General features: G+C 37.6%; 2 long non-coding RNA genes and 1 pseudogene across 3 annotated transcripts; all 3 read right to left on the bottom strand.

The window, feature by feature from the left end:
• Positions 1-22349: 22349 nt before the first annotated feature.
• Positions 22350-24390, bottom strand: LOC133802283 (polyphenol oxidase, chloroplastic-like; annotated as a pseudogene).
• Positions 24391-32494: 8104 nt separating this feature from the next.
• Positions 32495-33829, bottom strand: LOC133801785 (uncharacterized). Of its 2 annotated transcripts, none has more exons than XR_009876972.1 (2): positions 33541-33829; positions 32495-32702 (listed from the first exon to the last, which is right to left on the bottom strand). It is a non-coding gene; the product is annotated as an uncharacterized LOC133801785 (long non-coding RNA). The 2 variants fall into 2 exon arrangements; XR_009876973.1 differs by having other exon boundaries at positions 33573-33829.
• A 30158-nt stretch (positions 33830-63987) lies between these two features.
• On the bottom strand, positions 63988-68804 carry LOC133802280 (uncharacterized). The gene is made up of 6 exons (XR_009877234.1): positions 68498-68804; positions 67336-67442; positions 66994-67150; positions 66817-66909; positions 66511-66632; positions 63988-64242 (listed from the first exon to the last, which is right to left on the bottom strand). It is a non-coding gene; the product is annotated as an uncharacterized LOC133802280 (long non-coding RNA).
• Positions 68805-72089: the final 3285 nt, after the last annotated feature.

Here is a 72089-nt window from a genome sequence, read left to right as displayed (position 1 = left end):
CGGGTGTCGTGCATACGTGCTCAATAGGAAGACCGGGAAGTTGGAAACGCGCTCTGAAGTGTGTATGTTTGTGGGATATTCCAAAGAGATTAGAGGTGGAATTTTCTAAAGTCCAAAAGAAAATAAAACATTTGTATTGACTTTTCTTGTATATGACTATGTTAATAACCACAAACCTCGTAGTAAGGTTGTACTGGAGGAGATGATCTCGAATGAAGTTACAAAGTCACCAGCAATAACCAATAAAAAAACGGCAACAGGAAACTACTAGTTCTAGTCGGAATAGTAAAGAACCTCATCGTAGTGGGAGGGTTAATAAGTAACCCATACGCTATGAACATGAAGTTCAAATTCTTGTGTTTGACACAAACAAAGATGATCCATTGACATTTGAAGATGCAATGAATGATTCTGACAAGGAAAAATGGCAAGAAGCAATGAACCAAGAAATGGAATCGATGTATCCCAATTCTGTCTGGGTTCTTGAAGATCCACCTGAGAATATCAAACCCATTGGTTGCAAGTGGATATTCAAGAAGAAAAGAGGAGCGAATGGGAAAGTAGAGACTTTCAAAGCAAGGCTTGTAGCCAAAAGGTTACACACAGAAAGAAGGGGTTGACTATGAAGAAACCTTTTCTCCTGTAAGAAGGGGTTGACTATGAAGAAACCTTTTCTCCATTAGCCATGCTAAAATCTATTTGTATACTCTTGTCCATAGCTGCGTGCATGGATTACGAGATCTGGCAAATGAATGTCAAAACAGCTTTTCTGAATGGCTACCTTGACGAAACCATTTACATGTCTCAACCAGAAGGGTTCGAATTAAAAGGCCAAGAGCAAAATGTTTGCGAGCTTCTTAGGTCCATTCATGGACTCAAACAAGCTTCTAGATCTTGGAATCTTAGATTTGATGACACAAGAAAAACATTTGGTTGTTGAACAAAATGTTGATGATCTTTGTGTCTATAAACAAATCAAAGATGGTATAGTAGTATTCCTCGTTCTTTATGTTAATGATATCATACTCATTGGGAATGATGTAGAAACATTATCAAGGGTAAAGAACTGGCTAGCTGAACAATTCCAAATGTAAGATTTGGGAGAAGCCAAGTATGTTCTAGGCATTAAGATTCTTAGAGATAGACAGAACAAAACTTAGGCACTGTCTCAAGCAACTTATATTGATAAGGTGCTAGAACACTTTAATAAGAAAAACTCCAAAAAGGGTGATATGCCAACCCATTTTAGAGTATTCCTTTCCAAGAAGTAGTATCTCAAAACACCTCAAGAAAAGGAAGACATGAGATAGTGTCCTTATGCCTCAGCAATAGGCAGTCTAATGTGCGCCATGTTGTGTACAAGACCTGACATTTGTTATGCAGTAGGGATAGTCAGCCGTTATCAATCCAATCATGGATTGAGTCATTGGATTGCAGTGAAGAATATTCTCAAGTATCTTAGAAATAATAGAGATTATATGCTTGTATATTCAGGTGGAGACCTGAACCCCACTGGTTACACTGATTCTGATTTTCAATCAGAAAGAGATAGTCAGAAATTGACTTCTGGATCAGTGTTTATTATTGGAGGAAGAGCATTAGTCTGGAGAAGCATTAAGCAAACCAGCATTGCAGACTCCACCATGGAAGCCGAGTATATAGCGGCTTGTGAAGCAGCTAAGGAGGCTCTGTGACTTAAAAAGTTCTACTCTGATTTGAAAGTAGTTCCGGAAGTGGAGAAACCACTTGTTCTTTACTGTGACAACAGTGGAGAAGTGGCCAATTGTAAAGAACCAATAAGCCACAAGAGGGGAAAGCATATAGAGCGCAAATACCGGTTAGTCAGAGAAATCGTACATAGAGGAGATGTGTCCATTCTGAAGTCGTATCAGAACACATCCTGGCAGACCCGTTTACGAAGACGCTTCCTGCAAAGCAATTCGAGGGTCATGTACGTAATATGGGATTGATAGAAATGCCTCACTTGCTTTAAGTACAAGTGGGAGATTGTTAGGAGTGTGTCCTAAAAGCATGTAAAGACATTTGTTTTTCTGTGAATAAATAAATACAATGGTTTATTATTATTGTTATATTTAGATTGTTAAATTATTGTTTGAATAATTTTGTAAATATCAGAAAAATTCCATATTCATTATTGAGGATGTGATCTTGTACTAGTACGAGAGAATTAAGATCACATGAATGAATAAAAACAGTCAACAACAACAAATTAAAGTTATGGAATTCTTTAATTAGAGTTGTAAGTACGGTTTACTGAGTATCATAATGATACAAATAATCTAGATTTGGATTATTGATGTGGGAAGACATCTTGGTAAAGGTGATTTATATAATATGATTATATATGACATGGACCGATATGAATTAAAGTCTTTATCCAAAAACTATTTAATAATAAAAACTTGTAATTCATATCATAACTGATGATCATTTATAAATCAACCTAAATCCTGAGTGTTCATGAACTCCTGTTCATGTTTATTAAATCTTTTGATTCATTCGTTAAGGTCTCTTCAAAGAATGAGGCTAATGACTTTTGTTTTGGAGATTTAATATCATGGATGGCTGGGAACATGTATCAACAATACGGAATCTAATCTTTCCTAACGGATCGTATATTAGTTCCCTTAAGGGTTAATTCTGAAACTGAATGATTTTGAGCTCAAATCTATAATTAGATTATAGATTAATTATTCACTAGTGAATTAATGGTACTTAAGGAATAAGAAGTAAATTAGAAAGGTTAAATGGTAATTATCCCATTCTAATTTATGAACTAATTAATTAGAGGGTTGAACTATTGTAAGATGGTTATATCAATGGACGACTTAAGAAAAAAATTTCTGTAAAAGTATATCTATAACATAAATAGTGCAATTCTGAATTTATAGTGGAGTAATATCAGAATTAATAAATTAACTATTATAATTAAAGAGTTTAATTATTTAGTTTCAATTTATTGGAGCTTAATGTTATAGGTCCATGGTCCCCAAAATGGCTCAAACAATCACTGACAAAGGCAAATACAAAAAATGGGCAAAAAGGACTTATGTGATAAGTAAAATAGTTCTCTATGTATCAAACATAATTATTGTTTAATTATGTGTAATTAATTAATTAATTGAATGATTTAACAAAAATATAATTAATTTTGAATTAATTTATTTTTGGGATTTTTGGTATTTAAATAATAATAAAAATTGAGAAAAATCACATGTCATCATAGGCATGTGGTACACGTGTAGCACAGTGCACAGTCACTGTGCTACACACATAAGAGAGTGTGTTCAGTCTCTTGATTCCACAATTTTAGTTGTTTAAATATTAAATAAATAATGAGATATTTTAATATGATTAAAATATTACTATTTAAACAAAAATCTGATAACTGATCAGTTATTTTAAATTTGTTTAAAATAACAAATATTTTAATATATTGGATATATTAAATATAGGATATCAGTTTACAGAACGTAACTTTTTAGGGATAAAAAAATATCTAAAAATCTAGGTCCAAACTTTTTAGAGAAAGAGAACAGTGACATAAACAAAAGTCATTGTTCTTCACAAAACCTAGGTCCAAACTTTATCAGATCTCATGTGTTGAGAACATCTGATAAATAGTTTTTTGCCTATTATTTGTATAGCGAGCCCACACTCGTTCTTTTTGTGCTGAGAACATTTTAGAAGATCTTGGTGTGAGATCTCAAGGATTTAGCCATACAAAAGGATAGCAGCAAGGAAGGACCTGAGGTAATTTTTCTATTCTTGTCTTTGATTCAATATATATATATATATGCATGTGAAGAAGTAGATCTAGAAATCTTTTGGGATTAAACTGACAATTTGATTGTTGTTCCGCTGCGTATAATCTCTGATTTGATCAATAAAAACCAACAATGAGTGCCAATGGTTCGCCACTATTCCTCGAGCTCCACCATCCGAGCTAACTATGATGACCTCTCCTTGGCCATTTGCGGTCTGGGGAATTGACCTCATAGGCTCACTTCCGACTAGCAAGGGCAGAGTAAAGTACGCAGTAGTCGCCGTAGATTACTTCATGAAGTGGACTGAAGCCGAACCTTTGGCGACAATAACCTCGAAGAAAGTCCTTGACTTCGTGGTGAAGAACATTATATGCCGATATGGGATGCCAAGGAAGATTGTGTCCAATAACAGTACCCAATTCAACAGCAATCTGTTTACCAACTTTTGCGAAAAAAATGGGATAATAAAGAGCTTCTCATCGGTGGCCATCCCCAGGAGAATGGCCAGGTCGAAGCTGTAAATAAGACCCTAAAGAGTTCGCTAAAGAAAAATTTGGAAGAAGCTAAAGGAAGATGGCCCGAAGAATTGCCCCAAGTTCTATGGGCGTATAGGACCATGGCCCGTACATCAACAGGACATACCCCATTTTCTCTGGCGTATAGTTGCGAGGCTATGTTGCCAATCGAGGTCGAAATTCCCACAATTTGAGCCCTCGCTTATGATCAAACCTCGAACCACTCTCAACTCGAAGAAACTTTGGACCTGATCGAAGAAAGAAGGAATGAAGCTCAATTAAAAAATGTTGCATACCAACAGCGAGCTACCCGGTACTTCAACAAAAGAGTTCGAGAGAGAAAATTCGGCGTAGGAGATTTGGTGCTGAGGCGTGTATTCTTGGCAACATGGGATCCAGCAGCTGGCGTGCTCGGGACAAATTGGGAAGGACCTTATCTGATAGAATCAGTCATCCGACCTAGCGTGTACAAGTTGGAAAGATTGGATGGAAGTCTGGTACCACGAGCATGGAATGGTGAACACCTACGACCTTACTATCAATAATGCAGGGAGGGTGTCGCCTATAACCATGCTTGTTTATCTGTACTGTTTTTCTATTTTTGGATTTCTCAAATAAAGTTTGATTTCGTTTTAATATGTGGTATTTTTTGCAATCTCTCTTAATTTAATAACCTATGGTCACATTCATAGTATATTAAGGGGGCATTTGTAACGCCCTGGTTACCCCAGAACAATTATGGTGAATGGTGGACTGGAAATTTGACCCGCTACCCGAGTCCTTTGGTCAAAAACGTGCTCTAAGTGTAATTAACAGGTTAAGGTGAAAAACTAATAAAAAGGAAATGGATATTTTCATTACAAACCGCTCTGCAAAGCTAATTAAAACATTTACAAGTTGTTCTCAGTACAAAATGGTCATTACTGTTCCAAATTTACAATCCCGCCGACTTAAGCGGCAAAATAAGGTAAACCCCCTAGTTCCTCTGAGAATGCCTTGGTCGTGGTGGTCAAGCGGCCGCATATGTACACATCACCACCTAAGCTCTCCACTCAAGGCTGGGTGAGATTTTCTTTCCCTTTACCTGCACCACATAGCACCCATGAGCCAAGGCCCAGCAAGAAAATACAATAAAGCATGATATAATATCAACAATGATCATAATAATCATTCAGGACTATCAATCCCAACAAGTAGGTGACAGAAGCAACAGTCACAAAAGTGGGTACAGCCCCCTCTAGCCATGTGACGATAGGGTCACTCGAGCTTAACTGATAAGTGAACCTTTCATAAGCTTGAATAGGATAGGTGTATGGTGAATAGTCACCAACATAACCTTCCTCATGACCATAGAGTCATAACCCTGGAACAGCGTTCCTTAGCCATGCGACAAACAGTCACTGGGGCCATATGCCCTAGCTCTGAATAACTGGTCTTAGACCAGACAAGCACTTATAAGTTCATCGACCTTAGGGTTGGTCCAGCATTAATACTCCATATGAGTCATTCAACACTAATATCGATTAGATCTAATCTTCATTTGGCTCGGCGTTCTCAACGCTATGCCATTTTTGACTCTTTAGGTCAGTGTCCCTGACTAATCAGTACATATACAGGTATTCAACATTTACTAGCATTCAATAGGCAAACCATGTCCACATTAATCAATCAACATGCCTCAATAATAACCACGCATGTCATATATACATAGGGTGCAGTTTTCTTACCTCAGATTCGAGCTAGAAAGATTAAAAGAACGACCCGTGAGAATGATCAACCTTTAGTCCTTTAGCGGTCACCTAATCATAACCAAACATGGGACATCATCAATAATAATCATCATCATAGGTTCCCACACCAATATCTAACCTCAGGAAGATCAATCCTAACTAATCCCAGTAGTAGGAACACCCCCGAGGCCTATAGCTAAGTTCCCGGGGTCAAAACAAGCAAACGGGGTGAAAACAGGGCAAGGGCTGCGGCCCTGGCACCATGGGCCGCAGCCCCCAGAAAATCCAGAGGCAAGCGCCGCGGCACCCAGCGCAAACAGAACCTCTCCCTCAACCTCGAGCTAGGGTTGCGGCGCCCAAGAACAGGGCCACAGCCCCCAACCCTGGGCCATTCCCAAACGTGTTTTCAACTTCTCCAAGCTTCCAAAATCATACCTAACCATCCCCAATCATCAAAACAAAGTTCCCAAGCTTCCCAAAACCCTCAAAACCCAAGGTTCAAACCCACCAAAAACTCAACAATTCACAAAGTCCAATTCAAATCTTAGAAACTCGGAAAACTCAAAACTTTAAACTTAGATTACCTTTGATTGGGTTGTTTTCTGTCAAATCCTTCAATTAAGAAGCTTCTAATCTTTCCTAGGATCGCTTTGCCTCAATCCTCGCTTGATTCCAACTCCTAGAACTCGAGATATCTTCAAAAATGCTCAAACGGTAAAACGAACTATCGAAAGGGAGAACGAGAGGTTTTCTAATCGTACGTTCTATATGACAGCTACTTCAAGCTTAAGTAACCTCAAATAAAACCTAATGCTCGGGGTCCCGAAAATACCCTCGAGGAAATTATAGTCAAAACCTCCAAAATTTCACCCTGATCTCAAATATTCCCAATTTATCATCAAATAAACATTTCTATTACCCCAAAATTGACCTCGTTATGACAAAACCGCTAATCCATTATATATGACCGTCTCATGCCGAATAGCTCGAATATATCTCCATAATAATGGAATCTCATTCACAAATCAAGTTATGCACCCAAATACACATATTCACCCTTAATGGGCCAAATTATCATAATAGCATAATTAATCAAATGTGGACCCACATGCACGCATACAGCATCATATCATAATATAATTCACATATAGATGCATAATATCATTTAATGGCATAATTAAACAAGTATGGCCCTCCCGGCCTACTAATCCCGCCATTAAACCACATCGGAAAATTCGGGGCATTACAGCATTAGTGGTACATATACCATCAGCTTGAAAAAATAAAAAAGCATATACGAAAAAAAACAAGTGTTTGGATATAACCAAATGTGCGAGCTAAGATAGTTTGGATAACTAGCATGGTCTTCTTCCGACAATTTGAACTCCACAGTCTTCTTCCGACAGTTTATCGTAGCCCTATGTTTGGATAACTAATCCATGACGAGTATGACATCATAATCTGGTATACCCAGTTCTATGAGATCAGCTGGGCCCTTTCTGCCTTCTACTGTTACAGGTGTTGACGGTAATTACTTAGTTGACAACATCATATCTCCCAATGTCAACAATGTACTAAAGGTGTGTTCAAACATCTTACAAGGCATATTCATTCTATCAATCACATTCATAGAAACATAAGAATGAGTCGCTCCAAAATCAATTAAGACTCTACACATTGTACCAAATATAGGGAGCTAACCTGTAACTACGGTGTTGCTATTGGCTGCTTCATTCTAGGTTAAAGCAAAAACTTGCTGGCACTAGGTTGCTGTTACTATCCTGTCCCGCTTTCTATTATGGACAATCTTTTCTCAGATGTCTTGCCTGACTGCACTTTTACATTTGTTGGTGTCATCTTAACATTTTCCCATATGATGTCTCAAGCATTTAGGACAGCTGGGGTGCTCAACTTTATTGCTTCGATGATTCCCACAGTTTTAATCATTATTGTGACTGTTGTTGTTGTTGTGATTTCCATTGGGAAATGTGACTTTGGGCCTTTTGTCAATGCCACTACTTTGTCCTTACTAGGCCTCCTCTTGTTACTCTCCTAAAAGATCTTACTCTTATTGGCCTCTTTCCTTGAAGCATCGTACTTTCATATACAACTCTTCATATACTCAGTGTCTAAAGCTTTGTCCAGAATCTCAACATAGCTAACTAGCTCTGTACTAGTCATTTTGATGTCCCTGACAATCATAGGCTTCAGTCCCCTTAAGAATCCTTGAACTCTCACGGCCTTTGTTTAGACTATTTCAGATGTAAACCTTGCCAGTCTGTCAAACTTCTAGGCATACTTTGTGACTGGAGGACTACCTTGTGTAAGTGTCAAAAACTCATTAGCTCTAGTTATTAGTACTATAGCATTGAAGTACTTTTTTCTAAAAACTTGTACATAGTCGGCCTAGGTCATGGTGTCTAAAGTGTGTGTCTTCTTAACCATGTCCCACCAAATCTATCTTTAGGATTACTAACTATCTTGTTGTCCCTGGAAATCCTTAGTCTGTGCTAGTAGCCTTTGTCTTTTTTTTCTTCATGTCGCAACACATTACTTATCCTCATTGTTGCGTCAATTCGTAGCCTGACATTGTCCTCTATGTTGAACTATGTTATCGTGGATTTGCTCACCTCTCCGCCTCCTTAGTCTCCATTTACTCCATCGAAGTTTTTGCTGATGTTTGCTACCAAATGTTGTGGCATGTCCACCTTGTACTCCTCTGCTATTGCACGTATCTATCTAGTTAACAATATCACCTCGCAAGATAATGTCGTGGAGTAATCTCCCTAACCTATGTCTTTATTAACAATCGTGTCGCAAAGCATATGTGGCCTTTGATCTTGATAGTGTTCAATTATATTATAATTGACGTAATCCATTCTTCACTTTACTTTAAACTTGATAGTGTCATACTTGCGATTTCCTATGATGCATCTCATCCATTAAATACGTTCATTTACAACAAACATGTTTTGGGAAGTTGATATCGACTCATCTCCGTCGTTTACATCATCTATATGAACCCTTGAGATCCCACTGATCACATGGAGAAGTTTCCTTCTAGAAGTCCTAATTTCTAGAGGCATACATTCTACATAGCAATTACAAATCTATAAAATTTAAAAGTAGGAAAAATATAGATAACATTTAGAGCAAGTACTTACGACGCGGTGAGGTGAGATTTTCCTGTCTTTAGCGTGTACGGGGGGTCCTTGGAAACATGGACAACCTGTCTCTGATACCATTTGTAAAGAATGCCCTAGACTAGTACTTTTTAAAACATTCACATATCGTTGGTCCATAAAGAAAACCACTTTTTATAAAGGTCGCAGTGGGGACTTGCTTAAAAAAATGCAAGTTGGGCCCATTAGTTTAAAAAGAAAATATGAGTTTTTATGCAAAGTTCAAAAGAAACAATATTAAATAATTAAGTCCCACTGATAATTTAGAAAGTCTCTTAAAACATAACATATTTAAAATGGCGTCCTAAAGTGATCGTTTATTCCGTCCATAGGATACCCCATGCCATACACCCTACGACGATAGAACTCCTCACGTCACCACGCGTGCCACAGAGAAATCCTATTTGCTACGTGGAAGGGAAAGTAAGGGGGTGAGCTAAAAGCCCAGTAAGGAAGTACAAACAATAAGCAAGTAAGGATACAACAAATACGAACACTAACGTTCATCTAACACATCATGGCATATCATAACATTATTGTAACATATCATCATTACATATCATAACGTAATCGTAACATATCATCATATCATATCATAACGTAATCGTAACATATCATCATATTACAATCATACAGCATACATGATGAGCATGGCCCGCTAGTTGTCCATGTCACCCTATGAGGTAAACAAGAGTCTCTGGTCCTTGAATAACCTTGGCGCGTCCGCCCTATGAGTTACGTCTTTATATCCTTAGTAACTCGGGTTACGTCTTTATATCCTTAGTAACCCATTTGATGTGTCGCGTTCATCACGCTAACATCCATAAACATATCATATTCATACAAGTTACATGTCATCACATTATAGCATTCATAATTCATAACAATTCATTCATACAACAGTCTTACCATTCATAGCATAAAATCATAGAATCTATCTAACTTCCTTACCTCAGGTCCGAGCTAAGAAATTTCACAACCTCTCAACGAGCCTATACCATAACCAAAACAACATTTCTTATTAGGTTCATAAAATTACTATTTTGCCCTTTCATACAACTCATGTGTGCATGGGCCATGCACACATAATAATAGTTACACATAACATGCAATTATTCTTAACTACACATAAAGCCATAAAAGAATAATGCTCATTTTACCTATTTTACATGCATGATCTTTCTATAAAAACCACATAGTTGAATAATAAACATAATTTTGGACGTAAAAGTGGATTTTCATGTAACATGCATACGTGGGAACATTGCGTAATTGAGACGTTTTAAAAACGATATTTCTACATTTCTTACTTTTATCGTTTTAAAATTAATAGACTTATAACATGCTTTATTTTTCTTAAAATTTCTAGGTTGATTAAATTTCTCAAAACATTATATAAAATAATTTGATTTAGCTTAAAAAAAATATGTGACAATTTCATTTATTATTCTCAAATTACAAAGAAGTAACAAAAAGCTTGGAATTAATTAAAATACATATGATTAATATGTTTCTTTAGAAAAATCGAGTTTGATATTGGTTAATTGTGTTACATAAATGATGTGAGAAAAAATATATTTTTAAGTGTGGGAAAAAATATATTTTATTTAAATTATTTAAGACTTAGTTTTGTGTAACATAAATCCATATGTGACACTAAATAATCATTTTTAAACCTTTTGAACCAAACTTTCAGCCACTATTTAATTTCTTTAAAAATCACAAATAAATTGATTCTAAATATTTTTCTCAATCAAAATGAAGAAAAATCATAACTTATCAAAATATGCATTCATACAATATTAATATTACCATAACTTAGGATAATAATTTTGTTTCAAAAACTCATCAAATTCATTTTAATGAAACACACTTCACATTTTTTTTTTACAAAAAATTCCAGCAACCATTTTTATTTTTAAAAATCACCATATTCAATTTAAAAACTCCTATTTTTCTAAAAATTCAATAAAAATTTTGTAGGTATTTATTTGAGTAAAATATCATTTTATTGGGACTTAAAATACCCTTTTTAATTCCATAAAAATTAACATAACATCAAGGACATTACTTATGCATGCAAATCATTTTTTTTATCAAACTTTTACCCAATTACTTACAAAATCAGCAAAGCTTAATTTCTCATGAAATTCATCTTTTATCCCAAAAATTTCACATAAAATCATACATGTCCAAAATCTCATCATACTCTTATTATATACATAATTCTAAGAATATTACTAACATATTCACATGCAATCTTATAAAATCCCATTCTTTTCTATTCCATTGAGTCTACACATGAAATCCAACAAAACACTAACAATAACAATAACATACATTAATTCATAAACACCATATTCACATATGCCTTTATATTAACCTAGCATGTTTCTATCATCATTTTCATGCATCTTATAATTTATTCATTCACAATATCACATGCATCCTATCAAAATTTCATGGATCCAAATAGCAAGATTTTCAATTATCATTTTACCCAAATTACATAGGTCCTAAAACATGGATCTAATATATTGAAAATCATACAACATCAAACAAAATATCAAGATAATCCTTAGGTATGCCTAGGCCGAAACCCCATATTTGCATTCATAAATTACCACTAATCATTATACATAGGAAAATCAACATCATAACCCTTTCATACATTAAACCATGATACCCTTCATGCAAATCAAACAACTTTTATCCACAAGATATCAAGAACACAAAGTACCCATTTTTCCTACCCAAAACATAAATCCCCTTTAACCATAATCCCTCTAATAATCTATTCATCAAAACCAATAATCACAAAATAACAAGGTTAGAGATAACCCAATCAAAATACTAGATTAATCATAAGGAAAACAACCAAAAACCTTACCCTAGCTTGAACCATTTTTCTTCTTCTTCTTCCTTTCTTCTTCTTCTCTCTAGAAAATATGGCAGCCCTTCCTTTCTCACTCTCTAGCTCGCCACCCTCTCTCACTCTATTCTCTCTCTAGGTCACGGCACAAGCTTGCAAAATGGCCTCTCTTCCTTCTTTTCTTTCCTTTTAATCATAATTCCCTCATAAAGCCTCACCAAAATAAATGGTAAGTTTCCTCCACTCACCTAATTAAGCCTAAAATCCTTTATAATAAAGATTGATTTATTTGAATTAAAATGGTCAAATTCTCTTACCCATAATAGCTATCCTCTTCCAATTTAACTTTATTTACCTTAGAAAAATTAATGGAAAAATATCACTCAATTTCCCACTACACCACACGTCCACTTACTTGCCCCTTTTGAATTTTATTTATTTATTTTCCTATCAATTAAAATAAAACTACCCAAAAATATCAAATAAATGGAAATTATAAAATGTGTAGAAAATCCACGCATGTGCATCTTATTACCATAAGTTTGCACACACTAAATCACTAGGGTGCATCACTATCTACCATGCACCTTAGTGCATTCAACCCAATTTCACATAATCACATCAATTGTCACACTTATATAAAATGTAACACTAATAGTAAAATAAACATGTTACACAATTATTCACTTATTAAAATAAATAACCAAACAAACAATTAACAAATTTAAATTCAAAAGATTATACCAAACAATTCTAACAATTAAATCAAACAAATCAAATAAAACAAACAACAACTAAATAAAATAAACAACATTTAAATAAAAACAATTCATCACACTTAACATTTAAATAAAATAAAACACAAAATTTAAATAATTAAAAAAAAATTTTGGTGCACTACAATTCTGTACATGGCCATGTCGACTGCCCGGTCCTTCTTCTCCTTAAACTCTTCAAGAAGGCAAGCCTTTTCACCCTCCATGATCTTGAAAGTGACGGCCTTCTCTTCTTCAAGCTTGGCATTGATCTCCTTGACCCGAGCATTCTCCTTCTCAAGCTCCGCGAGCTGGGCATTCAACTTTTCAAGCTCGGATGATGTCTTGGCCTTAAGCTCCTCAGCTCCTGCCTCCACCTTTGCTTTTGTTGCCTTGAGCTCGTCACTCAGTTTAAGCTGAAGATCCTTCGCCTCCTGAGCAAGAGACATGCTCGAATGGACCTCGTTGTTCAACTTATAATTAAGCTGAGCAGAGACAGCAAGAGTCTGGCATACAAAGAAATCAAATTAGCATATGGACCAAGTGTAAATACAGCTAATAGCGAGGGAAGAAAGATTACTGCAGTATGGAGCTCGATGCTCTTCTCGTAAAGAGTGTTGCAGTCTTGGGCATTGTTCAGAAACTGCCAGTGAGGAGCATCGAAGCTCCCAAAACTCTGACCCACCCAAGACAGAACGTCCGAGCCTAGTGTAGCCCAGTGAGGTCCAGCAGCGTTGTCGATCACATACTCATCAACATGAGTAGAAATCGAAAGCAACGGTGTCTTTGAGGATGAGGGTTTCTTTGGAGGTGGGCCAACTGTGGGATTTACCTGGGGTGCAGGAGGAGCACGAGGTAAGGTCGACGAGGAAGTCTCAGCTTGAGCAGGTGGACTCAAACCCATGCTCGGAGCAACCGGAGCCGGGGGAGGTGGCGTTTTCTCGGTCCTCTTAAGGACCTTAGCAGGTCGGTCTGTTTTTCGCGACCCCCTTGGGCGCTTACTCCTCTTGGCTTCGCCACTCACCAGAATGTTATCGAGGTCGGAGTCCATCTCGCCTGCACATTTACACCACATTATGAGTTATCCCAAAACAAAATAATTTAACATGATGCAGACAGACAAGGGATAAAAAGACAAGTGGAGAGAAACCTAACTGGAACTCTCCCCCGAGCTTGTGCTCGGCGACCACGAAATTCCCCCATCTTCAGAAGAGGCAGGGGGAGTACCTTCCCTATAGGTGGATGTCAACCTCGAAAGGTCCCTATAGTTGTTAGTCTCGTATTGGACGGTTATTCCGTTCCATACCTCGTTCAGGCTATACATGGTGTCGTATTTCCTAAGCCAGCTATCGAACCTATGTACCCTCTCATCTACCCAAGACCATACATAGAAATGGTTCCTATCATCCTTGCACAATATTAATCTATTAGGTTTATGTTTTAGTAGTAAGGGAGACCACAAATCCGAGCTAAGGATGACTATACCTTGTTCATCCGAGCCTGAGCTCGATGCCTCGTCGTTGGCCTCATTCCCCGATTGTGGACTCCTTTGACGTTGAGCTGGAGATGGAGGCCTCTCATCTCTCCTTGGGGGGAGGTTGCCGGTTGGCAGAGGCACGAGCTCCCACTGGTCGTACTTCTTATTGGACCAGTCAGATGTAGACTGATCCTCCCCCAAGAGACCACACGCCCGGAACTTGTCTTCATGTAAGAGACAGGAGAGGGATCTCTTGCCGTAGGGAAGTTGGAGTAAAGTCTCTCTGTGCTCCCTCATCTCCTTGGTGGGGGTAGGGCGATGGTAATTGGCTGGAAGATCAAACACATTTCAACTAAGCACGAGCCTAAAACAAAGTTTGAGCACAAAAAATAGGGGAGTTGAGATACTTACGAATCCGTCTGAATGAGTAGAATCTAGACGGGGCTAGGCCATCTGTCCAGAAGAATGCCTTCTTGAAATCAGGAGGATGGTTGGGAAGATCCTCGAACATCTTCTTCTCCTTGGGATAGCTCGAGAGGTAGTAGAAGCCATCTCCTCCCTGAGCTCGGGAGGGATTTCTTTTCAAGCAAAAGAGATATAAAATCTCTTCTGGTGAAGGTCTTGTCCACTTTAGCTCGTGGTACAGCGACCTCAGGGCAGACAGAACCCTGTAAGAATTGGTGTTGAGCTGGAAGGGGGCCAGCCCAACAAAGTCCGTGAAGTCCTTGAAAAAAGACTTCAAGGGCAGTACTGCCCCTGCCTTCATATGCTCCTGGCTCCAAGCTGCATATCTCAGCTTGCTGTTAGGATTTCCCTCTCCTGGAGCACGGCAACTCCGCTCATGGGAGGTTGGAGCTCGACACCTCAGCGAGCCCGATAGTCCTATGCCGTGAAAGGCCAAAATATCAGTTATCTGACCTAGCGATGTAACCAAGTTCCAATAATGCCCGGCCTCAAACAATTCTCTCCTCGGTTGTGAGGTAGAAGGTTCCCCCATCAGCGAGAATTGAAGATCACCCAGCTTGAATGTGATTGTTACTTTGAGCGTAGAGTCGAGAGGAATCGGCCTAAGCTCAGTGTCTGGATCTGGATAAAGGGTGACCCTTATTCTTTTCCTTTTCCCTTCTTCGGCCTCATCTATTTGACGTCAAAAGTGGTCTCGAGTGTCCTCTTGTTCACGCCTCAGTTCGTGCTCCCGAATTAAGCGCTGGTTCCGAGTAAAAGGAGATTCTAGGCTCAAAGCTATTGGTGAGTAAGGAATCGCAAGCTTTGACCCCCACCACTTTCCCGAATTCTGTGGCATCTAACAAGAAAGAAAAGGGTGAGGGCCAAGCGAACAAGAAATAAAGAGATAAATAATACCTAAGCTCGAATGATCGAGGCTACAAGGCAAGCTCGATCCAAAGGATGAGGCCAATCTCAGAGCGTGTATTCCACTGAAAGGAAGGAAGGTGGATATGTTATGGGAAATCCCAAAATATCAGGGGAAAAAGCTGGCGGTTATTAAAAAGGCAATATTTTTAGGAACCATGCATTCTTTAAACAACCCTGATTTTGTACCCGATACCTTGGTGTGCAAGATATGTACTCTGAAATTTGAAAACCCAGAGAAGGAACTATATTTGAACCTTTTTACACAAGAACAGGGTTTGAATCTAATGTCTATCAGTCGAAGCATCCTAGTGCGTTAAACTAATGAATGGATAAAAAATAAATCCTAGTGCCCATGGTGCAACAGAAGCGTAAACATAGAAAAAAAAGAAAAAAATATAACACAAAGAAGCCATGAACAGAAAACTTACACAATGCGATCGGCAGAAACAGAGAAATGGATGATTGTATGAGCGGTTGCAAGTGCGATATCACTGAGTCAAAAAGTCCAACGTGGATTTCTCTTCTCGGCTTGGAGAACATGTAAGAAGTGGGCAAGGAGGTTTCTGGTTTTTTCTTTCCTTTTTTCTCTCTGATGAACGTGAAAATAAAAGAGGAAGAAGATGATTGGGGGCTTATTTATAAGCCCATGGGAATACAAAGGGTTGGATTAATCTAGGCCATTGGCCAGATTCCGTATCAGATCAAGTGGCTAGGAACCCGTGAGGTGATAGTACCCAAAAGGATGGCAAGCGGATAGACGTGGGCAGGTTTCCAAGGTACTCAAGTACATTGAGTGAGCAATATCCAACTGACGTGTGTCCACACTTGAGTGTGTTTGATGGAATGGTTCCCGAAGGAAGTAGTTCAAAAGTTTCCTTCTCATAGGATTCGAACTAATACTTTTGAGGGGGGAAAATGTTACACCCAGATTTCGAGACCTAAGATTGTGACCTCGAAAGCTGGACTCGTCAAGTGTGAGCTCGAGATATATAAAACGCATGTTCGTAGTCCAGATGTCAAACCCTCGAAGCAAGACGGCAACCTCGAAGACATGTAACCTCGAAATTATTTCTAAGCTCGAAAGAACATAGCATCGGGATATATCTGTTGTCGAGTGTCTTCAGATCAAGTAGCTCGAGATTAAAGAGTACAAGATCAAAATGTAACAGCCTCGATGGTGTCTATATGCTCCGAGCGGGTCTTGGAATAAGGCAGCTAGTTCGTAACTTATCCATAAACCTTGACCGACATGATGCTGGTTGCTGACCTTGAAGATTTGATGAGTCATCTGATGTAACGTGTTCCGTACATTTAAAGATATTTATTGTTGTAACATCCCAACATTAAAAGGATATTAACAAGTCTGTTACCCGTTTCCTGGTCTTCAGGGGACGTTTCCTTGTATATAGGAGTTACAATATTTAATATCATTATTTTAATTAATAAGCATAAGTATCTTCCCGAAATATGTGGGAATGAACTCTGAGAACTCTCTATAAATAGAGAGTTCATGAACATTTATAAAGGACAGATCTTCTGATATCTGGGGAGAAACTCTGGAGAATTCATCTCCGAAGGATTTCCAAAAAACTCCAAGTCTTAATAAAATAGACTCGTGGACTAGGCAGAGTTAACTACTGAACCATGTAAAATTCTTGTTGTTCTACCATATTATTCATCTACGCCATAGTTCCTATTGTTTAATTTCTCTACATTTTAAGTTGACGAAAAACGGTGTCAACAGGCCTACCTGTCTGCCACGACCGGTGTTGTTTTGAGAAATTCACTGTAAATGGTTAATTTTGTCGCTTAGGTCGACTGTATGGAAACTTTTGAGTTGTAATAAATTTTGAAACAGTATTTTGGGATCCCAAATGTATAGCTTTTATGGTTTTAATGAATTTCCAAGTCTTTTATAATTAATGTTGTCAAATGAGTTTTTATTTCAATTTAATCACACTTTTCAACCTAAAACCTCAATTAACGAGCTAATGACACATTTATAAATCACATGGTAACGACTCTAAAATAGAAGGGTGTTACATCAAGCATCGCAAAGTACGCCCGTTGCGTCATCTGCTACAAGAAAGGTTTTGGGGCTGCCTAGGCTCAAGGAAATTGGCAGGGTAGTGGGCAGAACCTTCATCCTTATCACAAATGGCTGAGCAAGTGCCACCTCCAATGGAGGCAATAATGAAGGAAAAGTGTAGGCTTAAGAATCGTCAGCGACATCAGCAACACTTGCTCAGTGCTTTGGTGAAGCATATGAGCACTATGGTTCATGATTTTACTATGGACTTGGAATCAGAAGATGACGATGACAACAGTGCAACTAACGGGGGCGAGTATGAGGATGCCAGTCTGTAACGCCCTAAACTCCAGGGACCGTTACGGTGTGCCTTGTAAACAGTGCTAAGCTCGCTAATCGAGTCATTTGGCCAAAACCATGTAACTAAGTATGATTAGCGGTTTAGGGATTAAAAATTTTGGTTAAGATATAACGTTTCATTAGAACGTTTACTGTATATATTGGGATCCCAAAAATATAATTTAAAGGTCTATTACAAGAAAATATTTACAACAGGTTGATCTAAGCGGCAAAATAGGGTTTAACCCTAGTTCCTCTTTCAACCCTCGGTCGTGGCGGTCAAGCAACCGCATATGTACACGTCGTCACCTAAGCTCTCCAACTCAAGGATGGTCCAGCTTTCTTTTGCCTTTACCTGCACCACATAGCACCCGTGAGTCGAAGCCCAGCAAGAAAACTCAACATGCTCATGAACAGTAATAACATGTCATCGAATCATAATGTGCATGCCTAGCAATAATAGCTTCCATCATGCATGCAAATAAGTTCAAATAAATGATTATAGGGTCTTGCATCTGAATAGAAGACTAATGAGTCATTCTCTGAGGATCTGCTTCTTGAATAGATGACTAATAAGTCGATCTCAGAGTGTGTGACTAATGAGTCACACCCTGCATAGGTGACTAATGAGTCACACTCTGTATAGATGACTAATAAGTCATACCCTGTGTAGATGACTAATGAGTCCATCTCTGTCTAGGTGACTAATGAGTCACACTCTGTATAGGTGACTTATAAGCCACACTCTGTATAGATGACTAATAAGTCTATCTCTATGTGGATGACTAATGAGTCATACCATGTATAGGTGACTAATAAGCCACACTCTGTATAGATGACTAATAAGTCTATCTCTATGTGGATGACTAATGAGTCATACCCTGTATAGGTGACTAATGAGTCACACTCTGTAGGTCCCATACCCTCCTAGCCATGTGACATGTAGGTCACCTTAGCCATTCTGGCTCTGGCTCTAATTAACTAGCCCATAGACTAGACAAGCGCTTATAAGTTTCATCGACCTTAGGGTCGGTCCGGCATTAATGCTCATTTGAGTCATTCAATGCAGATGTCGATTAGATCTAATCTTTTATCAGCATGCATTAAACACGCTAAGGCCGTACTTGACTTATAAGTCAATCCCATGTGACCAGTGCTCAATACCACTGCCGAACTTGACTAATGAGTCACAGCTTCATAGTTGATACTGACACCATTGCCAATCCCTGACTAATAAGTTAGTGCTTCCTCATTTAGGTAATACAAACAAACATATATCATATGTCAAATATTCAAATATAAGGCATTTGGCATGCTCGCTCTGTAATCAAAAGCATAATTATAATCATGCACAATTACAGAGACTCAAGCTCTGATCAATCTCATAATCAATATTCATAGCATGCCCTAATCACATGTTTCTCGTGCATCACATGCATCACATTTAATCACTTGACATGCCTCGACAATAACCATGCATGTCACATTTAACCATCCAACATGCATCAAGAATAACCATGCATGTCATATATACATAGGGTGCAGTTTTCTTACCTCTGATTCGAGCGAGAATTAATATAAGAACGACCCTTGAGAACGATCAACCTTTAAGCCTTTAGCGGTCACCTAGTCATAACCAAATATGGGACACCATCAATAAAATAAACATCAAAGGTTCCCAAACCAAGATCTAGCCTCCGGGACATCAATCCCCACTAATCCGGGTAGTAGGAACAATCCCGAGGCCTAAAACCAAGTTCCCGGGGCCAAAACACTCAAACGGGCTCAAACCTGTCCAAGGGCTGCGGCCCAAACACCTTGGGCCACGGCCCCCAGCCACTCCAGAAGCAAGGGCCGCGGCCCCCAGCAAGGCCAAAACTTCCCCAGCTGCTTCTTCGAGCTAGGGCTGCAGCGCCCAAGAACAGGGTTGTGGCCCCCAACCTAGAACCAGCCATAAACTCGTTTTCCATCATCCCAAACACCCCAAAAGCATACCTAAACACTTCCAAATCATCAAATCAAAGTTCCCAAGCTTCCCAATGATCCAAAAAACATCAAATCCCAAGGCTCAAACGAACCAAAAACTCAACGATTCACAAAGTCCAATTCTAAGCTTAAAAACTTAAAACTTAAAACTTAAAACTTGAATTACCTCCAATTGAGTTGTTTCCAACTAAATCCTTCGGCTAATAAGCTTCTAATATTCCATAGGATCACTATGCCTCGATCCTCACTTGAATCCGACTCCTAGAACTCGAGATTTCTTCGAACATGCTTCAAATGGTAAAATGAACTATCAGGAAGAGAAAGAGAGGTTTTCTAACGTACGGTTCTATCTAACAAGCTACTTCAAGCTTAAGTAACCTCAAATAAAACCTAGTGCTCGGGGTCCCGAAAATACCTCCGGGGACACTATAGTCAAAACTCCCAGAATTTCCTCCTGATCTCAATAACTCTCAATTTATCATCAAAGAACATCCTCATAACTCAATATCCCAATAAAAGACCCCCGTTATGACAAAACCGCTAATCAATAATATAAGACCGTCTCATGCCAAATAACTCGAATATATCTCCATAATAATGGAATCTGATTTACAAATCACAATATGCACCCAAATATACAAATATGCCATCAATGGGCCAAATTACCGAAACACCCTAATAATCAAATGTGGACCCACATGTATGCATATAGTATCATATTATAATATAATTTACATAAACATGCATATTATCAGTTAATGACATAATTAAACAATTATGGTCCTCCCGGCCTACTAATCCAGCAATTAAACCGCATTAGGGATTTCGGGGCATTACACAGTCAATATTTATAGAGTACTTTTTTTTTATTTCAAGATTATATTATTAGAGACAATGTACAAGTGAATAGTTTTAATTTAGCACCATGGACTACTTTTTTCATGTTTATTACATTAGTGGACACAATTAACTAATTAATAGTTTTAATTTAATTAATTTAGTACAAATGAACTCTTAGTTTAATTTTAAACAATTAATCAATTAATTTAATTTAATATAAATAATATTTTTTAAAATTAAAATTATTAAATAATAATTCATTTAATTTTTTTAATTTAATAAAATTAAAAATTAAAAAAGTTAATATTACTTTTTCCAGCGCAAAATTGTACCGAAAAAAACTAAGTAGGTAAAAAACATCAACTTTTGCCGACGCAATATCACACCGAAAAATGTTTAACTTTTGTCGGCCCAAAATCATGCCAGAAAAAGTGATGACTTTTGTCGGCGTAATACTACTCCGATAAAAGTGTTTTCTCCTATTCCATGAAAAAAAAAATCGGCGTGTCTTACTTTTGTCGACGCAAATCATGACTTTTACCTTCATAACATGCACCAACAAAAGTCATATTTTTTGTGTGTATAATTTTCTGCATGACGTTCTATGGTAATAATGAAAGGGGTGCATTATTTCGTCACCCTCTGTCGTATATAATCTCTCAATAATTTAACAATTTATTATACAAGTGTACTGCAATATTATAGTACTGTTACAAAAGTACTTGTACTAGACCAGTGCTAGTACTTTCCATTAACTAGTACAAAACCAACTCTTTGTCTATATAAACACAAGTGATTTCCTGCCCGATCCCAGGGGTCCTCTCTAGATATCCTCGTTTTCGCCTCTCAAGTTGGTATTCTCATTTTCATTAGCTTTTACATATTTATTGATCGCTCTATTATACAATTATATACATCTATATTTAAATTCCTAATTCATGTTCATGTTCATTAGCTTTTACATATTGATATTCTACATATATTTACACATCTATATATATATATTCGTAATTCATATGCTATCTGTTTTTTCTGTCTATATTCTACACAATTTACATATGCCAATACTGCACAAGGATATCATTATCAGTCAAACGAGATGTTATACAGATTCTAATAGGTAATTTCTGACTAAAGAGTTAGGATTTAGATTATTTTTCGTTTTTCTCTTCTTATACACACTTTTTCTTTGTTGATGACAAAACTGCTTGTATAGTTATGACTATTGACATTTTTATTTCACTATTTTCAGTTGCCAATATAGAACGACTAAAACTCATCAATTGTGTTTGATTTGGTACATAGAGTAACGTAATCAAATATATAATAAATATTCCCTTTAAAATATATATAATAATATATATATAGAGAGAGAGAGAAATCCGGACTCATATATTTACGTCATAAACATAAGATTATGTTCGAAGAAAACAACTTCATAAATTGAAATGCAAAACAATAATTAATTAATTTCAAGAGAGAGTACGTAGTGAACTCTCTCTAATTATTCAAAGCTAAACAATATTAATACACACATTAATAATTGGTATACACCGTCCAATCACAAACACACATTCATAGACTCCAATTTCCAAAACAAGGAATCAAAACACGCCACGTGTTTTTCTTCTCAAGGCGAGCCCAAAAAACGTAGTACCTTAACTTGAGATAGAATCGTCCTCATATTAAGATATTTTTTCAGGTATCGAACTCAATTTTGATGCTTCCAATGGAGACTTGCCCAACACCAAGCTTAGGAACCAAAGTGACCACCACATGCTCATCATCTTCAGCATCCAAATCTTCCAACAAGTCAGTTATTCCCAACGTAAGACAAGTCTTGAGCTTCGAATGGCCCTTGTGCTTATGTGGCACGCTGACGTAGCTCCCGGCGAACTCACTCTTGTCCGGTCCACTAGGCAAGTCATCTTCATCGTTGATATAAACATCGAACTTGATTGGCACATCTCTATCGAACTCAATCCCATCAATCACCAAAATCTCATCAGCGTCCTCCTTTTCCTTCTTGCTCCTCTTCGACTTCTTAGGCCTAGCCACCAATATCTTCACCGTCTTGTCCAACGTCACCGGGAAACTCAACGTGGTCTGAAACTCATTCCCCGCAGCCTGAGCCATCGGCACACCAACGCGTCCCAATGCTCTCTTGACTCGGCTGAGCGGCGATCTTCGCGGTGTTGGGCGAGTGTTCATCCATGGAATATCCACCTTTTGATACTCGTACCCGAGTTTTCTACTGTCAACACAATCTCGAACCTTGACACGAACGAGCTGAGCGTTTTCGTCGTAGAAGAGGAAAGCAGCGTCGAGCCAGTCCCGGTCGGTGAAGTCTTGTCTTCTGCCACCCAAAGTTTTCCACACACTCCACATTCGGTCAACGTTGGAATGGTGAGCGTAGAATATTGGGTCTCTGCCAGTCGAGTAGAAGTTCCCCATGTTCTCAAAATTTGGCTGAGTTTGGTCACCAGTCCAAATGTGAACCGGGCCGTGGGGGATGTTCTCGAGCGAGCCAGCACCGGGGTCGGTGGGGTCTCCAGCTCGATAAGGCGAGCCCATGAAGAGCCTAGGGCTTCGGCCATTGGAGACCATTTGACGGTACATGATGGTGAGGTTGCTAGAGATCTGAGCATCGCTGGGGGTTGGCACGTCCACGCCGTTGTAATCAAGGTCCATAAGAGTCGATGGCTGGTGAAGTTTGCTTCTCAAAGGGTCGTAGAGTGAGGAGCTCGGGTTTGCGTAAATGGACGGTAATTGCATTCCGGCTGGCGCGTCCCAGTTCCAGAATGGCATAGCAAAAGTTGGGTCACCAATGAGTTTACCCAAGATTCTTTCGTAGAAATACAAGTACCAACGGTGAATAGGAAAGAACAACCATGAGTTGTGGACTTGGATATCAAGATTCGGGAACCCCACTTGCTCGTACGCGCCGTCGCAGTAGGCGCAGTGAATGTTGGCTTGTTGTCGAAAGCTTCTCGGATCATCGTCCGGGAGAGCCCTCATGAGCTCGACAGCTTTGGTGAACTTATCCAAGTAAGCTTTATCGACTGCGTGAGCCGCCGGTCTGATTCGAATCTTTCCCGGTTTAGGAAGCTTATAATCTATCATCGATGACGTGAATGGAGGGCAGCAGTTGACCGGGTCGGCTCCGGCCGGTAAGTCTGCCGGGCCACATTTGGAATATCCGGCGGGGCAATGGGGTCGGCGAAGGCAAAATGGTCGCCGCCGTGAAGCCCCGCCATGCCGTAGAGGCCGCCGAGGCCAAGGAGAACGTTTCTCCTATTAGGGTTTTGTTCATTGCTGTTGTTGTTGGTACTAGCTTTGCATGAAAATTTACGTGAAAATCTTGATGTGTTTTTGTTATGAATACGTGGGTTTTTGATGATATGATAATTTTTGTGAAGGAAAGGAGATGAGGAAGAGGTAGCAATGCCGGCGGTGGCGGTGGCGGTGGTGGTGGAGAGAGAAGCCATGGCTGGCTCTTGATTAAGAATTTATTTTTATCAGTAATGATCGATTAGAGTACGTACTTTTGAATTAGGATGAAGGTTAGTGAGTAAGGCTGGTTTTATTTTATAATGGTAAGTGCTTTGAACCTTCTTCCTTAGTGATTAGTCTTACACGTTAGCTCCCCCACAAAAAAATTGACTAAAAAAATAATGACTATATACTCGATCACGTGGTGGATTTTGATGAAATGATTAATTAATAAGAATTTCAAATTTTTAAGCAATATGGTCTTAGGAATTTGTGAGCGTTAGGTATATTTTATGTACTTAATAATACAACTAGGTATAAATATATGTATATATATATATATTATTGGTTAGGTATATATCTATATAGTTGATATTACATTCAACTAAAAATATATTGGCCATTCGATTTATTAAAAAGTCATTAAATAATTGTATATGTACATATGTAAGTAATATGTTAATGTCACTTTTAGCGACAATAAAAAGAATTTACAAGTTGTTACTAATATATAAATTGAGTCACAACTAATTATAATTATAAAATTTGCTAATTTTGATCACACAATAAATTATATTTTTTGTGACTAATTTTTTCAGCTGTGGATTTTTTAGCAATAATACTGACATTCTAATTATAAAAATTTTCTTTATTGTATAAAATGTATTGTGATTAAAAATAAGATTTTTTTAGTGGCAATACACAGGACCAATTTCAAGCTACTTAATTTATAATGTACTTACTAGCTTAGTGAAAATTAATATCTATATTCGGTTATTTATATAGTCTTATACGTTTATTTTAATATTTATTTATAAAATTGTAAAAATTAGGTTTTGTAATTAATTATTTCTTAATTAAGAGAATTAGATTGCACGTTATGGTTGGAAAATCCTCTTGACAAAAAGGTAATTTTAATGTGAATAATGAATAAATTAATCAATGACAGGAAGTCGTCTTACATTTTTCTAGCTAGTTGGGGTTATTGCCATGAACGAGTCTCTTTGTTATTGTCTTTTACTAATTTTCAAGGAATGGATTAGTTATACCAAATCAATTAGTTTAATATATTATCAAAAAGACCAAATAAATCTTAGTGTATAGCTTAGCTAGCACCATTTGAACCCCAAAAAACGATAATATTAATAATGTGAATTTACTACTACTTGTTAATATAAATTTATTATACAATATATGCTGCCCACTCTTTGTCAATATAGATTATATATTGACTATATATATAAATTAATATCTTTATTTTATATAAAGTTACGAATGGAATAAGAGAAGTAACTAAATAACACATATGTATACATATACTACATACAAACAACTCGCATATTAGTTTTATTTATAGAATTTATTAATTATTTTTATTAAATTTATATTAATGTCATATAAATTTCAAATAAATATCCTATTTTAATTAAATAATTTTTTATTTTTGTTTAAATTTATGTTTGTTCTAGTTTTTGAATTTAGGAGTGACAAATATTATATATTATATGTTTAATGTAATATTAAATATTATACGTAGATTGCAAATTTAAGTTTCTTGCTAGTTTTTTAAAAAAAAACAATTTGTTGCTAATTTATAGTAGATTATATTATATGTTTAATATGATATTATTCTAATAAGTGATTTTAAGTTTAATTGAATTTTATTTAAGTTATAAAACGTATGATTTTATTAATTTTAAATATTATCATTGTAAAATATCTCAAAAATATCATATTTTAATTTTTTTTAATTATTTATTATTTTTAAATAATTATCATTCTAAAATATCTCAAAAATATCTGATTTTAATTTGTTTAATTATTTTATTTTGAAATAATTATCATTGTAAAATATGCCAAAATTATCCTATTTTAATTTTTTTTTAATTTTATTTAAGTTTAAGTATTTACAAACTACCGTTAAATATAAGAATATTGTGTTAAATATAAAAATATTCCGTTAAAGTTAACATTAAAAAAATAAAAAACCGTTAAAACAAAAAATTTCCGTTATCTACACACTTATTATATAGAAGAGATATATATATATATACATGAAAGATTTTCAATGTTTATTACCTAGATGGTTACTATAAATTACTAAATAAGTTTTTGATGAGAAATGATTATAATGATAATGAAAATAAATAAATAAAATATATAAAATCAATAATTTTAAATTTTTTAGATTAATTAGGCAATAAATTTTAGTTGAAAAGATAATGGTCAAATTAAATATTCTCATTAATTCTAAAATATTTTTTTTATGGAATAGATAAAAATAATAAATCAAGAATAGAGAAGAAATGGATAATGAATATTAAATAAGATTATTTTTTTATTCATTAATTAATAAATATTTGATGGTCATGTCATCAGATAGCCTTTCTAAAAGTTTAGAATGCCAAATTTTATTTTTAGAAATATTAATTAACAATTATAAATATGGATCATTGATCTTAATTTAATAGTTAATATTAAAGTAATCATCCATAGGTGGTAACTATTAAAAGTGCACCCTTATATGTATTTATATATATTTAATTCTAATCTTTATAAACTTTCTTTTAAATATATGGTTATGCTTTTTCTAATAGTTAATAAGTTTCTAATTCTATCTTTTGTTTTAGTTGGAATAAACTGCTCTCTCCATATAGATTCGGTGAACATATATTTATATATATTATATACAAATAATAATAGAGAATAGTATCTTTGTTACGTGTATATGATCATTAACTAAGTGGTCATTTGTTTTTGTTTTTGTTTTTTTTTATTCAAATAATAATACAAAATGTTAAAGAAATATATTTGAACAAATATGCGATAGCCGCCGGGGTTTATCTTAATTCAAAAAGCAAAAAGGCTCAAAATATTTTCGAATAATGCATGTGTGATCTAACATATATGTTCTTTAACTATATATAGTATGTATCAACAGGCCAACATTACAATAAAGGGTGGTCAGTTATTTGTTCTTTGTTTGCCCGCCCTAAATTATTTTAGGACAAAAATGTTTTGCTGCCCCAACTATGACTCTGGAAGAGTCTTGATCCCAGAATTTATTTTTAAGTGATAAAAATTTTCCATTGCCAATCCTTGCAGGGTCTTGTCTTTCTGTCTTGGCACGTCAGCAAACTGTTTTAAAAATAGACGGAAAAGCAAGACTCTACAAGAAGCCATAGTTCGATTCACCCATGAAAAAACTTTCAAGGACAAAACTCTACGAGGCCATAATTTTAAGAAAAAAAATTATTTGTCATTTTAATGATAGAATATTCTTTAAATTATATATATATATTTAATTATAAGAGAACTTATAACAATGGAAGAAACTTCAAGATTACAACTCTATATCCACAAAGTTTACAATATAACTTGTAGGGAACAAAATGAGAAGATTACAACTCTAAGAAAAATCAATACACATAAATATGGAAATAGATGATAGTATATACAGAAGAATAAAAAATACCGCTTGAATTTCAAATTCCATCAACCCTTTTATTGTTAGTAATGTTAAATTGAGTGTTTATGTAATTAAATGGAAGATTTGGGGGAGTTACTTGAACTGTTCAAAACGTTCAAATTATTGACAATACAAAAATGAGATTTGTATGTCAGCATTCTAGGCCGCGGCTTGAGCCATTCTAGGTCGCAACCAGAGCCATTCTAGGCCGCAGCCATGAGGCTCTGCCTCCTAGGCCGAGGCCTAGAGTGCTTTTAACCTCCCAATTTCTGCACTTTTCCACAAAAAAATGTTCAAACTCTTTCTCTTTTGTAACTTTCATACGCCTAATGGGAGTCAAAATCACTTCTCCGGCAATTATTCAACATAGTAGTTCATGAAATTCAATATAGAAATGTGTAACTCTTATTTTACACAATAATAGGAGATCTTTTAGAGGTTACAAATGGTTACTGATTTTGTAAGATGTGTAACTTCCAAATGTATGTACAAATTTGGACACACATATTTGTCTCACTTATTTGTTACTGTCAAATTATGTTATAAAATGTGACAAACTCATTTTGTCATATTTATTTAATCTAACATTATATTATTATAAATAATATAACATTCTCCCACTAGATTAAATAATACTTCTTTTGTAACACTTATTTAATCAATTAAACATTATATTAAGAATATAGGGAACGACTACAACGCATCCACTTTTTTGACAACACCAGTGCATCATTTTTCTATTTTCAGCTCCTGGATAGATATGATGGTGTACATTGTAGCTATCTAGAATATCTTACAAATTTTCAAGAAATTCTGAATAAATTATGGTACCAAAAACAGAGTTTAAACTGTCAGTTGTACGCGTTACCTTTTTTGTGTACGCATGCGTGTAAAATTTGACAGTTTGAACATTGTTTTTGGCTTCGTAAACTATTCAGAATTTCTCAATAATTTGTGGGATGTTCTAAATAACTATAATGTATGTTGTCATAGAAATTTTTTTGGGATTATTTATATCCAGGCCCCGAAAATAGAAAAAGGATATGCCGGTGTTGTTAGAAAAGTGGATGCAATGTTGTAATGCCCTATTACCCTAAAGTCATTACCACGTGATTTTAAAATGTGCAATTAACTCGCTAATCGAGGTTTTAGACCCAAAAGCATGATTAATTAAAATAAAGACTCATTTAAACAAGATTTTGGTATAAAAGGTCGGATATTCATTAAAATCATAAAAGTGTTACATTGGGATCCCAAAATATCGTTTAAAGCATATTTACAACTCAAAAGTTACTTTACAATCGAACTAGGTGAAAAAATCGGTCATTTATAACACGTTCCTCAAAACTATCCCACCCATGGCGGCCAGGTAGGCCAAACATGTACGCGTCGCTCCATGCCCTCCAACTCATGTTTGGTCGGTCTTTCCTTTGCCATTACCTGCACCATAGAGCACATGTGAGTCAAGGCCAAGCAAGAGAACTTCACAGCACAATATACAATAATTTATTTCAACAAATACATATTTAACCAAGGAAACAAACAATTTACAAGTTCCTATTGGAATTCACAACGGCAGCCTACGCCGATCAGGGTGCACTACCAGGCACCAAGTTCATGGTCTTAACTGAGCGGGGGTGTACAGAACCATTAGAGGGTCTCGCCCTGGCGGCCTACATTCAACATGTTTAATTCTGCTCCCGGCCTTTGTCGTTCCTGACCTATACCGCTCCCGACCTTTGCCGATCAGTCACAATCACATGTATGACGTAATAGTTATAAACAATTCACACAACGCTAAACACAATATAGCTCTACGGGCACAAACAATTCTCTTACCTTGAGTCCCGAGCTGACAACACAAGGCGATCCCGAGCATGATCCCTAATCCCGAGCCTTAGCTGTAAAACCTAGTTACAACGTAATAATAAACAGCCATCACAATCTACATCAATTAAAAGCCTTCGGAATAACATACTAGCCTCTGGGACCTCGAATTCTACTGAACAGGGTAGTGGAATCGTTCCCGAGCCTCAAGATTTAAGTTCCCGAGCTTAGAACCCCTAATTGGCCAATATCCTCTATTTGAGTTGCGGCCTAACCCCCTAGGACCGCGGCACGCTACAAGTCAGAAAGCCACAAAAGGCTCTCTTCAGAATGAAACGGGCCGCGGCGCACCTCAGCCTGCGCCGTGGCGCCTGGACGATATTAGACGCTCTCAAGCCTTCTTACACACACACGGGCCGCGACGCCTGAAGAACAAGGCCGCGACTTTAGCCCAAAAACCCAGAAATCTTCACTGTTTTCACTACGTTTTCCTCAGCCAAATTTGCCAAATTTTTCTAGAACTCATATCAATACAACACATTCATCATTATTACCCCAAGAACTACCCCATAACCTTACCAACATCAACAATCAGACCTAAGGCTTATATCCCAAGAAAACCTCTAACTACAGTAGATATCTTAACAAAATCAGAGCAGAACCTTACCTCAATTGAGGAATTGGACCCTAACTAAACTCCAAGCACTTCAAGCTTCAAGTCTCTTCAAATCCTTATCCAATTTCCAATGAATTCCAAGCTTCTCTTTGAATTCCTATAAAAACCTCCAAGCTAGATAGAGAGAGAGAGAGAGAGAGAGAGAGTATGTATTGAGAGAGAGAAAAGGAGTTGAGAGTATTTTGTGTCTTTTATGTTATGGTAACTTCTAATGGTTATCTAAATCTATCACATGCCTCAAAATGACCAAAACACCCCTTAGATCAATTCTAGCCCTTTAATACCACCAAGGGTAATTCCTTCATTTGCCACATTCCCACTAATTCCTTGAGTATTCCTATAAATCCTCAATTAATCCCGACATACCCAAATAATTGCTAAATAGTTACCCGTTACCCAGTAACCCTGAGCACATACTATGTTCCCAAAATACCCCTAAGCTCACCCCGAGCCGGGTATTTGACCCCATTGTGGCTATTCTGCTAATCCGCCCACTAGGATCATCTCGGACCACATATCTCAAATATATTTTCATAACACTGGGGTCTCACCCACAATACATACACAATGCAAATATACCCTCAATGGGTCAAAAATTACAATATGCCCTTACTAACAAGAGCGGGCCCACATGCATATTCAATTCACCTAAACATGCATATATATATATTCACATCACCATATAAATCATTATTCTACCTAATCACACGAATATTCCATTAATCATACATATAATTCCAATTATGCCCTCTAGGCACAGTATTCAAGGCACTCAACCTTAATGGAAAATTCGGGACGTTACAAATTTAGTCGCTCCTTAAGAATATAATATTTTCCCACTTGATTAAATAATTACCCTCTTTATAGAAATCATTACATTAGTGCATAAAGTAAGATGTCTTTCGACTTGAATTTTACCTTAATGTAATTATTACAAAGTTTGTTGAAATTTTGGTTGCCTAAGCATTGAACCACCACTACAAGAAAAAATACTTTTAATAAGCCCAAAAATGTGTTATCAAAACGTACCATAACACTTTTTGACGTGTTAAAACCGACTATGTTATCGTAGGACATGGCACTTTACATAACATTTTATCATTGTTATACAGATGTGTTATTATACTGTCAACGATAACACACTTTCTGTGTTATTTTAATAAATAGATAAGTGTTTAATTATATTATTTATAGTCGATTATATAACACATTTCAATACTTATAAATTTGTGTTATAATACACTTTAGTATAACACATTTTTTGTGTTATATAATGAAGTTTACATAACAAAATTCTTTACTTATAAAAAGTGTTATTGTAATAAATATTTTTTGACCCAACGATTTAGCCAACTGACACGGAGTCAAAATATGAATGATATAGACGAATATATATAGAGAATAACGTAATGACAAAAGTAAAGAAAACACAGTAATTTATAGTGGTTCGGCCCCAGGATCTGGTAATGACCTACGTCCACTTAGAATGATATTGATATGGGATCAAAAGTGTGATCAGAGAACTTGGGTTCAATGAGTTTCAACACTTCTCATAAACAATACAAGTTTACTCAGATAAATTCTATAATCTTTATGATTTCCGGGCTCCCTCCCTCAGTCCCTTCCCATGAGCCATCTCCTGCTATTTATAGGCTCATGGAGGGTTGCCCAATATTGTTACAGATATTATCCCCTGAATCATGGGATATTCAGAAGATTGCATGAGATAAATTCGGGATTCATAAGATCTTTCCATAAATGTTGCTTTGCCAGCGGAACCACAGACCAGTCTGGTCGTGGTAAAGACAGGTCTGTCCTGCTTCTGGTGTGTCTCCTGGTCGATACTCTAGCAGACGCTCCAGGTGTCAGCCACGTGTCAAGAGATTATTCGCCACGTCACAAATGCTAATTTATTGGATAACAATATTATAACACATTTTCGTATTATTTTAATATTTAGATAAGTTTAAATTCTCATTATATATTCATTTATATAACACTAATTTATTCTATTATATTTTTATTTTTTATTTATATAATTAAAATTAGCTTTCTAATATATACTAACATCATCAAATGAACTTGATTTTCAAATAACAAAAAGTAAAAACATTAAACATTTTATTAACAATCCACAAATTAGTTTAAAACATTCAACATTGTATTAACAATCCACAAATTAGTTTAAAACATTCAACACTGTCATCAACAACAAAATATTCTTTAAGTATTCAAGTAGTCTTAAATATTCAACATATTGAAAAATTACTACTTTCAGCACAAAATATTCTACAGCTGCCCAACACAAAGCCTTCAAAATTAAGTATCATTTTCTATTTCGCTTGTCACATCTGCAAAATAAACAAAGAAATATTTTATTGTTATTATCTAGCATCACAAATTACTTCAAGAAAAATGATATGGAAATTATTTCCAAGAAAGGACACCACATACAAAATAATGAATTCACAACTACACCAAAGCAAACAAAGAAACCAAACACTAAATTATAAGACATTGGTTCTTTTTTTAGTATGAAATCATGTGTTCATGAATATGTGTGAGAGAGAAAGAGAGGAAGGAAACGATAGAGAAGTTAAACAAAATTTATATATGTACCATACTAATCCAACCATAACAGTAATAAAATTGTTGAGATTAGCTTTTGGGACCTAGCAACAATAAAAAAGAGATAATAGTGATAAATACTGAAAACAAAAATCATTAACATGCTACTGTACAAATTGAAGGCACCAAAATCACCCTTCATGAGTCAAAGTTTGCCATAATCTATACAAGAGATTGTGAAATAAAGAATTTGATTGTAGAGCGCATAACAATAAATCAATTAACCTTGTGAATTACTATAAACTACTATATAATCACAGAAGAATACAATTAAAATTTAAGCATGTCATGCTGTTGAAAACATCTTCTCCAATATAAAATATCATCCAACAATGCCTACATGAATGCAAGCATCATCTTAAGTTCAGCCCTTCAGAAAGGAAAGTAGATATAGCATGGTGTTGTGTCTATCAAGAAATTAAAATGATCTATTTTTATTGCCTAAACCGATTAAAGTTCCAACTGCAGCTTTTAAAGCAAAAATAAACAAGAACTCAACTTCTGATGACACGCATTATATGCAAGTACCAAAAGACTTTGGAGGAAAATAGGATATCAAACCTTATGATCTATCATTGTGGCAAATGGCATACCAGTGACGATTACAGCTGGGTTAATGATTCCAGCAACTGATGGTGTCTCCCTCAGCATCTGAGTTTCTGATATCCCAACTCTTTTCTGTTTTCACCATGGTTTTTTAAGATGTCTACGTTCGAGAAATCTAGCTTGAAATCATAGTCAGAGTACCTAGTATAAGAGGATGATATTGAAAGTGATTGAACCCTTTAATAACCTGCCAAGAACACCAACAAAATGAACCAGAAAAAAGAACAAACACAAACAAGAAATAATGTCAGAAACAAATCACAAACTTTAATAAATGATAGAAACAGTAGTCAAAAGAACACCACAATATACATGGTTCAGTGGAATTGGCTGTAGAGTCCAAGAACTTTACTTAGCTAATTGTTTAGTAGTATTATAGTATGCTTAGTGTTATCATTGTTACTTTGGATTTTTGGTTCAGACCGGGAGTTATTTGGACACTCATAGTAGTACTTATAGATTTTCTAAGTTTAACCTATAGTTTAAGAATATTAATTATAACCTAAGGTTTGATTAATGTGACTGATATTAAGGATTATATTATTATATTATAAGGTTTAGACATCAACCAATAGGATTTTAAGCACATGTTTTGAATGGTAATTAAGGATTAAGTATTTTTTAGGATTAAATTAAATAAGGGTAAAAGTTTGAATGTATAGGGTCAGTCAGCAGCTTTGAGCACGTTGAGGGCTTAGTCAAGGCTGTTTACTCCATTCAAACTTAGCTAAAAATGTGTAAATTCGTGTTTAAATATTCAGCGTATGCCGATATATCGCAACTATCAGGGGCGATATGTCGCAGCACGTAGATACGGAAAACACGAATCGATGCACGGTCGCCTCGGGAACAAAGGTCCAGGCGATATATCGCCTATAGGGGGCGATATATCGCCTCCACCAGCATGTTTTCAAATACATTTGAATTCTTTTCCCTTCAGCCATTCAAACTCCTTCAACAGTCCAGCATCTTCTGAACGAGTCTTCAGCCTCTGCTGAACGATTATTCAAATGATTTTCACTTAAAAAGCCATTATTTTTATTCAAGTAAAATCAAGATATTTTCATTCCCAAACTCTATAAATAGGACTTAGTACCCAGCCATTATTCACCATTTGCTCTAAGTTCAGAGGCTGCTAGTGTTAAGTGAGTGTGAGAGTGTAAACACTTGGTTTGGGGAAAAACTATAAGCTTAAACATCATAAGCTTATCAAACACTTTGGGAAGTGAGTGCTATAGTATTTCGGTGGATGTTAGATTGGTTTTGCAATCTTTGAGGTAAACCCAAAACTATAGTTCTTTTCTGTATTTTTATGTTATTTCCTTTCTCAAAACCTTCTACTCAGTCCCCTAACCTTATTCTTATTTTGGTTAGGGAATCCAAGCTTTTAAGCATATAAGTCGGTAAGTATGTTTTCTATGGTTTAGTCTTTCCATCTCTTTCATTTCATCTCCTTTCTTTAGACTTACTCTTTCTTATGGTTTTAGGAGTGTTCCAACAATCCCAACTCAGTCCATAATCTCGGTAACTTTGGTAAGGAAATAGGCTAGAATCAACATGTTTATGTGATTATGTTATCTATATGTTTTATGTTATTAAAAGTGTTATGATATATGTGTATGTTTGTAGGCTTGGGCATATGACCCATATGACTAACAAGACCCCAAATGGGTTATGGGCATATGACCTACTTAGCTAGTAGGACCCCACTAATCCCATGGGCATATGCTTGTTTAGTCTATGGGACCCCAAGTAATAATGGCCATTATAATAAGTGTATGTTATATGTATTATGTTAAGTCTTTATGTTTTCTTATGAAATTATGTATGTGACTTTGTGTTAGATTTTCCTTACTGGGCATTAGGCTCACTCCTTTCTGTTTATGTGCAGGAAAATAAGCTTAGAGGCGGAAAGATTCGTGACGCTTGGAGGATGTGTATCGATGATGAATGGAGTCAAGGGGCCGAGCGTTATTCGATTCGAGGATATAGTCTTCCTTTTATGTTTTTATGGTTTTTATGTGTATTTTTCGCATTATGATGTAATGTCTTTTATTTTAAACCATGTTTTGTTTTAAAGACGATGGGATCCCAAAATCCTTCTTAGTATTCTGTTTATTTGTAAATAACTCTTATTTTTCAAGTTACTCAATAAATTATGGTATTTTCGTAAAAATGTAAGTTTTATGTATAGTTTCGATAATGGTCCAATTAGTCTAGATTAGTGGGTCATTACATTGGCCTACGTGAGTTTTCACTATGATCAATCTAGAATAATTACAAGGCTTCAGTACAAAGAGAAAAGTTCTCAGTTTTAGCTTTCTTTGAACAAGCTTCTCACAAGAACTCCAACCTCTATAACTCACTGAACTCTCTCTTTCTCTCTTCTTTTTCTCTTAGTGCTCTCTAAATCTGTGTACATAAATAATGATGCAAGGTTCACTTATATACGTGCACCAAAATATGGATATTTTGATTAACAAACAATCACTTTTTCACAGAATAGTTGCAGCTGTGAAATTTGAATTTTTTTTGCATGAACTCAACAAATGTAACCAGTCCAGGACAGAGAAAAAATAGCTAAACTGAGTGTAATGGGATGAGACAAAAACACACTAAAACAAAAACTAATGAGAAAAAACACTTGCCCAAAAAGGAGCAACTCAAACCATATTTTTAACATCTCAAATATTAAGAAACAAAAACTAGGAATAGGAAACTATTATGCAGGCACTACATTACTTCAAAAACATAAAGCGTGCATAAAGTACAACATAGTATTACTGTCTCATGAGCAGTCTCCTGAAAGAAACCATCAAAATAACTTATAAGGGCAAAGGATATAGAAAAACTATTGACAACATAGTATTATTGTCTCTAATTCTCTACTCATACAGTAATAAGAAAGGAAAAAGAAAACCTTTTGGATGGCTAAATTATTTCATCACTGATGTTACATAAGATTATATTTAAAACAATTGATATTTTTTCTAATGGGTAAAAAAGAAATGAGGCATTTCTAACCTGAGGAATATATTTGATGACTGTCATAAAGACTTGGATTGAGCTGAAAACGGAAAGAATCAGTTCCAAGTCAGAAAGTAAATCAATAATATATTTCATAGAAAATGGAATTTAGAAACCTAAAGCTAATTATGATAAAGCGATTAAGCCAATAAATCGAAGCAAACAAATGCTTTTATCATCTAGCTTTCCAATGTTTTGTAATCGAACTGAATTGTTTGAAACTCAAAATTCAGAACAAAAGAAAAGGAAAGGTAACTAAAGAATGAATCTTACTTAAAAATGTTAATCAACCAAAGCTAGGAATGGTTTGGAAAAACAATGACAAAGCAAACTCCAGCAGCTAACCAAACAATAGAGACAATTGCTAGAGTAATCTTAGAGACAGTCTGACCTCCACGCTGTATAAATACAAAGCCATCATCACCAACAAAAGGTAAAATTCAAAAATAGCAATGCATAACAACATAATTACCACACCAAAACAATAAGGCTCCTCAATCAAGAAGAAGAATCTTATTTCATAGATTGCAATTTGTACTATGGATCAAAATTGAAAACTGTTATACCCAGATTTCGAGCCATAGTAAATATGACCTCGAAAGCTGAGTTCGCATTAGATGGTCTCGTGAGGGTTAGGGTATGCTCTACGATTGTAAACCGAGCCTGCAAAGTATGATACATGACCTCGAATGTAGTGACCTCGAAATGATCTCGATCTCGAAAGATAGCTCTGAGAGCCCCTCATCCTCGGGAACAACTTCGGAGCAGGGATATTGAGTTTGATGTACTATCTCGAAAGCAATGTTAGCTCGGGAGATGTCAGTGGCTCGCACAATGACGTGAAATCTGAGATGCTGAAGCCTTGGAGATACGCTATGACCACCTTGAATATCTACAAGTATTGTAAATATGAGATGTAATCCTCATTTATTGATGTAAATCCCCAAGAATCGTGGGATATTATTTAGTCAGTTATGCGTTTCCTGATCTTTGGGGGACGTTTCCTTTTATATTTGATTATTGGCATTTAAAGCCATTTATTTTTATTCACAAAAGAGTAAATACCCAAAATATGTGGGATAGTATTCTGCATCCTTCTCTATAAATAGAGAAGCCATGCACCATTGTAAGGGACCGAAATTCTGATCCTTGAGAGAAAACTCTGGAGAATTCATGCTAAAGAATTGTTCAGAGATAATCTTGAGATTAATAACAGAGACTCGTGGACTAGGCAGATTTAACTGCTGAACCACGTAAAAAACCGTGTTTGATTCGTTTGTTTATTTTTGGCCATTGTCTTAAATTGTTTACGGGCTCTCTTCTTTTATCTGTTGACGAAAAACGGCGTCAACAGTTTGGTGCTTTCATTGAGAGCTGAACTCAAGCATCCATCCCAGAGAGATTTATGGCTGCAAACAATCAGAACACTCCTGAAGAAAATTACCCAAGGCATCCTGGAAAACAACCAATGGAGAACCCGGACGCTGAAGAAAGGAGTGGGTCCTCTGATTCCCGGGGACCACCTCCACAACCAAGGGATGAGGACATGTACTATAACCCTGAGCGTTATGTCCCTATTGTAGAATTGGAGAATCGGCAGCTGAAACAGCTGCTGGCAGATGCCAACAAACGTAACGAGGAGTTGACTAGGATAGCCGCGGAGGCGCAGGTGGCTCAGCCCCCGCTTCCGCGCGAAGACCAAGTCCCTCCTCCAAGGGACGTGCACGTTCCTCCCCGGAGGCCCCGTGGACGTCCACGAAAAAATGCTGCCACAAGGAGGCCAGCACAACCTCCAGCACCAACAGAGCCATCTGCTCCTTCTAGGCCTCAGAGGAGTACCCGAGCTCGGGTCCCGCCTAATCCACCTGTAGAAGTGCCTGCAGGAACTGAGAACAACCGAGCTCCTGCCGAGGCTCGGACTCAGATTCCTGGTAGTGCACCGAACGCAACTGGCCCATCTCGGGCAAATTTTGGACCCTCCAGGCCGAGGCAAGGACGGCAACCACCGTCACCTATACGGTTTCCTCCGTCTCCCATAAGATATCCTTCACCTCCCCACAGGAACGCTCAACCTGGTCGGGACCAGGATCAAGGGCGTACAGGGGAAAGACAAGGAAACAGGGAGACGTTCCAGGGGCGGAAAGGCGCGCCATCCGAGTGAAGTCAGACGTCCCGATCTCGCACTGCAGAGACGAGGCGACGTAGAAAGGATCCACCACGAAATGACTGATCGATGAGTTTCACCAGTGATGAGTCCGGAGAAACTAGGTCTGTCAGTAAACACGACCGGGGTCGTAAAAATACTGGAAATCACAAGAGCCATCCCGACCTGCGCAATCATCTGAATCAGAGCAAGGGAAAGGGAGATCAGACAAACCCGGATCTTAGGAATCATCTGAATGGGCATAGAGATCCCTCACGTAGACGCGAGCCTGGGATCGCGATTAATGACTATCAATTCCAAAAACCGCCTAAGGACCCAGTACAAGAAAGGATCGATCAGCTCGAAAAAGCCTTTAGGCTTTTGAAGAATGAACGAGGGAACGGTCGATATGAGGACTCTGATGAGGAGCTCGAGCCGTTTGCTCCCAATATTTCTAACACTCAGTTCCCCCAGGGGTTCCGGATTCCTCACGTCCCAGCGTTTGAAGGAAAAACCGACCCATGCAGCCACCTGAGTACATTCAACACTATCATGAGAGCTAGTAACGTGGGTTACGAGCTCAGTTGTATGTTGTTTCCGACATCATTGGCCGGACCTGCCAAGAGTTGATTCGAGAAGTACAAGAGACATTCTATAACTTCGTGGGATCAATTGTCTAGAGACTTCAAGAAGCAGTTTCGAGCTATGATGGGAGTCAGACCCGAAGCATCCACTTTGACTAACGTCCGACAACAACCGGGCGAAACACTGAAGAGCTACCTGACAAGATTTAATCTAGAGGTCGCCCGAGCTCGTGACGTGGATGACAGTGGGCACTTGATGGCCATCCGAGCTGGTGTTTTACCCGGGAGTGCCCTTTGGGATGACATGCAAGGGAAACCGGTGAGGTCGATAACCGAGTTTAACAGACGGGCGCAGAAATTTGTCAATGTAGAGGAGGCGAGGTCAACACTCAAGGCGACCTCACAAACCGAAACTACAACGATAAACATTAACTCCGCCTCAACCTCGGTTGACCCAGCAGCTACACAGCCTACCTCGGAGAATCCCTCCAAGAGGAAAAAGAGCGAGGGAAATAATCCCGAGGTTGATGGAGGAAAGAAGAAAAAAGGAGAAAGGTATTTCTCCGTATATAAAGTGCACACCGAGCTCAACGAGTCTCGGGAAAACATATACCTGGCTAATGAAAACCAGGTCCCCTTCAGGCGTCCGGACCCTATGAAGAATCAAAAGTCCAAGAGGGACTCCAGCAAGTATTGTCGATTTCATAGGGACACCGGCCACACAACTGATGAGTGCCGACAGCTGAAGGACGAGATCGAAGGGTTGATCTCGAGAGGTTATTTCCGGAAGTATGTCAAAAACCAGAATACTGGACAGGCTACTGCCAGCCAGAGAGTAGCCGCGCTTCCGGCAGCACAGAATAATAACTTCCGATCTCGGGATGAGGACAGGCCTCCGCCGATAGATGGAGAGGACGTAATAACCATCTCGGGAGGTCCTCATCTCGCAGGAGGGGGCAGAAATGCTCAAAAACGATATGTGAATGAGCTGAAGACAGGGGACGGGTCTCCATATGAACCCGAACCAAGGGCACCAAAAAGCCAAAGGGTTGAGACTCAGCCTATAACCTTCACCGAGGAGGATGCCTCCCATGTCCAGTTCCCTCATCATGATCCACTCGTCATCACCCTACAGCTTGCCAACAAAAGAGTGCGCCGAGTTCTCATAGACAATGGGAGCTCAGTTAACATTCTTTATAAAGCAACCCTAGAAAAAATGGGACTCTCCCTTCGCGAGCTGAAGGCTTGTGCAACAACTTTGTACGGCTTTTCTGGAGAAGGAACCGCCTGTATGGGGTCCATTGAACTCCCTGTGACCTTGGGAGACTATCCAGTCTTGGTGACCAAGATGATGGAGTTCGTGGTAGTAGAGTTACCATCTGCCTACAATGTATTGCTCGGGAGACCCGCCCTGGTCGGGCTGGGGGCAATTTCATCTGTAAGGCATCTAGCCCTTAAGTTCCCAACTCCAAGTGGAGTCGGAACATTGAAGGGAGATCAATTGGCAGGAAGGGAGTGCTACAACATTTCCTTAAGGGGAAAGAAACAAACAAGCGCGCAAGCACTCGTTGTCATACAGAATAAAGATGGGACAGTTTTAGAAATTGATGAGGAGATCGATCCAAGGATTGAAGAGAAGGTTGACCTCCAACCTTTGGAGGAGCTCGAAGAGGTTCAGCTCGATGAATCTGATCCCTCAAAGAAGGTGAAGGTCGGGAAACACCTCCAAGACGAATCAAAATAGCAATTAATTTTCTTTCTGAAGAAAAACCAGGATGTCTTCGCGTGGTCACATTCTGACATGGTGGGAATAAGCCCTAATGTAGCGAGCCACGCATTGAATATAGACAAAAGCTTTCCCCCGAAGCAGCAAAAGCGAAGGCAGCTGGATGAAGACAGAAAGAAAGCACTAAAGGAGGAGGTGGACAGGCTGAAAGCAAATAATTTTATAAGGGACGCTTTTTACCCTGATTGGGTGGCCAATCCAGTGTTGGTCCCGAAACCCAATGGGACATGGAGGACGTGCATTGACTACTCGGACCTCAACAAGGCCTGCCCGAAAGACTGTTTTCCCCTGCCGAGAATTGATCAGCTCGTAGATGCCACGGCGGGGCATGGTCTGATGTCGTTCATGGATGCCTATTCTGGATATAACCAGATTCCCATGCATGCCCCCAACCAAGAGCATACGAGCTTCATTACAGATAAAGGGCTCTACTGCTACAATGTCATGCCATTCGGACTCAAGAATGCCGGAACCACGTACCAGCGGCTCGTAAACATGATGTTCTCAGAGCAAATAGGGAACAACATGGAAGTTTATGTTGACGACATGCTTGTAAAGTCTCAACTTAACAAGAACCATGTTGATGACCTCGAAGAGTGCTTTGGCGTGCTCAGAAAGTACAACATGAAGTTGAATCCTCAGAAGTGCACTTTTGGGGTGTCTTCAGGAAAATTTCTGGGTTTCATTGTCAATTCTCGTGGGATCGAGGCTAATCCGGACAAAATAAAGGCCCTCATCGATATGCCTTCACCTCGGAAGCATAAAGATGTTCAAAGCCTGACTGGCAGGATGGCAGCTCTGAGCAGGTTCATCTCGAAGTCAACAGACCGCGGTCTCCCATTCTTCAACTTATTGAAAGGAAGTAAGAAGTTCGAATGGACAGATGAGTGCGAGCTAGCCTTTCAGGAGCTCAAAAAGCACCTAGCCGAACCGCCCATCCTATCAAAGCCTGAGACGGGAGAAGTACTGTTCCTGTACCTCTCAACTACCGAATACGCGATAAGCGCGGTGCTCGTCCGAGAGGAAGAGAGAATACAGAAACCCGTCTACTATATCAGTAAAAGATTACTGGGGGCAGAGTCAAGGTATCCACTGATGGAGAAGCTCGCCCTCAGTCTGATCCACTCATCTCGAAAGCTCCGCCCTTACTTTCAGGCACATTCTATCCATGTATTGACAGATCAACCACTAAGGCAAGTCTTGTCTAAACCAGAGGCGTCTGGTCGACTCCTAAAGTGGGTTGTTGAACTCGGACAATTCGAGATCACCTACCATCCGAGGACGACCATCAAGGCACAAGCGTTGGCGGATTTCATAGTGGAGTGCACCGGCATCGCTGATGACGAGGTAACAACCACGGCCCACGAGCTGTGGAAACTTTACGTCGACGGGTCGTCAAATGAAAATGGAGTGGGGGCAGGAGTTATTTTGATCACTCCTGCAGGGAGCAAATTTCACTCTGCATTAAGGTTCGGGTTTAAAGCATCTAATAATGAAGCTGAGTACGAGGCTTTACTGGCGGGACTACGAATAGCAAAAGAGCTCAAGGCCAAAGCTATACATTGCTACAGCGACTCCCAGCTCGTAGTTAATCAAATCTTGGGAGAGTACCAGGCTCGTGGCACAAAAATGGCAGCTTATCTGGAGAAGGCAAAATCCGCATTGGAGTTTTTTGAGTTTTATGCAATCGAACAGGTTCCCCGAGAACAAAACTCAAACGCAGATGCCTTAGCTCGCCTCGCCACCTCCGCCGAAAATGAGGAGCTAAATGTCGTACCCATAGAGCACCTGTCAGCGCCCAGCATTACTGAGCCTGACGAGGAAGATGTGTGTATGGTCGAGACAGAGCCGACCTGGATGAGCCCGATAGTTGAGTACCTCGAAAATGGAATTCTTCCAAAAGATCGAAATCAGGCTCGGAAACTAATGTATCAACTTCCCCGTTACACCATCCTGGACGGAATGCTATACAGAAGAGGGTATTCCATGCCATTGCTCAGATGTGTAACTCCTCCCGAGGCAAAGAAGATTATTGAAGAAATTCATGAAGGATTCTGCGGAGACCATACCGGGGGGCATAGCCTGTCCAAGAAGATTATACGCCAAGGATATTTCTGGCCAACCATTAAAACAGATTCTTTCGAGTTCGTGAAAAAGTGCGACAAGTGCCAGAGATTCGCCACGATACCCCGAGCTCCACCTTCCGAACTAACCATGTTAACATCCCCATGGCCTTTTGCGGTATGGGGCATCGACCTCATAGGCTCACTCCCAACTGGCAAAGGAGGAGTAAAGTATGTTGTGGTCGCAGTTGATTACTTCACAAAATGGACGGAGGCTGAACCATTGGCGACCATTACTTCGAAGAAGATCCTAGATTTTGTAATAAAGAACATCGTATGCCGATATGGAGTGCCAAGAAAGATTGTGTCTGACAACGGAACCCAGTTTGATTGCGACTTATTTACCAACTTTTGTAACAAGAACGGTATAATAAAGAGCTTTTCGTCAGTGGCTCACCCTCAGGCGAACGGTCAGGTCGAAGCCGTTAATAAAACTCTCAAGAGTTCCTTGAAGAAAAAGTTGGAAGAAGCAAAGGGACGATGGCCTGAGGAATTACCCCAAGTCCTTTGGGGATATAGAACTACAGCTCGGACATCAACTGGGCATACCCCGTTTTCTCTAGCATACGGCTGCGAGGCAATGTTGCCCATAGAGGTCGAAATTCCAACGATTCGAACTCAGATTTACAACCAAAGTTCCAATCATACTCAGCTCGAAGAAGCCCTGGACTTGATCGAAGAAAAAAGGGAAGAGGCTCAGTTGAAAAATGCTGCTTACCAGCAACGGACCACGAGATATTTCAATAAGAGGGTTCGAGACCGAAAGTTCGGAGTGGGAGACCTGATTTTGAGACGAGTATTCTTAGCAACCCGAGATCCGGCAGCTGGGGTGCTCGGGCCGAACTGGGAAGGACCATACCAGATAGAGTCAATCATCCGACCGGGCGTATACAAACTTGCGAGATTAGATGGGAGCCTGATACCTCGAGCATGGAATGGCGAACACCTTAGACCATATTATCAATAGTGTAGAAAGTGTCGCCTGTAACCATGATTTTCTGTATTTAGTTTGTTTTTGAATTTCAAATAAAGGGTCTACTTTGTTTCACATGTAATTTATTTTTATCTCTCTTAATTTAATAACCTATGATCACACTCATAGGATATTAAGGGGGCATCATTGGTATACATACCACCAGCTTAAAAAATAAAAAATATACATAAAGTACTTGGATATAACCAAGTACGCGATGTTAGATAGTTCGGACATAACCGAATTATCAAACACAAAGTATTTGGACATGACCAAATGCGCGAGCTTAGATAGTTCGGATATAACCGAACCATCGCGAGCTTAGATAGTTCGGATATAACCGAACCATCAAAACCTAAATATCTGGAGTTAACCAGATGTGTAGGCACTACAGGTTTGGAACAAACCAGCCAAATTATCGATCGATGATAAATGGGAGCCTAAACCTATTGCGAGATAAGTCAAAGTCGAGGCTGGAATATCTTAGAAATATAGTTTCGAACTCTTAACCTCGGAGCTAAAATACTGAGGATGAGGAAAAGTAACTAAAAAAAGATATAACCAAATCATTCATATTACATACCATATAAGTACTTTCGAGTTCATGGTTGGAGTAATATCCGACCTTGATAAATAACGAGGTCGGAAACGGATAATCCGAATAAACTATGCATGAATGCATCGAATTTCGAGCCTAAAATCCAAAATATGTTTGTATGCATAAATAAACATAAACGAGTTCATCAATTATAAGAATGTGCAAAATATTTCGAGCAAAGAAATGCAAAGCATGTAAAAAATTAAATTAGTAAAAAAAAATTGTATCAGCCCCATGGGCGTAATTCACAATAAACATAAACGGTTTCATCAATTATAAGAGGACACAGCCCCAATGACCAATCTCCCCGAGTTCAGACTCAATGAAGAGGAACCTCCTTGGCCTTCTCAGCGGCACCGGACCCCTCAGGACGAATAGCATGACTATCCTCCTGAGCTCCCTCCGAAACGGTACTCGGAGCAGCTTTATCCTTCTCGAGCTGCTCAGCCTCTTCCTTCTCGAGCCGAGCATTCCATCGTTCGAGGAAGGACGCCTCGAGGGGACCCAAAAAACTGGTGTCCAGTTCTTCGTTATAAGCCCACATCCGGTACATGGCTGAATCGACCGCCGTTTCCTTCTTTTCTTTGAACTCGGCAGTGAGGCGGGTTTTGATATCCTCCATGAGGTCGAGGGTGACAGCCTTATCTTCCTCGAGCTTCTTATTGGTCTCCCGAAGCTGGATGTTTTCTTTCTTCTGCTCCTCGAGTTCGTTTTTCAGCTTTCCAAGCTCCTTGGCCATTTCCTCACGCTCCTTAACCACTGCCTCGAGCTTAATGTTCGCCGCCTTCAGGTCATCATTCGCTCTAAGGTGGAGGTCCCTCTCCTCTTGGGCGAGGGTCTTGCTCGAATGGACCTCGTTGTTCAGCTCGTAATTGAGCTGGGCAGTGAAAGCAAGAGCCTGAAAAAAGGAAGAAACCATCATTAGCCTCGAGACAGTATGAATGTAAGCAAAGGGAATATAGGATACTTACCGCGGCAGTGTGCTCGATACTCTTCTCGTACAGGACAGTGCGGTCCCGAGTGCCAGTTAGACACTGCCACTGAGGAGCCTCGAAATTGCCGTATCTCTGGCCGATCCGGGACATTACATCCGAGATCAGCGTAGATCCGTGAGGACCGGCAGCATTATCCACCACATACGAATCCATATGGGTGGAGATAGTTAGCTTCTGAGCTCGGGAAGCAGAAGGTCTTTTGGCGAGCTGGGTAGAAGGTATTTGACCCGCCACAGGAGGTTGGGATTCGACCACGGCAGCGATACCAGTCTGCGAGGCCGGCGCCACCACAGAAACGACGGCTTGCGAGGGTGGTATCGTCGTGGGGGCGTTAGTCTGGCCAGTCGACGCAGCAGCAGAGCTCGAAGCCGGCGGGGGAGGAGGAGGCGTTTTCCTAGATTTCTTGGAGCCTTTCCCAGGCTGGCTGGTTTTCAGTCCCCCTGACCTGGGGCGTTTGCTCCTCTTGGCACCCGCATTGTCGATAAGGGCGTCGAGGTCGGAGTCCATATCGCCTGCACAAGTCATCACAATGAGTCAGTAAAAGAGATGCAAGTTACTTCAACACTATATATAGAGTGGTTGAAGAAAAAACCTAACTGGAACTTTCCCCCGAGCTTGAGCTTGGGGACCATGAAATTCCCCCGTCTTCAGAAGAGGCGGGGGGAGGGCCTTCCCTATAAGTTGGTGATAACCTCGAAAGGTCCCTATAATCATTGGTCCCATACTGCACAGCTATCCCATTCCACATCTCGTCCGTGGTATACATAGTGTCGTATTTCCCGAGCCCACTATCAAACCTATGGACACAGTCATCTACCCAACTCCATATGTAGAAGTGGTATCTATCCTGTGGGCACGAGACTAGTCTATTGGGCCTGTGTTTTAATAAAGTGGGGGACCACATTCGCGAAGTAGGAAGGGTTTTACCTCCATCGGAGTCCGAACTCGAGGCTTCATCATTGGCCTCGTTCCCCGACCGCGGACTTCTCGAGCGAATTGGGAGAGGTGCTTTCCTTTCCCTCCTCGGAGGAAGGATGCCTGTAGGCAGAGGCACTTCCTCCCAGCGTTCATATTTGTTACTGGACCAGTCAGAGGTTGACTGGCCCTGTCCCAACAACCCACAAGCTCGTAGCTTGTCCTCATGTAGCAGAAATGAGAGAGACCTCCTGCCATAAGGGAGTCGGAGCAGGCTCTCTCTGTGCTCCTTCATTGTCTCGTCAGGGGTGGGACGCTGAAAGTTAGCTGAAAGGCGAGATACACTTCAACTAAACATGGATTCAAGGGCTAAAGATTCGAGCTCAAAAATAGAAAGTAACGAGAATACTTACGAATCCGCCTAAACGAACGATGTCGAGACGGGAACAGACCGTCTGTCCAGAAAAAAGCCCTCTTGAAGTCAGGGGGATGGTTCGGAAGGTCTTCAAAGATCTTTGTCTCTTTGGGGTAGCTCGAAAGATAGTAGAAACCATCTCCTCCCCGAGCTCGGGAGGGATTACTCTTCAAGCAAAAGAGATATAAAATCTCTTGGGGTGAAGGTCCTGTCCACCCCTGCTCGTGAAACAAGGACCTCAGGGCAGACAGCACCCTGTATGAATTGGTGTTGAGTTGGAATGGAGCCAACCCAACGAAATCGATGAAGTCCCTGAAAAAGGACTTCAGGGGCAACAAAGCTCCTGCCCTTAGGTGTTCTTGGCTCCAGGCCGCGTATTTCACACTGGAATCGCGGCCCCCAGGAGCGAAACAGCTCCGTTCATGCCTTGTCGGAGCTCGACACTTCAGTGTGTCCAACGAGCTAAGGCCATGAATGGCCAGGATGTCAGTTATCTGGTCGGAGGTGGTAACCGAGCTCTGGTAGAATTCGGCTTCAAACATCTCCCTCCTAGGCTGCGAAGACGAAGGCTCCGCCATTAAGGAAAACTGAAGTTCCCCCGGGTGGTATGCTACCGTGACTTTTAACGCGGGGTCGAGGGGAACTGGCCTAGGTCCGGGGTTAGGCTCCGGATAGATGGCTTCCCGAAGGACCCTTCTCTTCTTTTCGATGACCTCGTCAATCTGGCGGCGATAGTGGGCTCGAATGTCTTCTTGCTCGCGTGCGATCTCGTACTCTTTAATCCGACGCTGGTTCCGGACAAAGACCGATTCCGGGCTCGGAGATTTGGGCTCGTAAGGGATTGCTCGTAATGACCCCCACCGTCTTTCCAGATTCTGTGACATCTAACGAGAAAGAAAAAATGGTGAGGGCCATGCATGCAAGGATCACGAACTCGATAGGATGAGCTCGGATATCTAAGGACAAGAAATTAAGTATTTAGACCCTTACTAAAGAGTCAGAGCGTGGCTTCCACAGGAAGGGAAAAGGAGCGTGGATGATTTATTTTTGAAAATCCCGAAATTCAAGGGAAAGGAGAGTGGCGGTTAGCCAGGAAAAGCGTTTTTGGTTTTCATGTATTTGTCAAAACCCATGTTTTTATCCAAAAGCTTAATGAACAAGAAACGCTACCTAAGAACTTCAAAACCCAGAAAATGGGAACCACATTCAAACGTCGAAACTGGGTATAAACCAGAGACGAACATCCAGAGTGGAAGTCCAGAAAGCCTAAAAACCTATCGGTTCAAAACCTCCTATCGCATCATGCTAAGAACACATACTAACGTACACAGCAAGCACAGTATAAAAAGAACAACAAAAATGGCGTATTTACACAGTGATGGTGAGTGCAGCGAAATCGTCGAGTGGAGAAGAGGTTGCAAAAAAGAACTCACTGACTCGAACAGACCAGGGTTCCTTTGTTTTTTGGGTCGAGAAAACATGCACGGGATGGAAGCTTTTTAAGAAAGTTTCTGGCTTTCTTGTTTTTTCTTTTCTTTCTAGTTTATAATGAACAAACGTAAAGAAGAAGACGAAGAGGAGATCTTATATATATAGGTGGGAAAACTGAAATCGATCAGGAGCGTTGGTTAAAATCCTCAACAGATCGAATGGAGGGGAATCGGTGATAAGATGGCGCCGAAAAGTTGTCAGACGAACGATCGTGGGCGTGTTCCCAAGGTACTCAAGTACCTAAAGTGAGCAATACCCATCTGGCACGTGTCCGTTTTTAAGAGTGTGACGGTATGGTTCCCAGAAAGAGTAGTTCAAAAGTTTCCTTCTCTTAGGACTCGAACAAATACTTTTGAGGGGGCAAAATGTTATACCCAGATTTCGAGCCATAGTAAATATGACCTCGAAAGCTGAGTTCGCATTAGATGGTCTCGTGAGGGTTAGGGTATGCTCTACGATTGTAAACCGAGCCTGCAAAGTATGATACATGACCTCGAATGTAGTGACCTCGAAATGATCTCGATCTCGAAAGATAGCTCTGAGAGCCCCTCATCCTCGGGAACAACTTCGGAGCAGGGATATTGAGTTTGATGTACTATCTCGAAAGCAATGTTAGCTCGGGAGATGTCAGTGGCTCGCACAATGACGTGAAATCTGAGATGCTGAAGCCTTGGAGATACGCTATGACCACCTTGAATATCTACAAGTATTGTAAATATGAGATGTAATCCTCATTTATTGATGTAAATCCCCAAGAATCGTGGGATATTATTTAGTCAGTTATGCGTTTCCTGATCTTTGGGGGACGTTTCCTTTTATATCTGATTATTGGCATTTAAAGCCATTTATTTTTATTCACAAAAGAGTAACTACCCAAAATATGTGGGATAGTATTCTGCATCCTTCTCTATAAATAGAGAAGCCATGCACCATTGTAAGGGACCGAAATTCTGATCCTTGAGAGAAAACTCTGGAGAATTCATGCTAAAGAATTGTTCAGAGATAATCTTGAGATTAATAATAGAGACTCGTGGACTAGGCAGATTTAACTGCTGAACCACGTAAAAAACCATGTTTGATTCGTTTGTTTATTTTTGGCCATTGTCTTAAATTGTTTACATGCTCTCTTCTTTTATCTGTTGACGAAAAACAGCGTCAACAAAAACAGCAGCTAAAAAATTGAAAACAGCAGCTAAAAAATTCATCTTTTTTTGCCAAATAAATTTCATTAAAGTTACAGTTGAGAACTCTAAGTATTGATTTAATTCTGCATAAGACTCCCCATTTCGTATATCACAGTCAACATGACTAGAGTGCAAATATTTAATCAAATGTACTTTGTACTTTTCACACTTGTGTTTATTTAGACATCACACGAACATAGATAGCCAGAAATTTATAGAACATACCAGCAACATGAAAATAATGGCTTCAGCGAGGTTTTCCTGCTTTTCAAGTTTTTCAAGTTTTTCAAGTTTCAAGACATGAATGTACAATTCCTCTTGTATCAACTAAACTCCTTAAAGCTTTTTAATGCAATGAAATTCCAGCCAGCAAACTAAACTACTAATTCCCAAGATCAAGTTACTAACAATTGATTAAGACATAAAGTGATGCAACAACTACAGTATATTTTATCTTTTTCATTCTTTCTAAAATAAAATTTTATTTTTGACCAAGGAAAAAAAGCTCCTAAAATTAAATAACAACAAAAATAGAAGTAGAAACTCTACACACCTTGAAACACCCACCATTTATCTTTGAATACCTTGTCACCCCATGATTCAAGAAACTCTGTATGTCTCAATGTCTTCAGTTAGGTAAAATCAAGAAAATTAAAGGAGAAACTATATAATGAGAAGTAAAATCATATTAATTTCAAGGAGAGACTATACATGACCCTGGAATTTTCATAGTATTAAAACAAAAGTGACCTTCTAATTTGAAATTCAAGTTATAAATGCTAACCCAAATGCTGAAAAACAAAATCATATTTACAAATAAAAAAAATAAGGCTTGCTCTCTAATAAAAAATCTGTTTTATTGATACTAGTCTCAAGAATTACATGCTATAAAGTCTATTGTTTACTTGGTAAATTATTTTATTTTGAAAAATAGACCAATCATAAACTAAGCAAAGTGATAGAAGTCAATGATAAATTAAAGCATAGTATTTACATAAAGTAATATTAGATATAAATTGTTCTTTTGTGTTGTTCAGATCAGAAAGCTAATAGCCCAAAAGATAGCATTGTGTTAAACCATCAAAAAATACAAAAGAGAAACAATAAGCTAAGAGATGAACGAAGAGAAAATTCCACTGCCAAACAGAGTATCGGCTATCGCTGAATTCCAAGACCACTAACAATAAAGGAACAAAACTAAAAATTAGCTTATAGGAAAAAAAAAACAAAAATAGAATAGAGCTTCTTATATTTTTGTAAGCAATAAGTAGATTGAAGCAAACATGGTTCAAAAATAGATCCCCACTTTTTAATTATATTTCATTCCAATACAAAATAGAAAATCAAACTGATAGACATGCTTCAACCATTATCAAATATAACCATTATAAATAAGCAATCCAATTCACCAACATGCATTACAGTAGTCATTATGTATAGTAAGTACGCATATGACACCATTAATATGTTTACCAGAAAAGCTCTAGTATGCTTTAAAATAAGTTCTACAAGCAAATAATATAATATCAAGATCCTTAAAAGAAACTAGAAGGCAACACAGAGATAGATGAAGTGAAACAACAACAAAATTTCAGTAGTCCATATAATATATTCAAGAATTTCATTCTCTGCATTTCACGAAATTACCACAAGCATTTAAAGCGTTGGCTCCCAAGAAGCTTCTCATACACCTGAAGCAAATACCCATTTAAACTCAAACCAGTAATCAAGAATCAAGCATACAAAACAAAGAGCTTGTGTTAGTAACAGGAAAATAAAACGCAGCCAATTTATACAGAAAGAAAGCACTTTAAAAAGCATGAAGAGTCCATATAAATAAGCATATGATGTTCCTATACAAGGTGAACATCTTTCATCCAATAATTCCTTCAAGCTTTTATCTTGAGATAATGTTACAACTAAGAAGGTATCAAGTGTACAAAAAAAGTGTAATGTGTTGTATAATAATGCATAACTCATAATGAACTACCATGTTTCCTCACACCTGTTACCATTTTCAATAAAAAATGCTAGAGATGTCGTTTACAAAAAAAAAAAAAGCACCAAAAGTTATCATACACACCTCATACTTGTGTTCTGGTCCATATTGTAAATCTGTCTCAACTGTTTATCAAACATTATTCATAACATAAAAAAGAAGTTAATATTTAGACTAATTTTTTGAAAAACCAAATGAGAATGCACAAATTAATTTAGAGATTATGATCTTACAATTTCCAGGGTCAATATATGCAATAGAGACAAGAAATCCAAGACCCAGATAAGCAAAGAAGTTTTTCCAGCTCGCCCTCTACATTAACCAATATGTAAATCAGAATGACCAACATAAACTACCATTAAACAATCAAAACTCCAAACTACAAACTTTGATTACTTATTTCAAATAAAAATACTCATACAAATGATAGCTTACTTATAATATAATCCACAAATCATTTTATTTTGGCCCTGGAGTCTTTTACTTTTAACTACTTAAATAGTTACAGCAATTTGAGCTTAACAATTCTGCCTTTTCTCTTTTAACTTTTAAAGTCATTCGTGACTTTGGTAGATAAATTAGGCAAGGTATCTTACAATCATAACAGTGGTCAATTACTGAATAAGGAAAAATATACAACAATGTTGATATGTACCATGCATAGCAAAATGCATGACAAAGAATAAAACAATCTCCACGTACGCAAACAATCTCCATGAGCCAAAAGGACCTATGTGCCCATTGAGACAAAAATATTAAGAGCCAACAAAATTTTAAGTTTCATGATCTCACGACATTCCTAGCTTTTTTTTTAGAGGCATTAACATCATGAGTTCTACGTTTTCTTAACCAATCTCAAGCTTTTGTCAAAATAGAAGAGCCACCTAACTCAAAATATTATATTGTAATTTACCATCTTGCCCTTGATCTTGGAGTGTCACCATTCACGATATGAAGGTTACAGCTTGTTCTTTAAGTACTTTTTTTTATCACTGATGAGACATGACTTTTTCAACTTGATCTTATTTCACTGAGCAGGTGAGTTGGGAAAAAGAAGTTGATAACCTCCGTTTACCAGGTAAATAAGTTTGACAATTATATTCACCCACAGGTTAACAAAATATATTTCCCCAAAGATACCACTCAAAAAAAACAAAAATAAAATAATCCTTTATCATAAAATAATGTAAAGAAGAAAGAAGGAAAAAAGTTAGTTCATCTAATTCTCTTTAAAGACTTATTACAAACAGTTTCAAGGTTTAATCTAATATTTTGTATTCATTCATGATAAGCACCCAATTAATAAATAAACTACATTTATACAAAGAAAAAAGAAAAAGGAAAAAGACTCACAATTGGAACAACAATCTGAGCATTAGAGTTCTCAATCAGTGGGGCATTAGATGAAAAGCTTCGATTTCCAGTGCTGGCAATGAACTGTGGCTGCTCAGAATTCGAACCTGTCACTGACATTTTCCCTTTTTCTCAACTTTACTTGCACTTACAAGGTTGGAACTGTCAGAAGGAAATGAAAACTAATAAAAACTCCATTTTTATGTGATAGAAATTACAACGCAAGAATTAATAAGAAAGAAAGAAAAAAAACTTCAAAAATCATGACTTTTGAGTTAAAACGATAAGGACATATCAACATATAATAAATATATATGTATATATATGTGATTTTCCTCTATTATGTGCTTAAAATCCAGATAACAAGAAAACTAAAATCAAATTTGGGTATTTTTTTTTCATTCAAAGCAATGGCTTAATACCCAGATAAGAAAAACTCATAAATTCCAAAAAAAAGACTTTCTTCCACCGTATTCTGGACAGCCAAGCGTATATATATTGATATTGTATATACACGACAAAAGTAACGTGGAAAAAATTGAAAAATAATTCATGCCAGTAAAAACAAAGATTAAAATGAGGTTTTAATTTAGGGAAAATACATGAACGAGTCTTGATAGAATTAGCTACATGCCACTTCCCCACTGAAACTGAAAACAAAAGACTTTCTTCCTCTACATATTTATATTTAAATATTGCAAACAAATTCTGTTTTGTATTGTTTGTATATGTATAGAAAGAGAAAATAATAAACCATAATAATAAAAAAAACAGAGGAAGTGGGTCAAACCAAAGTTGTCACAGTATTATTATTAAACAAAAAAAATGAAAAAGGTTGAATCTTTCTTCACCTTCACGCAGGGAAGAAGAAGGATGGATGGAGCTAGCTGGTCTCACGTAGGGAAGCGCAGGCAGAGATTTTGGTATGAATTCATCCTTATTGAAGGTAGGAGCATGTAATGCATGCACTGCCCGACAAAATAGAAACCTGTAGAGAAGAAGAAAATACACAACTCAGTAACTGCTCTATAATTTTTTCAATGCACAACTCAACAATGATGAGTTATATATGTCAATGTTCTGGATTTAACTTTTACCAAAACAAAACAAAGACAAACATTGAATTTTACCAGCAAGTAGGACATTGATGAACAAAAAATATATTTCATTGTTTCCACATATTTCAATTATTCCATGAGCAAAAACAATGATGAACACTGCAAGGGCTATCTTGCGTCATATTATTAACTGGGTTGTGCTTTAAGTAATGCAGTAAATTACATTCCTAAGACAATAACTGTCATAGGGTCAATTATTTAAAACTAAAATACCACCATGTTATGTTGATGGCCAAAGCTTTAAACATAGGTCAGCTAACCCAACAATAAAAACAAAATGCACAACCAAGTTTCAGTTCAATCAAATAACACGTGAATAAGAAAAAGTACAAGGTTTTATTAGATCCAAACATGGGTGAAAAGTGAAAACAAAAATTGAAAATCAATGATACCTCAAGACAAGTCCCCAAACAGAGTCTGAAAGGAATATTTAAATCACAAAAAGTGGTTATGGATTTTAAAATTAGACATTTTCAAATATTCTAAATAAATAACCAGCCTATACTGACCTTCAAAATTAAGACCCTAATACATGATACATGATACAAACAAAACAAATGAATACTTGTCCTCTTGATCATTACTTGCATACTATACAACACGAAAGTTATACATATCTGAGATTTAAGCCTTATTAGTAATTTTTGGGTCATTACAGACCCTGTCTTAAGTCTTTTCCACCACTCTTCTACGGGTCCAGCCAGAGTGATTGAGAAACACAGGCATTTGTCGTTGTCACAGACGTGAGCTACAGTCATCAGCCAATTGTAGCGGGAAAAGTGATCTCTGGGGTCAGTGTTCCTGGTATAGGCGGGTATGTTCGACATCTTGAACCCTTTGGGTAGCACGACATCCAGGATGTGCTTGGCGCAAGGTTCTTTTTCTTCTTCTTTAGAATCAGAACCTCTGCCTTCTTGCTTCCGGACTAGGCGGTCCATGACCATTTTAAGAGCGACCAGTTGTTCCATGAACTACCTGGCCATTCCATCATCCAGGGGGACTCTCTCGTTGCTCTTGTCATTGAGGTTATTCCTCAAGTCACCTCCTCGGGGGTGAATCTTTTCTTTGCGAGCCCGCTTCTTTCAGGCATCGAGGCTGTTGTGCAAGTCCACTCGGGAAGTGTCATCTCTCGAACTGATTGGTTCCGACTCTTCTCCGCATTTGCTCCCTCTGTGATCCTTGTTCACGGAGGTGCTGGGATAAAAGCGTCGTACCTGATCATCCTGTCTGGGGACATTCTGGGGCTTAGTACCCTACGGGCAATTCCCCTGCAGATCGTTCAGATGATCCCGTCTTGGGACAGGATTCATCCATTCTTTCCTAGGGAATTACCCTTGGTTAGCCCTGGTTTTTGGACGGGATGAGCTCTTTTTTGGGGGTTTGTTTTCTCAACGGGATCAGCCATTTTGGTTTTCCCTTTTTCCTGAGCAGGGTTTAACGGGTCAGATCCGGGATGTGGGGATGGTCCCAAAGAAGGAATAGGGGTAGCGTCATTGGTTACGCCAATCCTAATAGGTGGGACAGGAAGTTCTGTTCCTGGGGGTGGAATGGCTGAAGGATTGGCTTCCAATCCTTGGGCAGCAATAAAGGCCTGAAGAGCCAGGAGGGACTCTTACATTTGGCGGGTGGTCTCTTTTTGTTCAGCTATCCTGGTTTTTTGATCCAGGACCTGCTGTCTCTGACAGACCACCTCTGGATCCTCCTGTTCAGGATCCATATCCTTCTCGTCAGGATCAACGGGGTTCTCGGCCCCGTGATCTTCATACTCCCCTTCATCTTCATCGTAATAGCCTTCCTCGTAGTCACCCCTTCCCTGAAGTTTTGGGAATCATCAGGGAGGGGACCGTGATAAGGCATGTCCTCTGGTTGGTCCTGAGGAAGTGGTTGATTGGGAAATGGTTACCAATTGTCTTGCTATTTTTGATGAGCGAGATCAAACACAGTATGTCTGGTGTTCACCATTTTCGCAGATGACAGAGATTGATTCGAGCTTTCTTCAGCTCTTAATGAAAGCACCAAAATGTTTACTGAGTTTCTCGGAAACTAGAAATATGTTATGAAATAAGAGTTGGAGAGAAAGGATTAGAGATGAACAATCACATTTTTTACGTGGTTGGGGTGTTAATGAGCCTTAGTCCACGAGTCACTAGTATTAGAGCACCCCTAATGGGTGCTCTACTTCATCCTTTAAAATACATCTCCAAAACATACATTTTTCTATTCTACCTCTAAGTTTTACATTATACCATACATCATATTCTCTATTTTTTTTCTCTATATCATTTAAATATTATATTTTCAAACATTTTTATTAATTTCAAATATTTTCTATAACTATTAATCTATATATTTTTCAATATCAATCTATATTTTTTTATTCTAATTATTAATATTATAAAATATATGATCAACTTACAAATATGTCATATTTTATATTAAGTATATGTAATATTGTGCTAATGTAAAAATAAAATATATTAAAAGAATAAATATAATAATATTATAAAATATAAATAAAATTCTTTTAATAGGTATATAAATATATAATATATATATAAAAAGAAAAAAAAAGATGATGAAATCTATATATAAATATATAAATTTTATTTATGTTTATATATATATAAAGAGAGAGATAATAATATAATATATTTACATAATGAATAGTGTTATCTAAATCTAGCTAAACACTACAGACAAAAGTAAAAAATTAAAGGATAAAGCTTCCATTGTATGACTTTTTTAGTACTCCTTAGTTATAATTTAGCTATATAGTAAATATAGCTACTCCATTGGGAGTGCTCTTAGGCTTTAGATAGTTTTGACAATGGAGTTTTTCTACAAGTTCACCAGAGTTTTTGCTTACAAGAGAAATTATGGGATCCCTGCTTCAATGCACAATTGACCCTATTTATAGGAAGTCAAGTAGCTTGGGCCATATTAATCAGGGCCCAATAAGGATGTAATTACAATTCTCTCCCTAACGAAGCCATAATACAAAGAATGGAACATAATTAGATGTTGTTAATCTGGGCCCATTGGGTCGTCTTAGGCGTGGCCAAGCCTTACATCTGCCCATTGTACGTTAGCACGGACTGGTCTGCGTGAGCTTCTTAGGGGATTCTGGGGACATGATCTGTCATAGTAGTGGCAGTACTATTTCCTAGGAACAGTGTATGTTTCGTGCATACCCTCTTCTGCAGGTTAGTTGAGGAGACCAACTGCCAGATTTCTTGGGGACATGTCAGCATCAGGGAAGGCCAGGCTTGCCCTATCCAGACGTCTTGTCCGGGTTCATTTACTAATGTCTCAGTTCATTTTCCAAAGTCCTGGTTCGTTCACCAAGACCTGGGTTCATTTGCCAAGGTGGACATCATGATGGTGGAGATCTCCCCTGGATTCTTGATAGGGTCCATCTCCAGAGAACAGTTAGTCTGCCACCTTAATTAGCATATCGGAGGATGCAGGTTGGTCGTTTTCGGGAAGGTAATGTGGGCCTGCATCGCGGTCTTGGTCCCTTTATTATGCTCGTGCCCATTGACCGTTATTGGGCTCGATATGACTTGGACTATCAGAGTTTCCTCCTTCCTCGTTCATTGGGCCCGGACCTCTTTTGGGGGCCCACGAACCTGTTTGGTCATGCCACGTGTCATAGGTGGAAAACAGGGATAATAATATCAAATTACTTAAATAACTTTTGTGCATTTTCTAATAGTCTCTTTGGGATTCTTTTGAAAACACCACTTTGACATTCATTGATTTTCTCATTAAAATCAATTTGAAGATGTAAAATTTAAACACTTAAATCAAAGAAAATAAACCCTTATTGATTTATTTGAACACTTTGATTTATCATATTACTTCTTTAGTTAAAAATTATCTCCTCGTTGAGATTAATTTAAACATATCACCATCTTATTGTCTTTAAAATAAATAAAATTCTCTTCAATTTATTAACCACTCTTTGGTTTAAAGAGGGAAATTTGACTTTAAATGCATAAAAGGGGATCGTATTTAAAAAAATACTCTATTACTATACGAGTCTCATTTTGGTCCTATTATTTTCCTTAGTTCCCAAAATACCCCACCATTTGTGCCCACTCTCTCTCTCTCTCTTCTCTCTCGGTCACTTTATATTCCCTCTCACTCTCGGTCCTGAACCAAAAAAAACTCTCAAAACCCACATTTGAATATGTTGCAACCCAATGAAATTGGATAAGAGAAGCATTGTCGGAGAAGGTCTTCAGTCATTCAGTCAGAACCACCACTTGACCATTGGATCGGAAGCACCCAGAGGCAACGAAACAACTCCCAAGTACGCGAAGGTGAGGGTTTTCTTTTTAATCTGCAATGTATGGTTTTTTGTTGATGTTTTGTTCATAGGATAGATTGCGGCTGGGTAACTAAGAAATCTGGATTTTTTTTTTCAAATTTTTTGACCCACCTCGATAGACCTCAATAGAACTCAATAGTATTTGTTAGGTTCTGTTTTTGAATGTGCCTCGATTAACCTCGATAGGCATCGATATGCCTCGATGCTATTAGATATATTCATTTTTAGTGTGCCTTGATAGACCTCGATAGAATAAGACAAATGGCTAATTTAGCACCTGCCTCGATAGGCCTCTATGATATTAGATATATTCAATTGTAGTGTGCCTCGATAGGCCTCGATAGAATAAGACATATGGTTGATTTAGCACCTACCTCGATAGGCCTCGATAGAATAAGACTTATGGCTGATTTAGCACCTGCCTCGATAGGCCTCGATGGAGGAAGAAATATTATGATTTTACATTGCCTCGATGGGCCTCGATAGGCCTTGATAAAACTATGCATTTTCTGATTTTACATGGGCCTCAATAGTCCTCGATATGCCTTGATAGTTACCAGATTGTTTAAAATTGTATTTTTAACATTTTTTTTCTTCAGATGCCTGAATTGATTATGCCATTGGAGAAGAACTTTCCTGGTCGTGTCACCTATAGGGGTAGTGCTTACTTGGAAACCCTTATAGAGTAGTTTAAGAGGCACGGGCTAATTGAATGAGCACAGACATGCCAGTTGGGACAACTCTTCAAGGCTAAGCCGTTTAGTGTTTCTAGGATTCTGCTGCATCAGCTTATGTTGCGGAAGGTGGAAAGCAAGAAGGCTGAAGGGGGCCAATTCTACTTGGGCAATAGTCTTTGCAAATTTGGGATTGTATAGTTTTCCCTAGTCACCGGGCTGAATTTTGGGTACACCCTGTCCCCAAACGAGTTAAGATAACATCTTTCAAGTGATCGGATCATCCATGAATACTTTAATGGTGATTCGAAGGTTAGTTTTGGCCAGTTGGAAGATGCTTTGAAGGCCTCGACAAACCCAGAAGATGCATTTAAGCTGGGTTTATGCTATTTGATAGAGGGGGTACTGAATGCCCCATAGAAGACAACGACGATATGTGGTGATTCCCTGAAGATGGTTGAGGATCTTGACTACTTTTTCAAGTATCTGTGGGGGAAGTTGTCCTTCAAGAAGGTTATTAGAGGAGTTTACAAGGACATGCAGAAGAAATTGAAGCATTACAAGGATAAGAAGAAAGAGGGTTCGAGCAAAAAACTGAAGGAGTCAAAGTATAGTTTCTATGGTTATGCCCCCGCACTTCTGTACTGGGATTTTGAGGCCATGCCAGCTATCGAGTGTAAGCTCGGTGAGAAAAGTGGGAACCAGATTCCCAAGATGCTTAGCTGGGCAACGAAGATTGATATCACTATTTCGACAGTTGAGTTGATTCCTATGCTCGCCAAGCGTCGAGTAAGATCCACTTTATCTTGTTAAATGTCACAAATTAATTGATTAATGGTTTATTTTATTCAAGTTTTTCTAACACATGTTATTCGACCATGCAGTTAGTGGTATTTTCCATGCTGAAGCCACGTCCCGGTGAGGTAGTCTACTACAATAGCCTCCTAAAAGTTGATTACAGGTTATTCCCTGAGTTGGAATCAACTGTAGTGGAGGCTGGGATTGCAGTGGAGGAAGTAGTTCCTAAGAAGGAGGCAGAGAAGCTGGCAGGGGTTGCAAAGGAAGCTTCCATTTTTTACGAGGATGTCCCGAGAGTTGAGGAGGGAATTTCACACGCATGTGCACCTTCCTCTAGTCAGGTTGCCCAGTCTGATTATGAGCAGTTGATGCAGAGGCTCGAGAGGGTTGAGGAGTGCCAGGAAACCTTACTTCAGAATCAAACTACGATCATGGCTCAGTTGGCGCAGCTGCTTTCAGTGGTCTCAGGTCGATCCACCCACTTAAAATCAGATACAGAGTCTGACATCTTGCCTGAGGACTACGGGCCTAGTGATCCACCCTCCATTCCACAGGCCCAGACATCTATAGTTTCTAGTGACGCCGACAGTCCCAGTGTATGAGTACTACAACCTGAGGAAGCAGCTGGCCTTGAAGTTGTCAGGAAGAAATGCAGGCCCAAGCATTTTGATGACTTCACCGACCCAACGAAGAGGATGAGAGTAGATAAACAGGGGCTAGTTACTGAACCTTTGAGGAAGTGTGATCCGCAGTAGGAGAAGAGCTTCCATAAGTGGATCATCGGGAGGATCGACAACAAGAGAGATCAAAACATCCATACTGGGACGCATGTTGTGGCATGGTTCTTGCAGTTGCATACAATCCAGACTTGGCTTTGGGTTTTAGTATGTAAATTAAATTTATGTTTTCAATTCAATCTTAAAAAATATTGATGGTACTAATGAATTTTCATGTTTTTTCAGCATATTGATGCCGCTCTGCACATGCTACGCCGTCGATGCCATTTTTATCATGCCGCATTTCGGCAGGATGCTACGATCATGAACACCACCTTCCCCCAAGTGTGCCTAGGTCGTTGGAATCATTTCAAAGAGACTAGTACTAAGTATACATGGGATGACGATGTGCTGAAAATGCTGAAGGGCGATGATAATCAATTCCTCGTATCCTGGCAAAATGTTAGTGAAGTATATTTTTCCTTGCACGTCGATAAAGTCGCACATTGGTTCGCCATTGAGGTCTTCATTCCAACATGGTGCATCAACATTTATGATTCCAACCATAGCGTGCTTAGTCCGACTCTGTGGAAGGAAGTGATCAAGCCATGGTGCTTATTGTTTCCTTCGTTGTTGTGGAGTTCTGGCATGTTTGATGACCATGACGACCTCCAGACATATCCTGAGCAGAACGCAAAGCCTTTTTCGTATTGTCGTATTTCTTCTGAGGAGTATCCTCAGACTAAGACAAGGTATTCCCCTATTTAATTAGTGTATTTTTAAATATGAATTTTAAAGTTACTTTTATCTTGTATGGACACAAAATCGATTATATGCAGTGTGGATTGTGGTCTGTTTGCCATAAAACATATCGAGCATTTGGTCTCCATGCTACCACTAGATACTGTTACAGATGAGAACATCTAGCATTTCAGGACCAAGTGGTGTGTGGACCTATTCTATCACCGTGATGCTCTTTACATTTTCTTGATACACCTCTTGTATAGTATAGTATATAGTTAGTTTTGTATTTTTTTTTATCAAACATTATTTTTTGAAAATGTTATTAAATAAAAAACTACTAATTTCACATAATGTGTCTGCCTCGACAAAACTCAATGGGTCAAACGAACTACCTCGATAATCCTCAATAGGTAAAAAACAATACTAACCAAATCTGCCTCGATAGACATTGATAGGACTCGATAGGTAAAATAACGCTTAAACAAATATGCCTCGATAGGGTCATAATAGTACATAACGATATCTGCTTTGATAGGCTTCGATAGGACTCGATAGACCTCGATGGGTCCAGATAAAGGCCTATCGAGGCAGACAGGAATTTTTTTGTGAAAAGCTATTTATTTATATCAAAACCAACATAGTATTAGAAGAGGTAATGAATATAATAAATGTAGCAAAATCAATTGAATAATTATAGAACACAAATTTTTAAAGCCTAGCCTTACATGACTTCCTATTGTGCCCACTACCACCACATCTGCTACACTTACATGGCTTGACAATCTTTTCCCCGCGTGAAGCATAGCGGTTTGTCTTTCGCCTACCCACTTTCTGCTTCCTGGGCCTTCCTACAGGGTTTTCTCAATGGGGACGCCGACAACCATATCTCTGATGTGATTAGGGATTACCCATTTATCCTCGTTCCCAATAGGGTAAATAGTTTCTTTATAAGTGTCCCTCAATGCCTCGATTCTATAGTAAGGGGAACACAATGAGTAAATGATTATGCTTCTTTTTCTGGCTGCAGCAAAAGCATGTACACAACGTATCCCAATGGTTTGGAACATGCAACAAGAGCATGATTTTGTGGCCAAGTTCACCTCACCATCACCATTACCATCAACCACAAGAAATTCATGATGACCAAGGACTTGGACATCCAGGAAAATTGCTTTCTCACCTATTTGCTTCAAATCATTTTCCATCTCAGGTGATAACACAGTTGTTGCTGTTGTAGCTCTTTCACGTCTATATGCAAACCAAGATTGAAGAGTGAATCTTATGAATTCAAGAAAAGTGGTGACTAGAAAGCTCCTTGCCTCCTTGGTTTTATTGTTAAAGCTTTCTGCATAGTTACTCGTCATGATATTGTATCGGTTACCAGGAAAATAAGCGCTACTCCACCTTTCAAAACCAATTCCCTCAAGATATTGAGCAATGGGTATATCAATTACCTTAATCTTGTCAAAGAACATGTGAAATTCTGTTCTTCGAAATGCGTACGCTACACACCCCATGATGTCTTGACAATGGTCAGTTTTGAATTTTTCCACCACATTCATACAGATGTGGTGGTAACATGCACCATGATAGGCATTTGGGAACACAAGTTCCAAAGCATGATTAATTCTTTTATGCCTGTCCGATACAAAAGCTAGGTTCTCAACGTCCCCTATGGCTTCCTTCAATTTTCTCATGAAATAAGTCCAAGAGTTATGGTTCTCACTATCCACCAATGCAAACGCAATTGGAAAAAACTGGTTGTTTGCATCCAACGTAACAACACAGAGCATGTGGCCGCCATACTTATTCTTCAAGAATGTGTCGTCCACAAAAATTATAGGACGACAGTACTGGAAACCACGCCTAGAAACACCGAGGGAAAAGAAGCAATACAATAAATGACCATATTTTGCTACAAAATCAGTAATTGTACATGGGTTCTTATGCTCCAACTCACACAGGTATCCTGGCAACTTGGAGTATGATTCCTCAGGTATCCCTCTGACATACATAAGAGCCTTTTCTCTGCATCCCCAGGCCTTCTCATAGCTCATTTTGACCCCAAAATGATGCTTCATGTCCTCCCTTATGTTGTTTGCCATGTACCAAGTACCATCAGTAGTAAATTTCCTCTTGATTAGGGGCCCAACAACCCACGGTGATGCTTAACGGTTGTCATTATTTTTCCACTACATTCATACAGATGTGTTGCGAGTCCTAAAAGAATGCTTTTAGGACTTGCATTGCGAGTCCTAAAAGAATGTCCGCGAGTCCTAAAAAATCTTGCTGAGTGCCTTTAAGTATGGTTTTTAGGACTCTTTGGGTGTCCTTAAAAGTTATATTTTTAATTTTAAAAAAAATTATTTATTGTTATTTTAAATTAAAAATTATGATTTAAATGAAACATTTATATACAAATTACTCTAAAAATTTATATAGTAAAATAACAAAACTTATTAAAAGTATAATCGTCTTGACCTTAAAAAATATATAACTAGATTTACAAAGTAAATAATTAACCATTCAAACAAGAATCATTTACTCTAATAAAAATTACAAATATAATAAAACATTAAATTCATTGTCAAACAACATATATTTCTTCTTCTTGTCCTTGTACTCACCCCCGTCACTGCCTTTCCAAAGTAAGGATTGGCTGCCATGAATTTCTTTCTAAAATCATCCCTGAAACATGAAAAATCACATTATAATACACCGAACATGAAAAATTATAACTAGATTTTTATTGTAGTGTACATAAATAAGTTTACTCACAATTGTTACAATTTTCATTTTGATTTAAAAAATATATCTCTTTGAGTGTCCAAAATGTATTAAAATAAATTTGAAAAGAAAATACTAAAAAAACACCAAAAAAAATTTTGGACCCTATACTTCCATATTAAATACAGAATAAAAAAAATAATAATATAGGTAAATAACATACATATATAGTTATATAAGACAAAGTATTTATTTATCAAAGAAATGAAAAAACATAGTGTAATTAAGTGATATTCTTATTTCACCCTTTTGAATCCCAAGAATAATACTTCATACTGAAATAATAATAGAAAGAAAGAAATGGTGGAACACTATATATATGAAGAAAAATCTATGGTTTCCATTCCCAATTATTCTAATAATAGTTGTTTCTTAATATCTAAGTAAACAAAAGAATGCATAACAAGCAAAATACTCAAGATAATTCCTTTTTCATTACAGCTCATTATGTAGTCTTCATCTAACACATTTATGGGGCAACACTAAGCAAGAAAAGCACCAAAAATCTAAAACTGCATCTATTAGTGCAGCACAACAAATTTTAATAAAGAAGCCAACATGATACATCAAATTGATATTCATGAGAGTAATGCAAATTGATGCAAGTAAGAACAAATAATAACAATAAAAGAAATAAGAGTCACTCAATACCTTTTTAAAGATTACCATATTTTGTCTTAAGTTCAGGATTAAATAAAAGTGTTGGGCTTGACATGGCAAACCTCTACAGTCATTCACAAATTTAGACTTACATTAGCTTCATCATTATTCCACTTAAACTAAACAAAGCAAACACTTAAAGAAATTTCCTTGATGTGATCAAATATAGATCCTTGATCTCTCTTCTCTTGGTATATATACTAATAATGAATGATCTCATAATATTACCTAATCAACTCCAAATCCAATTTTTTTTATTATGTTTTTATAATGCAATGCATGAAATCATCCAAATTTTGTGATAAATAGGATCCAAATCACAATGAGTGATTTGGATTTTAAGATCCAATCAATCACATATATACCAACTAGAATGTGATTACCAAATTTAATGTAACAGTAAAACCATAAAATAATTCTAAATTTTTAATAGGACAAAGATATAAATTTTTGGTATCATATAATTTCACTCAAATCCCTATCATCAATTTGAAGGTTGTAAGTGTTTTCAAGGAACAGGGGAACATTGTCTACGCTTGCTGAGCTACTCTGCATGGTTTCCACAAATGTGTTATAACATCGGACCCCACACAAATGATAGTGGTTACATAGTCTATTTTATATTCAAGTAATGTTTATATAAATGTCTGTCAAGTAGAGAGGTGGCCTTAATTATATGTAATATATAACATTTCGATAGACTATATATAAAACATACTTAAATGTGTCTCAAACCTTTAAATTTTGGAGCCTAATATTGAGATTATAGGATAAAACTTGGGGCTTTCATCAAACATGTGTTATGCAAGAAAATTGTAAAATATGCATAAATTGCTATAATGATATAATCACACAACATAATCTGACTAAGCAAAGCACAACATCAATTAACAGAAATATACTACGTGAAAATTTAACAAAAAAATACGTTACAAAAAAAACATATTACATGAAAATTAAAACATAGTAATATACATATCTTGCACTGAAAATAAAAGAAACAGAGAAAAACCATGTCACCATCTATAAAAAATCGGACAGCATATCCCTTAATTTACTAGCCTAGCCATCTATCACATTCAACACCAACATGTCAAACAAATCAAAGAGCACACATGTTTTCATCCATATATCACCGCAGCACACAAAATTCTCAGAACCTACTTCACTAAGACATGCAAGTTCTCAATCTTCCGTTATCACCACAGCACACAAAATTCTTAGAACCTACTTCACTACGGATGAATATCTAAGATATTCAAACTCCACTAAAGTAATACAATTATCATTCAAAATTGTAAAATATTGAAAATTAAAAAAAAATTGGATTTAGATTTTATATCCATGTAAAAAAAATGATGGGATAATTCACACTGTCACAAACATTGGACATATTTATATAACTCAAAATTTAAACTAAAATCTTATCAAAAAATTCACACCAGAAGGTGATAAATATGGTATCAAGGGGGACAAATAAAGCAGCCAGCTTAAACCATTTTGCCTTACCAAAAGTATATGTGACAGGTTTTCTATCTCGAATGGAGCACCCTGGAGCAAGCCCATCCATATTGTAAAAATTATCAAGAAGGAGCTTGTCCGTGTTGCTTCTTCAGTAACCTCTCTTTCCTCTGTACAAACAAAATCAACAATAGTTTATCACCCCCCACAATAATAGAAAAAATAACATAAAATCATTGCAGCAATAGAAGTAAACTAAAGATTGCAATAAGGAATATGGATAATTGATCACGGTAAATAAAACAATGATAATAAAAAAGCAATATGTCCATCTCAGAAAACAGTTTTAGGTACCTTATGAACCCTTTCAACCTTAGGAAGCATGTCTTTCTTTTACTTTTTCCCTAGTGAAACCTCTGTTCTATTATTACTTGAGAAGAGTTTCTTCTGTGAGATCATACAATGAGCTTAGAATTAGAAAGAACAACAACAACAGGTTGCAACATGAGCAGATCATTCTTAGCAACTTACAGAAACATCTTGGAATTCATCAAAATTGCTTGCAACTATTTCCCACTAGTATGATGCATTGAGTGGGACTTGAGAGCCCTTTGATTTCGCTTTCTTCACTTCAATTTTTCTTATCTCCCTGTAAATTCTGTGACCAACCATTTCATCATCTTCATACCTGTAGCAACAAACATGAGAACCCAGTATAGTATACAAGACTCAGACCAACCAACATGTGGGAGACCGTTTACAAACAATTCAAGGTTTTCCAGTATAAGTGTAAAACCAACACCGATGTCTAAGCTCAGAGAAAACAAATGGAAACCACATATTTTATAGGTTTGTTGAAAAGTCTTAGATTACCAGTATGAAATTCTATGAGAGTCACCTCCAACGCATTCTTTGCGAAACGTTGCAAGTGGAATTCCATGTTTAATTGAATGGTAAATATAGTTCCTGATGTCATCTTGCTGCAAAACATCACCCACATTCAATCTAACTGAACAGACAACAAAATAAATGCAGTAAAATAGATTTGCACAAAATTCAAAATAAACTTGGTAGCTGTAAAGTATGATTATAGGCTTAAAATAAGGAAATAATGGAGAATTAGATATGTGGTCAAGATCCCATATATATATATATATAAATATATATACATAATCAAAATTAGAATGCACACTAAATGGAAACGTAAACTCATAACTGCATGACCTTTTCAACAAACTCTCTATCTAGTTGAAGACACACCAAACAAATAAAAACAAATGTACAGAGTCATGGTCAAAAGTAAAATTTAAAAAAAAAAAAAAAAGTGGAAGTTTTAGGTGTATTACACTTTCACGAGTGTATCACATTTCATTAAATTTTCAGAAGAGTTTGGTATCGAACACTACCCGTCAGTTTGGTGGTTGACTTTTTCTTCTTTTCTTTTTTTCCCTTTAGGAGGTGGTGGTGGTGATGGGATCAAAAATTTTTTTGACCATATAACATCAATGATTTACATAGAATAAGCTAGATAGTAGAGAAGTCAGTGTATCAATCAAACTACAGAATATATTTTCTATTAAAAAAATGGCTACTTTGCATCAGCAACAAAAACTCACTCGTGCAAACCTAAAAAAAATTCAAATCACAAGCAACTATTGCTGTGATTTCTTGAAAGATAACCCTTGAGAAATTTAAAAAAAAAAAATCAAATATACTATAATATAATAATATTACTCATTAAGAACATGTCAACATGAATTGACTATAATTAATTAGAATAGCACAGTTCAAATAAAAAAGAACGCTGCACTGCATGAACTGCCCCAACCCACATGTACAAAATTAAGAGATTTAAAAAAATCCAAAATCACAAGCACGCACTGTTTCCATTTTCATGAGTAATCAAAAGTGCACATATGAAATATGCACATTAAAGTTCTCTTATTAATGGAAATACCTCCACACGAATGTCACAAAGTGCTTTCAAGATGACCGCATGAACTCCAATTTAAAAAAAAAAAATTAAAAAGAAAACCTGCTGCTATATGCCATGAACTATGTACGTCAACCCAGAAATTTCCCCCACCGCCGAGAACTCGTGCCGCCGCAGCGAGCTGAGGTGCTGGAGACGAGAACCCACGATGCCGGAGAAGATTTCCCTGGGTCCCAAGAGCCCACGCTTGCTGGAGGCGAGAACCCACGCTCCTCCATCGCCGTTCACCAGCCACCGTTCACCCACGCTCCTCCATCAATCCAAGCCCTACCGAACCTAAATCCCCAAATGTGCTGAGTTTTCTCTCTTGCATTTGTGCTGAAATTTTTTTACCCATATATTATTTTCGAAAAAATGAAGTGTATATTGTCTCTTTTACTTATAAATTTTAAGGACTTGCTTTGGAGTCCTTAATACTCTTTTAGGACTTACAAAGCGAGTCTTTAATATTTACTATTCCTAATTTTTCAGCCAAGATTTTTTAGGACTCCCATATTTTTTTAGGACACTCATTGCGAGTCCTAAATTATGTTTTTTCAGGACTCTCCGTGAGTGTCCTAAAAACTCCATAAATATTTTTAAGGACTTGCATTTAAGTGCATGTCCTAAAATAGTGTCCCGTAAAGGATATTTTGTAGTAGTGAATAATCTCGAACATTTCAAATCGCATTTTTTTCTTACCCCTCAATCTCCAACCACAATCAGGATCCTTGCAGGTAATGTACCACACATCAGTCCAAGATTTATTCACCATAAACTAAAAATTATTCTTCATCGCAAATATGGATGCTTTGGTTTTCAATTCAAGCTTGTTTTGAAAGAACTTGCCAAGGTGCAATTCTTCTGAAGCTTTGCTGGTTGAGGAATGATGTTGATGTGAGGCCCCTATATCCTCTTTGGTGAACATAGGAGCACTCCATGTTCAACGATCTTCACCTAAGTCCAATGGAGAACTCCATCTAAAACTATCATCGATTCTACTTGGATCTGAACGACTACTGTTGGTCCTAGGTGTTTTGCCGATCTTCTATTCTGCGCTCCTCAGCTACCATAACATCTGAACTCTGTGTTGGCAAATCTGCCCTAATATCTGACCCACCAAGATATGTTGCATCAACAACAGCATTGTCGTTGACATAAGGATCGTATCCATAGGGATCGTACTCTGTTGTGTCATGCAAATATGGCGGATCTCTATCAGGGATATCATCATGGAATATAACGTCTGGATTTGTCTCGGGAACAAATGCCCCAACCTCACTTTGAGTTCCTTTGAAACCATGACATGGGGGAGAAATGTTCTCTTCAAATCGAACTTCTTTATTAAGGCTGGGAGAGGCCGATACATTTCTTATACCTCCCTTCTTAACCAATGTCACACATAGAGGAATAAGCTTCTCTACAGATTTTGATGCTAACCCAAACAATGCACGCACATGCCTATCATTTTTTATAACGGTAGGTTTGATGAATTGTGATAGGCATGTGTATGAGACCTCTATTTTCAAGTCATGCACACATTTATCCACTTCAAGCTCATCGTACAAAATGTCAAGCAGTTGCTCGTATGTCACACCCTTCTCCAAAGGCAGAACTTGATTTTTAGCATCCCTGAAAATTCAATCCTTATTTTCTAGTTCCTAAACACCATTGAATGCAACAAATATAGAAATAGACAAATTGTATATAAAAAAGTTCAAAATGTAAAACTATAACATAAAACAGCAAAAAATCGATTTATATCGAGGTCAACCTATCGAGGTCAACCTATCGAGGTCAAACTATTGAGTACAATCGAGGTACATCAAGGCAGACTACCCAACAAATTTCTTATGAACCCATCGAGGCCCATTGAGTCCCATCGAGGCACATACTACATACATTAAGTTCCACGCCTCTATCGAGGTCCATCAAGGACCGTCGAGTCTCATCGAGGTACCCATTTTTCCTTAAAGTGTGAGGTTTTTATCGAAGTCCATCGAGGATCATCGAGTCTCATTGAGGTAGTCATTTTCCCTAAATGTGTGAGGGTTTTATCGAGGTCCATCGAGGACCATCGAGTCTCATCGAGGTAGAAAAATAATATAAACATATGAGGGTTTTATCGAGGTCCATCGAGGACCATCGAGTTTCATCGAGGCAGACAAAAAATCCAGAAAAAAAACCAAGAAAGGAACGAAAATCCATTCTGACAGTGAAAAATTACAATAAAAGATGAAGGCATACACAGATCTGTTCGAAATAGCAAAAGCAATATTGATAAACAAGTTTCCTCACTATATATTACAAATATGTACTTACCCATACGATTTTTATCCGAAATCCAAAATGAAGTTCTTGCCTTGAAAGGATTCACAATTTTCCCCTGAAATCCAAGCTTGAAAATTAGTATAGATTAAGATAATGGTGGCTATCTTGTTTTTTTTTTTTTGTATGAGAGCTTGAGAGATAGAGGGAAAACGTGAGAGATAGAGAGGGAGAAGACAACCGGAGAAAAAAAAAGAGGGAAATTTATGATAGGGGCATTTTTGGGAATTCAAGGAATACTAGAATAAAAATGTGCTATTTTTTTAGCTTGGTATCATTGTGTTATACATTCCCACTTAATGCATTAAAAGTCAAATTTCTCTTTAAAGATTCAAAATTAATTCTCTAATTTTGTAATGTCTCCTCATTGAGACATATATTATTGAATATTTAAGAATTATTATCACTAAATAATTCCCAAATATGTTTCCTTTTTTTACCACACTTTAGACTCCAAGCCTATAAGTCAATATGACATTCCATAATTTTGGATCCATCTTGATCCATTTTTCTTACACTAGCAAGACACATCGATTACAAGATGTAGCCCCCATTTGTTCATCTTTTCTTTTCTCATAAATTGGGATGTTCAACACTTTAAATGAGAACATTTTAATTTCCCAAATAACTCTCTTATGTTCTATCATATTAACATGTCTTTTGAATCACATAATTTATTGTAGATATATATCACAAATATCATACACATACAATAATTTACATATCCACATATTGATATATTCTATTGATTCACAAAATCAATATATTTATATATATACATGTCATATAAAGCTCACATATTGATATATTCTATTGATTCACAAAATCAATATATTTATATATATACATGTCATATAAAGCTCATAAAATTATCATGCTAATACTTTCTCATTATCACAATATATAAGAAAATTATATAACATGCTACCAAGTTACCCAATAATCCACTAGAGATTATTTACACAATATGTTAATTAATCACATGTAGCAAAAACTCAAGATGTTGAAATATATTCTAATCTAACTACTATATTTGCAAAGAGTAAAAGAGATTAGAAAACAATAAATTTGTATGAACATCATTCATGAAAAAAAAATTCTTCTCTTTTATATCATCACATGAGAACCATATTAGATCTTCTAAGAAAAACAAAGGTGAACATTACCTTATCTTACCACCTTTTAAAGTTGAATCCTCACAAGATCTTGATGATTTCTCCTTCCATTGAAGAGGAAAGTATGAGCTTTTGATGGTAAGAGAATATTATAACAACAGAGGAAACCTTAAGATTACAAATCTAAGCACAAAGTTTACAATATAACTTAA

This window comes from Humulus lupulus, chromosome 9 (assembly GCF_963169125.1).
Source record: "Humulus lupulus chromosome 9, drHumLupu1.1, whole genome shotgun sequence".
Classification (NCBI taxonomy): Eukaryota; Viridiplantae; Streptophyta; class Magnoliopsida; order Rosales; family Cannabaceae; genus Humulus; species Humulus lupulus.
The sequence above is the reverse complement of the archived record's forward strand: the minus strand, read 5'-3'. Positions and strand labels throughout refer to the sequence as shown.